This window comes from Magnolia sinica, chromosome 9 (genome assembly GCF_029962835.1).
Source record: "Magnolia sinica isolate HGM2019 chromosome 9, MsV1, whole genome shotgun sequence".
Classification (NCBI taxonomy): Eukaryota; Viridiplantae; Streptophyta; class Magnoliopsida; order Magnoliales; family Magnoliaceae; genus Magnolia; species Magnolia sinica.
Window position 1 is genome coordinate 10,595,081 of NC_080581.1, and position 72,089 is coordinate 10,667,169.

The 72,089-nt window shown below is 42.5% G+C and overlaps 1 protein-coding gene across 2 annotated transcripts; it reads right to left on the minus strand.

Annotated features, from left to right (window-relative positions):
* Window positions 1-39,940: 39,940 nt before the first annotated feature.
* Window positions 39,941-45,253, minus strand: LOC131256873 (very-long-chain aldehyde decarbonylase CER3). 2 transcript variants are annotated; one of them, XM_058257938.1, is made up of 11 exons: window positions 45,123-45,253; window positions 44,758-44,978; window positions 44,438-44,670; window positions 44,135-44,354; window positions 43,346-43,467; window positions 42,485-42,741; window positions 42,278-42,385; window positions 41,143-41,352; window positions 40,798-40,908; window positions 40,465-40,638; window positions 39,941-40,365 (listed from the first exon to the last, which is right to left on the minus strand). In XM_058257938.1, exons 1-11 carry the CDS (start codon window positions 45,171-45,173, stop codon window positions 40,210-40,212), a joined length of 1,863 nt encoding a protein of 620 aa, XP_058113921.1. In that variant the 5' UTR covers window positions 45,174-45,253; the 3' UTR covers window positions 39,941-40,209. The 2 variants fall into 2 exon arrangements, with proteins under 2 accessions (XP_058113921.1, XP_058113920.1); XM_058257937.1 differs by having other exon boundaries at window positions 43,307-43,467.
* Window positions 45,254-72,089: the final 26,836 nt, after the last annotated feature.

Here is a 72,089-nt window from a genome sequence, read left to right on the forward strand (position 1 = left end):
ACATTGAAAAACTACATTTTTCAGATCTAGGTGTGTTATCATCGTAAGGCCACAAAATGCACATGTGCTCTAACCACTCTCCATTTAGACTAACAAACTTCTCGGATGCATACGCAGATCAACGGCGTGAAAGGGTTGTAATTTGATTCCATGTAAAGCTGTAAAATGCATAGGGACAAATTGCAACATTTTTCCCAACTAGTTGTCTGAGTTAAGTTGTTAACCAAGTAAGCTTCTCAATTACGATTCTTTGGTAAGTAAAAGAGCCGATTGCCTCGTAATCTATTCTATAGTGGGGTGTCCACTCGCTTTGGCATTCGATTGTACTCTAAACCCTTGCGCGTGCGCGTGGGGATCTGTAGATGTAAGACCCGTATCTTAGCCTGTACTATTCCGTAGGCTTCCGCAGTCATCCCGGTCGAATTCCGGCGACCTGCGATCGGTTATCGGCATTTGCGCGCGATCCTGAGATGTGTCCTATATGTTTGAGTCGGATCGACCTGAGACTTATACCAGTGCGATCACGCCGTCGCCGCGGTTCTGACGCCGCGTCTCGCTCGCTGAGGCGATACCCATGCCAGGATAGGTGGGCCTGCGTTCAGTTCGAGGAAAACGCCGCGCGTTGTAATCCCGAGAATCCATCACATCAATCCCATCAATCAATCAATGTACAAATCAAGTACATTCCATCACAAGTCATCACTCACCCATACCTCTTTCTTCACCAAGTCAACAATACCCATGCCTAACCATCCCCTTTTACCAAAAGTCAAAGAAACCATACCTTCCATCCCATCTCCCTCACATCTGCCGCTGGCTCCTTCTCATTTTCTCAGTTTCAAGCAAATCTCATGAGAGAACCCACGTTCAAGCTTCATGGGAGTGCAGCTAGTGTGGCCCACCTTCCTACCACCCAATCCCACCACCGCTAAGGCCCATCTCAGCACGTTGAAGTCACATCCTTTATAGCTCTGCATGCTTTGGCGGAAGAAGCGAGGAGAAAATCATAGGTGAGGTGCTTCTCTCTCTCTTTCTCATTTTCTTTGTGTGATGTATGGCCCACTCGGATGGACCCCACCTTGATGTACAATATATCTGGACCATCCATCCAGTAGGCCATCCCCACTGTCCAACCAGGGCCCACCCTTACTGCCGGCTTGGACAGACCCTGATGTAGGGAAAATACAAATATCACCTTGATTCAAAGCTGTTAGGGCCACACCACATGGACCCCACTCCTGATGTGCATCGCTGCCCACCGTCCAACAGGTCTGGATGATGGGAGAAAACAAATATCAGTCTGGTCCGTATGGACCCCACCATGATGTACCATCCAGGCCGTCCAGGGCCTTGGACGCTGCCTCCCTTTTAAATACATAAATAAATAAATATATATATATATATATATATATATATATATATTGTAAATGAGATAAATAATAGTATATATATTATATGGTGGTCCACGTGGGACCTACACACGTGTGGACATCACGTGGTGCCTCTGTTTGATCAGACCGTTCATTTGCGTTCCACCAAAGCTGTCCACCTTTTTTTTTTTTTTATCCCCACTGTCCAGATGGCTGGACGGTGGGCCACACCTGATATATGTGTTTCATCCATGCTACCCAGTAACGTGGGACCCACACACGTGTGGACTCCACCGTGATGTGTGAGTCGTGGGCCCCACCTCTGACGTGAGGTATATCTAGACTGTCCACCTGGTGGACGAGCAGCAGCAAGGTGCTGCTGTACACGGGCGTCAGTACATGGGTCTCACCATGAGGTATTTGTTATACCAAAACCGTCCATCCATCTGCCTTGTGCGGCCCACCCCTGCATGTGCGGGTGGAGCCCACTGTAATGTATTTGTTTCATCCACACCGTCCAGACCTCCGGACGGTGCTGGATGGTGCCAGGCCATCGTGATGCACGTGTTTGCACACCACGCCGTTCATCTGTTTGCTGGTGGGGCCTATTGGTGTGTGTGGCGCCCACCTTAGATATGGTATCCACGCCCTCCATTTGCCTTGTACGGCCCACCCTAATGTTCTACATCTACACCGTCCTTGCTGTGACCCACCATGATGCAGGTGTCGTATCTACAACATCCAACTATTTTGAGAGATAATGTTATGGCTTGGGAAGAAGAATAAGACAGATTAGTGCTCAGGTGGACCACACTGCAGGAGAAACAGTGGAGATTGAACGTCCACCACTGAAACCCTCTTTTTATTTGGGTCACAAGAATTTTGAATCATCATGATATTCGTTTTTCCATACAACCTGAGATTTGGATCTGCTTCAATTTTGGGATCATGCCCTAAAATGATCTGTCAAAACAGATGAACGGCGTGGATGTAAGTGATTTGGGTCACTTAAAAATGGACACCACTGGGATAAACATACCGTGCATACCTGGCCTCATGAAGGAGTAAACCCAATCAGAGTAACAAAGGCTTTCTTTCCATCGCCAAACGCGCAGTCTCACTGATGGGCCCACCCATTGATAGGGCCCACTGAGGGCGGGCTATTGATCGTTCTGTGGACTATCCCATTTGAGGACTTACCAATCAGACGATTAGGATAATGCAAGAATTAAATAAGTTTTGTATTGTGGCCTATCTTAGGGCCTCTCTCAGATGGACCGTCCAGATCATTTGACAATGAGGTCATGTGAACCCACGAATCCATCTAAAAGAGACAAAACAAATGACCGGAGATGACGTTGAAGAAGACGTAAGTACGTCATTTCTGATTTCTATAAGAAGTGGGCCCGATTAGTGATCGAGGCCATTTATCATGACCGATTGTTGTGACCGATTTGCCGATTTTGATTGTTATGGCCGAATTCTGATTCCGATTGACTCGACCGATTGCCGATTAGCGATCGAGGCCATTTATCATGACCGATTGCCGTGACCGATTTGCCGATTTCGATTGTCATGGCCGAATTCTGATGCCGATTGACTCGACCGATTGCCGATTAGTGATCGAGGCCATTTATCATGACCGATTGCTGTGACCGATTTGCCGATTTTGATTGTCATAACCGATTGCCGATTCCGATTGACTCGACCGATTGCCGATTAGTGATCGAGGCCATTTATCATGACCGATTGCTGTGACCGATTTGCCGATTTTGATTGTCATAACCGATTGCCGATTCCGATTGACTCGACCGATTGCCGATTAGCGATCGAGGCCATTTATCATGACCGATTGCCGTGACCGATTTGCCGATTTCGATTGTCATGGCCGAATTCTGATGCCGATTGACTCGACCGATTACCGATTAGTGATCGAGGCCATTCATCATGACCGATTGCCGTGACCGATTTGCCGATTTCGATTGTCATAACCGATTGCCGATTCCGATTGGCTTGACTGATTGCCGATCGAGGCCATTTATCATGACCGATTGCTGTGACCTATTTGCCTATTTCAATTGTTATGGCCGAATTCTGATTCCGATTGACTTGACCGATTACCGATTAGTGATCGAGGCCGTTTATCATGACCGATTGTCGATTTTGATTGATGTGACCTATTGTTGATTCTGATTATCGATCGATCCCGATTGCCGTGACCGATTGCCGATTCCGATTAATGTGACCAATTTGCAGATTCTGATTATCGATCGATTCCGATTGACGTGACTGATTGCCGATTCCGATTGATGTGACCGATTTACCGATTTCGATTGCCAATGCCTATTGTTGATACCTATATGATGTATATGCGACCTGTAGTTGAGGCCCATTATGATGTATTTGAGGCCTATGGGCATAGCCCATTGCGATGTATTCGTGGCCTATGGGCAAGTCCCATTGTGATACGTATTAGGCCCATGATGCATGACCCATTTGATATATTCGAGACCCATCTGTAAGGCCCACATGCCATGTATTTGGAACCCACGAGCAGGGCCCACCTGTTGTGTACATTTGGCCCTTGAGTAAGGCCTATGGTGTTGTATATTAAGTCCTTGTATGAGGTCATGGGTCCACTATATGTTAGGCTCTATGTGGGCCATTCCTTGGGAGTAATGTTGGTTTAATGTTCACATTGTCGAGGCCGATTGTTGATGTTGGTTATTGATACTAATTATGAGTATGTGACAGCATAACATCATGATACATGCCCATACGCATCATCTGCATGTTTGCTATGAGATGTAGTTGATCATTGCATATGTCATTAGGCAGATTGTTATGAGACTCCCTGATAGGCGGAGGTTACCTCACATGAGTACACGGTATGCGCAGGATTGATGCATGACTGTATTGTATGACTCATGCATCTTGCATTGTGTGCCCTAGCAGGGCCGTAGCCTCCACAGGCATATCGTGGATGGCCAGATGGGACACCGAAAATATTTGGTTCTAGCATACGGGCGCCATAGATGTCCACGGGTGAAAATCCCTAAACCTCCGAGGCCGGAGACGCCCCAACGTCGAGAGCCGAGTGGATACATGAGCGCTCGAGTGCCGAATACCGGGAGGCCGCGTCTCCCACCGTGTCGTGGTCGGTTGGGAGGGTGTGGCCTTACCCGCCCGACGGTAGGGGGCATTACTAGGCTGAGTTTGACCAGCTCGTGAATGGGTCCGCTATCGACATGCCGGATAGGTATTGGCAGACTATTGGTCAGGCGGATAGTGAGGTTTCTTATGCTCACTTGGACTGTGCGGCTGGGAGAGCGGCAGTGCCATTTAGAGTGTACTAAACCCCGGTGATGATCCCAGAGATGAACTGTACTGATATGTGGATTTAGTGAGTAGGAGTTGCATACTCATTCATGCATTCATTCATTCATTATCTACTCGGGTTGGTGGTACGCAACTAGTTGTTACGTGTGCCTTCGCAATGGCCAGGATTTCGGTTGGGGCGCGCGACTAACTTGAGATCAGGAGTCTACCACATTGAGTCTGACTATCCAAATTTAGGTATGGGACTGGTTTGGATAGAAGTCCCTTGTGATGGACCCCATAGCTTGCGATACCACGTACTACCATCCCGACTTCACACTCCAGCATGGTCATTCCATCCGCATCGCATATTGCATTACATCTGCGGCATACGACATTTTGGATTACTGTGCTTTTGCATTTATATGGTCTAGATATGACTGACGTATTTGTGAACACATAAGGAATTATATACCCCATTGCATTCTCGGTATTTGATATTTGGCTCTTTATGACTCATCGTTTGCGTAGCTGTTATATATTGCATATTCTGATATTGATTGGCTCATGGACTTGTTTGTATTTCCGCTTACTCTGTTATCGTATGATCTATGATCTTGTGAGTATTTCTGTTTACTCTGATAATTCCTGCTCTTGTCAGTATTTCTGCTTACTCAGATAATTCATGATCTTGCTAGTATCTTTGCTTATTCCGATATTGTACGATTTATGGATTACCAGTACTTCCAGTTTGTATGATAATGGCATTGTATTGAATACTTGGCACTTACCTTGTGCACACACTTACACCACCCTCTAAGCTTTCTATAAGCTTATGCACGATAGATGCGTGCAGGTGTTATTAGGTTGCAGCAGCGTTGAGCTTGGAGCGTGCAGTTGTATTCTGGAGCTTTGATTTCGATATATGTATTTTTCCCTTTCAGCATTGTACTCAAATGATTATATTAGTGGATATGTGATGATGATGTTGCCTTGTGAATTGGGTAATCTTGTGGTTATGCTTATTATGAGTTAAATGTACAAAAAAAAAATCCTCCTTGTAGGATCTCAGGATCGGAATCTGGCGTATGGACGCTAGGACCCGAGAATGGGGTACTACGGAGGCTGTCGGCACCGGATTCGGTGATCGGGATTCCTACGAATCCGATTTCTGGGTTTGGGGCGTGACAGAAGTTGGTATCAGAGCATAACTTGGGAATACCTGAAGATAACATCACATGTCTACTAATAGGTACCATTCACTCTATGATTGTTGAGAACTTAGAATGATTAGATCCCGAGTTTGAATAACTTAGAGACTTTTGATATAGTTCCCTACCATCGAGATTATCAAGCTACATAGTATTCCCATTTCGATCGTATCTGATCTGGGATCCGTAGATCTGTGGGGTCACCATTCTATTGATGAGCTACCTTGGGAGCGCATGGTTGAAATTCGTGGGCGTTACCCCCCCCTTCTCTTAGGTGTTTGATTATTTTCATATGTTGTGTTTTGATTATATCTATAGTAATAGGGTTTCTCGCCCTTTGTGTGCTCTGTATTGGTTGTAGTGTATTTTAAATTTCGAGGATGAAATTTTTATTTGGTGGGGAGAGCTGTAAGACCCGTATCCTAGCCTGTACTATTCCGTAGGCTTCCGCAGTCATCCCGGTCGAATTCCGGCGACCTGCGATCGGTTATCGGCATTTGCGCGCGATCCTGAGATGTGTCCTATATGTTTGAGTCGGATCGACCTGAGACTTATACCAGTGCGATCACGCTGTCGCCGCGGTTCTGACGCCGCGTCTCGCTCGCTGAGGCGATACCCATGCCAGGATAGGTGGGCCTGCGTTCAGTTCGAGGAAAACGCCGCGCGTTGCAATCCCGAGAATCCATCACATCAATCCCATCAATCAATCAATGTACAAATTAAGTACATTCCATCACAAGTCATCACTCACCCATACCTCTTTCTTCACCAAGTCAACAATACCCATGCCTAACCATCCCCTTTTACCAAAAGTCAAAGAAACCATACCTTCCATCCCATCTCCCTCACATCTCCTCTCTCCTTCTCATTTTCTCATTTCAAGCAAATCTCATGAGAGAACCCACGTTCAAGCTCCATGGGAGTGAGCTAGTGTGGCCCACCTTCCTACCACCCAATCCCACCACCCTAAGGCCATCTCAACCGTTGAAGTCCATCCTTTATAGCTCTAGCATGCTTTGGCGGAAGAAGGAGGAGAAAATCATAGGTGGGTGCTTCTCTCTCTCTTTCTCATTTTCTTTGTGTGATGTATGGCCCACTCGGATGGACCCCACCTTGATGTACAATATGTCCGGACCATCCATCAAGTAGGCCATCCCTGCTGTCCAACCAGGCCCACCCTTGTTGCCGGCTTGGACAGACCCTAATGTAGGGAAATTACAAATATCACCTTGATTCAAAGCTGGTAGGGCCACACCACGTGGACCCCACCCCTGATGTGCATCGCTGCCCACCGTCCAGCAGGCCTGGACGATGGGAGAAAACAAATATCAGTTCGGTCCGTATGGACCCCACCCTGATGTATCATCCAGGCCGTCCAGGGCCTGGACGCTGCCTCCCTTTGTAATATATATATATATATATATATATATTGTAAATGAGATAAATAATAGTATATATATTATATGGTGGTCCACGTGGGACCTACACACGTGTGGACATCACGTGGTGCCTCTGTTTGATCAGACCGTTCATTTGCGTTCCACCAAAGCTGTCCACCTATTTTTTTTTTATTCCCCACTGTCCAGATGGCTGGACGGTGGGCCACACCTGATATATGTATTTCATCCATGCTACCCAGTAACGTGGGACCCACACACGTGTGGACTCCACCGTGATGTGTGAGTCGTGGGCCCCACCTCTGACGTGAGGTATATCCAGACTGTCCACCTGGTGGACGAGCAGCAGCAAGGTGCTGCTGTACACGGGCGTCAGTACATGGGTCTCACAATGAGGTATTTGTTATACCAAAACCGTCCATCCATCTGCCTTGTGCGGCCCACCCCTGCATGTGCGGGTGGAGCCCACTGTAATGTATTTGTTTCATCCACACCGTCCAGACCTCCGGACGGTGCTGGATGGTGCCAGGCCATCGTGATGCATCACGTGTTTGCACACCACGCCGTTCATCTGTTTGCTGGTGGGGCCTATTGGTGTGTGTGGCACCCACACGTGGGGCCCACCTTAGATATGGTATCCACGCCCTCCATTTGCCTTGTACGGCCCACCCTAATGTTCTACATCTACACCGTCCTTGCTGTGACCCACCATGATGCAGGTGTCGTATCTACAACATCCAACCATTTTGAGAGATAATGTTATGGCTTGGGAAGAAGAATAAGACAGATTAGTGATCAGGTGGACCACACTGCAGGAGAAACAGTGGAGATTGAACGTCCACCACTGAAACCCTCTTTTTATTTGGGTCACAAGAATTTTGAATCATCATGATATTCGTTTTTCCATACAACTCTGGACTTTGTGACCATATGATCTAGTTGGACGGAAAATAATACGGTGGGCCATGAATTTAAACGGTGAAATCATTATCTTCACTGTTATTATGGTATATCCCAGATGATCCTTCTATGAGATTTACTTTTGGCAATGCTCTAAAATAACGTCTAATTATGTGGGCCCCACCTGGATGTGATGTATGTTGGGCCGATTTGAGTCCCATTGTGATGTATATTGAGTCCGTGGGTGAGGCCCGATGCGATGTATACAAGACTCATATGATGGGGCCCACCTGCTCAAATTTGAGGCCCATGGACATGGCCCATTATGATGTATTCGTGGCACATGGGCAAAGCCCGTAGTGATATGCGTTAGGCTCATTAGTGCGGCCCTTTGATGCAGCCCAGTTGATATATATGAGGCCCTTTGGTGTGGCCCAAGGACGCGGTCCACTTGATGTATATGAGGCCCTTTGGTGCGGCCCAAGGACGCGGTCCACTTGATTATATGAGGCTCTTTGGTGTGGCCCGTGGATGCGATCCACTTGATGTATACGTGACCCTTGTATAAGGCCCATGTAATGTATATTAGGCCTTGTGTGAGGCCATGGGTCCACTTTATGTTTGTCTATGTGCGGGCCACTCCTTGGGAGCAATGATGGTTAATGTCCACATTGATGGACAATGATGGTTTAATGTCCACATTATGACCTTCCCTTAAGCCTTGATCGATTGATCCCGATTGACGTGACTGATTGACGATTAGCGATCGAGGCCATTTATCATGACCGATTGTTGTGACCGATTTGCCGATTTCGATTGTTATGGCCGAATTCTGATTCCGATTGACTCGACCGATTGCCGATTAGTGATCGAGGCCATTTATCATGACCGATTGTTGTGACCGATTTGCCGATTTCGATTGTTATGGCCGAATTCTGATTCCGATTGACTCGACCGATTGCCGATTAGCGATCGAGGCCATTTATCATGACCGATTGCCGTGACCGATTTGCCGATTTCGATTGTCATGGCCGAATTCTGATGCCGATTGACTCGACCGATTGCCGATTAGTGATCGAGGCCATTTATCATGACCGATTGCTGTGACCGATTTGCCGATTTTGATTGTCATAACCGATTGCCGATTCCGATTGACTCGACCGATTGCCGATTAGTGATCGAGGCCATTTATCATGACCGATTGCTGTGACCGATTTGCCGATTTTGATTGTCATAACCGATTGGCGATTCCGATTGACTCGACCGATTGCCGATTAGCGATCGAGGCCATTTATCATGACCGATTGCCGTGACCGATTTGCCGATTTCGATTGTCATGGCCGAATTCTGATGCCGATTGACTCGACCGATTACCGATTAGTGATCGAGGCCATTCATCATGACCGATTGCCGTGACCGATTTGCCGATTTCGATTGTCATAACCGATTGCCGATTCCGATTGGCTTGACTGATTGCCGATTAGCGATCGAGGCCATTTATCATGACCGATTGCTGTGACCAATTTGCCAATTTCAATTGTTATGGCCGAATTCTGATTCCGATTGACTTGACCGATTACCGATTAGTGATCGAGGCCGTTTATCATGACCGATTGTCGATTTTGATTGATGTGACCTATTGTTGATTCTGATTATCGATCGATCCCGATTGCCGTGACCGATTGCCGATTCCGATTAATGTGACCAATTTGCAGATTCTGATTATCGATCGATTCCGATTGACGTGACTGATTGCCGATTCCGATTGATGTGACCGATTTACCGATTTCGATTGCCAAGGCCTATTGTTGATACCTATATGATGTATATGCGACCTGTAGTTGAGGCCCATTATGATGTATTTGAGGCCTATGGGCATGGCCCATTGCGATGTATTCGTGGCCTATGGGCAAGTCCCATTGTGATACGTATTAGGCCCATGATGCATGACCCATTTGATATATTCGAGACCCATCTGTAAGGCCCACATGCCATGTATTTGGAACCCACGAGCAGGGCCCACCTGTTGTGTACATTTGGCCCTTGAGTAAGGCCTATGGTGTTGTATATTAAGTCCTTGTATGAGGTCATGGGTCCACTATATGTTAGGCTCTATGTGGGCCGTTCCTTGGGAGTAATGTTGGTTTAATGTTCACATTGTCGAGGCCGATTGTTGATGTTGGTTATTGATACTAATTATGAGTATGTGACAGTATAACATCATGATACATGCCCATACGCATCATCTGCATGTTTGCTATGAGATGTAGTTGATCATTGCATATGTCATTGGGCAGATTGTTATGAGACTCCCTGATAGGCAGAGGTTACCTCATATGAGTACACGGTATGCGTAGGATTGATGCATGACTGTATTGTATGACTCATGCATCTTGCATTGTGTGCCCTAGCAGGGCCGTAGCCTCCACAGGCATATCGTGGATGGCCAGATGGGACACCGGAAATATTTGGTTCTAGCATACGGGCGCCATAGATGTCCCTGGGTGAAAATCCCTAAACCTCCGAGGCCAGGAGACGCCCCAACGTCGAGACCGAGTGGATACATGAGCGCTCGAGTGCCGAATACCAGGAGGCCGCGTCTCCCACTGTGTCGTGGTCGGTTGGGAGGGGGTGTGGCCTTACCCGCCCGACGGTAGGGGGCATTACTAGGCTGAGTTTGACCAGCTCGTGAATGGGTCCGCTATCGACATGCCGGATAGGTATTGGCAGACTATTGGTCAGGCGGATAGTGAGGTTTCTTATGCTCACTTGGACTGTGCGGCTGGGAGAGCGGCAGTGCCATTTAGAGTGTACTAAACCCCGGTGATGATCCCAGAGATGAACCGTACTGATATGTGGATTTAGTGAGTAGGAGTTGCATACTCATTCATGCATTCATTCATTCATTATCTACTCGGGTTGGTGGTACGCAACTAGTTGTTACGTGTGCCTTCGCAATGGCCAGGATTTCGGTTGGGGCGCGCGACTAACTTGAGATCAGGAGTCTACCACATTGAGTCTGACTATCCAAATTTAGGTATGGGACTGGTTTGGATAGAAGTCCCTTGTGATGGACCCCATAGCTTGCGATACCACGTACTACCATCCCGACTTCACACTCCAGCATGGTCATTCCATCCGCATCGCATATTGCATTACATCTGCGGCATACGACATTTTGGATTACTGTGCTTTTGCATTTATATGGTCTAGATATGACTGACGTATTTGTGAACACATAAGGAATTATATACCCCATTGCATTCTCGGTATTTGATATTTGGCTCTTTATGACTCATCGTTTGCGTAGCTGTTATATATTGCATATTCTGATATTGATTGGCTCATGGACTTGTTTGTATTTCCGCTTACTCTGTTATCGTATGATCTATGATCTCGTGAGTATTTCTGTTTACTCTGATAATTCCTGCTCTTGTCAGTATTTCTGCTTACTCAGATAATTCATAATCTTGCTAGTATCTTTGCTTATTCCGATATTGTACGATTTATGGATTACCAGTACTTCCAGTTTGTATGATAATGGCATTGTATTGAATACTTGGCACTTACCTTGTGCACACACTTACACCACCCTCTAAGCTTTCTATAAGCTTATGCACGATAGATGCGTGCAGGTGTTATTAGGTTGCAGTAGCGTTGAGCTTGGAGCGTGCAGTTGTATTCTGGAGCTTTGATTTCGATATATGTATTTTTCCCTTTCAGCATTGTACTCAAATGATTATATTAGTGGATATGTGATGATGATGTTGCCTTGTGAATTGGGTAATCTTGTGGTTATGCTTATTATGAGTTAAATGTACAAAAAAAAAATCCTCCTTGTAGGATCTCAGGATCGGAATCTGGCGTATGGACGCTAGGACCCGAGAATGGGGTACTACGGAGGCTGTCGGCACCGGATTCGGTGATCGGGATTCCTACGAATCCGATTTCTGGGTTTGGGGCGTGACAGTAGACACACTTCAAACACTCACCAAACATGTTGTGAACAGACCACATTGGGACAGATCTAACAGAATCGACCCTCCCTTGGTAGATATAACAAAACCGGCCCTTCCTTAGCTGATTTTTATGGAACTGGCACTCCTTTAGCTGATTTTTTTAAATGGAACCAGCCTCCCCTTAGCCAATTTTGATTAGAATCGCCCTTCACTTCATTGGTTGCGGTCTTTTGCTATGCTCGGCCAATTACAACCCTTTAGTTGTGGTTTGTTTTTTCTAATCCTTCACTTATGCTTCGGTTCTTCAACCACAAGCTTATATGATGAGTCAGCATGATCAAATGGAGGCTCAAAAAAATCAAACCTACCAAAATGCACATATGTGTCCCTCTCCAAACACCTATTTAAAGAGGCCCGCACTCACAGAGAAGAGAGAAACAAAGAGCCTCAGAGACAGAGGGCGAGAGCTCCAACGAGTTTTCTTATTCGACCACTCCAACCAAACCTCAACAAAAGCCACCCATTGTCTATCTTCTTTGTCTTTTATTTCTCGTAAAGAAGTTAAAAGCCAATATTTAACAAATGGCTAAACCTTATTCCATTATGTACATTCCTTACACGTCCAAAGTCCCTACATGTGTGCCTTGTTTTTGTTTTCTTATGCTCTTTAGAGGTCTACATGAACCGAGCTAGCTCAGTTAGCTCACTCGACTCGACTCAAAGAAAGCTCAATTCGTCTCGGTTCGAAGCTGAGTTCGAGTTGAGTCGAACTGATTTTTGGAGCTTGAAAATGAGTTTGACTCAAGTTCGAGCTAGCCCCAGCTCGACTCGACTTGGATCGAACCCAGCTCGAATCGAACTCGGATCGAACCAGTTCGGTGACTCGGTTACTTTGATATTGATGTTGCTCACCAAGTGTTTGATGAAATGACTCAAAGAAGTGTGGCTAGTGGCAAGGAAGGGATGTATATGAAACTAACACCCTTTTTTTCTTGATTTTTATGTTGCTTAGAAGGTGTTTGATAAAATACCTATAAAACAATTGTTGCTATCTCAAATACAGTGAGATTTGGAAGGGGTAGTCCAGGCGTTTGTGAAAATGCCTCAATGGCGAACTTGGCTCGATCTTGACTCGAACTCGGCCCGAGCTAGCCCGAGCTGCTGACCGAACAAAGCTGAGCTAGCCAGTAAGGCTCGAGGACCGAGCCGAGCCAAGTTCGAGTTGAGGTCAGCTAGTGGCCGAGCCGAGGCCAACTCGACTCGGTTTGACTCGATATATACCCCTAACGCTCTTACTAGTAGGTTCTATAGTTGCCTCTTCGAATGGTTTGCTGTATCAGAAAATGTGATTTAGGGGAGAGCTGAAAATTCAGTGTTATGTCTTTTTTAGATTGTTATCCAGCTTTATTGTCTTACAACTTTTTCTTTTTCCACTATTTTAAAATTTAGCGTTACTTTATTTATTTTTTAAGCACTTTTATTAGTAGGCACTGCTCTAAAATCGTGTAAAATATGCTCTACAGTTGACTCCTCTAAGGATCTGTTTATATATATATATATATATATATATATATATATATATATATATATATATATATATATATAACATGACTTAAATTAGTAACCGAAGGTTCAATGTGTTTTTTCTTTCAAACATTTTCATTAAAAACTTATTCTTTATTTATTTTTCATTTCAGTTTCAATTTATTTAAGATTGGTAAGCTACTGTTATATAATACATTTTAGTAATTTAGTGGAAGTTTCTTGAATCCCATTTGAAAGGATACAACTTGGCAAAGTGGAAATTGTTGATGCAAAAATCTGGTTCGTCCTCTCGGACCTTCGTATACCTGCACGGAAAGAGGACAAAGGAGACCCTGGCTCGAGCAGGGGACCCTCCGATGCTAAAGTCAGGCCTGGATTCTGGGTCTAAATGTATTGAGGGGTTTTGAGAAAGAATTTTTACGTACCCCACAAGACGATGGAGGTTCCTCTTTTATAGCTGCTGGAGCGTTTAATCGTACGAGGATTCTCCTCCTGATATCGTGTGCGGGATCCTCTCCTGATATCACGGAGATAGGATCGTGCCCATCTCCAGTCTTCATCCGATCCCGTGAGCTTCGGGGTCGGGGATCTTATCCCGAGATATTCGGGATGAGGCTTTATCTTGCGCTGACCGATATGATAAGAAGATCGGCCTGATGCATGCCCGGATCGCTGATGTGTCGTCCGAACCGACTTAACTTCTGTCTCGGTTTAGTGAACCATGCCTCGGATCGCTGATGTGTCGTCCGAACCGACTTAACTTCTGTCTCGGTTTAGTGAACTATGCCTCGGATCTGACACATCCTTTGGCGACCCGAGGCATTAAGTCCGAGTCTCCGAACTCTGTATGTTTTGTCCCCAACAGTAAGCCCCCTTACTCTGTGTGTTTCATATGACATTTAGGAGTAGCGAGTTTTGAGTCGGTTCATAACTTAGTCTGAGACAATAAGTAGTCATTTAATGCATTCTGTGTCGCCTTTGACGGGAGACGGTTCAGTTTCTGACATCGCATGCGCCGGCAGCCGTCAAATCGCTCACCCTGCCAATGAGGGTTGGACACGTAGCAAGGGCATTATTGTCGTCAGTCGACGTGCGCCACGTGTCGAGTGGGGGAGTCGATGCAGGCGTCGAATCATTTCCCCATTAATTGCTTCCGCCACATGGCAATCTTATAAAATGGTGGGGGTCCCGCATTTCGAACTTCTATTGCCATTCCCGCTTTGCATTTCCTTTGGAGCTTTTTCGGTCTTTCGTCTTCTTCCTTTTCTCTTTTCTTAACTGTCAGTGGCTCCTTTCGCCATTTCCGTTTTCCTTCCTCCCTCCGGTGAGTCTCCCCTTCCTCTTTATTTAGTGATAATGGTGGCTAGAGGTTCTCGAAGTCCCCAGGAGGGAGTTTCCGGAGATGAAGGCGAAGCGCAACGTTTTTGGAACGTTGCGGAATCGCCTTCCTTACTGACAGAGATGACAGTTAATGCGAACGCTGCTTTCCTTTCTGAGAGGGTCACTGAAGCTCCGGCGGACCACCCTGCTTCCGTTGATCCTTCTCGTGGTGGGTCGTCTTTAATAACTTGCCCGGGAAGGCCTAATGTTCCAAGGGGCATGGAGGAAGAAGAGGAGGAGGAAGAGGAAATATTGATTGCCGAGGGAACCTCTGGGCCGGTTCCTGTTGATAAGTCGGCACACGCCGAGTCTGAAGGAGAAGGATCGGGGGATGATTTAAGCGGCCCGGTTCCTTTAGTTTTAACTGAGGCGGATTTAGACAGAATCCGAATCGGGTATCACATCCCCGAATCGGTTATCACTTATCTCCCCCGTCCGAATGACTTGCTGGATCATCCTCCTGTTGGGGCGGTCGCGATCTACCAAGTCTCGATGCAATGCGGCTTGGGTCTGCCCCTTCAGGCCATTGTCGGGGGAATTTTATCTCGTATTCAGATTGCCCCAGGGCAAATAGTTCCGAATGGGTGGAGGAACTTATTCGGGTGTGCGGTGTTGTGGGCTGAGATGGAACAGTCACCGCTAATAGTTGACGAATTTCTCCACTTATACCAAGTGCGCGTGAACCCGAACTACCCCGGCTTTTATGTCTTCTCTGCTTGGCGGGGCGGAGGCGGCTCCCTAATAACTGACCCTCCCACTTCCAACAAACATTGGAGAGAACGTTGGTTTTGGGCCTGCGGTCGCTGGGAGACGGCTGAGTCCGGGTCCAGCGAGGCTCGTGTTCCTCGGGCGTTCTAGAGAGCAGGTGACTTGGGTCTTCTCTCTTGCCCTTCTTTATTTTTGTAATATTCTGAGTCTGACGGGCTTGTGTCTGGCAGATATTCCGAAGAAGCGGCAAAAGCTCGGCTCCAGTGCTTCAGCTCGGATCAAAGAGTTGAGGACGTTGGATCCGGCAGATAGGTCCTGGAAGGTGCTCTTACAGCCAGAGCGTCTTCATCTCGCAGGTCTAGACTCGGCCGTCACAGGTAATCGAAAATGTATCTTCATGTATCTTCTGAACTTTTCCTGACTTACTTCGTTTATTATTATTATTATTTTTAGATTTGCCCGAAGCTCGACCCTATCTCAGGATTGTTCCCGAATCGGCCCCCTCGGAAATGACTGGAGCTCGTCCTCCTCTTAGGGCGGTTTCGAAGTTAAAGGCTCCTCCGCGATCAGTCCTTCTGTCGGAGCCTCGGCCGCTGAAGAGACAAAGAGTGGTGCTGAAGGAGAAGGAGCCTGCGAGTTCTTCTGCCCCTACTGTCGTCGTAATTTCTGACCCGCAAGAAAGGGTGGAAGTGACGGTGGCCTCAGCCTCGGAACCTCAGGCGGCACCCGACTCGAGACACGTTGCGACGGATGTTCCGAGACAGGAGGAAGAGACTAGGGCTGCGTCTTCCAAAGGGGAAGAAGAGACGAGGACTGCATCCTCCAGAGGGGAGGAAACGAACCAAGAAGGGCCGTCCGTCCTGCAGAAAGTGGTGTCGGGGATGGTTCCCTGGGCCTTAGCCCATGGGAGCGAAAAAGAATTCATCAGTCTCTACAACGCTCCTTCATCGCAAACCATCGGCCATGCAGCAAGGGTGCTTTTTAAACTCGCTCCCTGCTTGATTAAGGCCAGCAAAGAGTTATCTTCGACTCATCGGCTACAGACTCTTCTGTCGGAAGCCGAAGGGCGACGCGAGGATGCCGAAACTCGGGTCGGCGTTCTGATAGGTGAGGCGGCCCTTGCCCGGAAAGCTGCCGAAGACGCAAAAGCAGAGGCGGCTTTCTCCAGGAGAGCCCTTGATGAAGCGCAAGTCGAGGTTACTCGGGTATTGGCTCATCTTTCCAGAGCTGAAGAAGAGAACCGACAAGTTCTCGCAGTCCATGCTTCTTGTGCAGATGACTTGGCTCGGACTAAGCTTGAGGCGGCGGAGCATATTCAGCAGGCCAACAAGAAGACTCGGGAGGCTGAGAAGGCTAGGGACCAAGCCGTCCAAGCTTTTCTTGAGTCAGCGGAGTTCGAGGATGAGAGGGATCGCTTGTTCTAAAGCGGATATCTGGAATGTGTCAAAGACATAAAGAAATCTTTTCCTGACCTTGATCTCTCAGAAATCGAGGGTGGAGGAGCCTCGGAATCCGAGAATCCGGACGTCGCTGCTGAAGTCACTGCTGGGGATGAGGCCGGTACATGCGAGAATGCTTCGGGTACCGTTCCTACCGGAAGACAGTAACCAGGGCCCCTTGTGTGTTTTTTTTTTTTGTCGATGTATTCACATGTTGTACTCGCGTGTGGTTGATGAATGAAAGAAAACGCTTAGTTTTATTCATTTGACTTGGCTTTAATCTTTCTTAGTTCAGAGTCTTTAAACATTGAGTACCGAGCTAAGGATAGTAAATCTTGAGGTGCTCAGCGTTCCAAGGATGAGGCAATGATTGTCCGTTTAGATCTTCTAGCCGATACGTTCCTGGTCGGATGGTGCCCAAGACGATATAGGGTCCTTCCCAATTGGGTCCCAACGTACCCGATCCAAATTTCTTGGTATTGGAAAATACTTTTTGGAGAACCATATCTCCCATTCGAAACCTCCTAATCTTAACTCGGGTATTGTAGAACCGAGCCACTTATCGTTGCCGTGCCTCCGTGCGCAGCCGTGCCACTTCCCTTTGTTCGTCCAGAAGGTCGAGCCCGAGTGTAAGGAGTTCTTCATTTTCTTCCGCATTGAACGAAGTGATTCGAGCCGAAGGTAATCCGATTTCAACGGGAGTGACGGCTTCCGAGCCATACGCGAGTGAAAAGGGAGTTTCTCCTGTGGCGGTTCGAGCTGTAGTTCGGTAAGCCCAAAGAATTTTCGGGAGCTCTTCGGCCCATGCTCCTTTGGCCCGGTCAAGCTTGGTCCGAAGATGTTGCTTGATAATCTTGTTAACCGCCTCAACTTGTTCGTTAGTTTGAGGATGATGAGGTGAAGAATAGACGTTTCTAATTCCGAGGTTGTCGCATATCTCGCGAAAGCTCCTATTATCAAATTACCTTCCATTGTCTGTAATAATGGTACGGGGTACTTCGAATCGGCAGATAATGTTTTTCCATACAAACTCGGTGATCTTCTGCTCGGTTATTTTAGCTAATGGCTCTGCCTCGGCCCACTTCGTGAAGTAATCCACTGCTACCATAGCAAACTTGGTCTGACCTTTTCCCATAGGGAGTGGACTTATGATGTCGACACCCCACTGTGCGAAGGGCCAGGGACCAGTCATCGGCGTCAGTGCCTCGGGGGCTTGTCTCGGATTGCCGCGAACCGTTGACATTTGTCACATTTTTGGACGTGCTTGCGAGCGTCGTGTTGGATAGTGGGCCAGTAATATCCCTGTCGTAGGACCTTGTGGGCGAGAGATCGCCCTCCAGAGTGGTTTCCGCAGATTCCTTCATGGATTTCACGTAATACATAGTTCGCCTCACTGGGTTTGAGGCACCGCAGCAACGGAGCGTAGTAACCTTTCTTATAGAGGGTTCCGTTGAGTATGGTGTAACGGGAGGCTCGGATCTTAACTCGTCGAGCCTCGGCACGATCTTCAGGCAGCTTTCCCTTGTCAAGGTATTGGCGGATTGGATCGATCCAGGATGGTTCCGAGTCGATTGTATTGACGGTCTCGCTAATTGGTTCATTTATACTCGGCTTATCGACGTATTCGACAGGGACGGACCTGGGTATATCATCTTCATCGGCGGAGGCGAGCTTTGCTAATAAATCGGCTTTGCCGTTTTCTGTACGAGGGATCCGAGTGACACGACAGAGTTGAAATCCATTGATAAGTTCTTTCGCTTTCTCCACGTATGCTCTCAATTGGTCTTTCCGTGTCTGGTATACACCGGTAACTTGATTAACAACCAACTGAGAATCGCTGAAAACACTTAGGTGCGTGACTCCCATGCTGGCGGCGAGTCGGAGGCCGAGTAACAACGCTTCATATTCCGCTGTATTGTTCGACGCTTAGAATCCAAGTCGTAAGGCATACTGTATATAGGTATGATCGGGGGTTTCCAGCACAACCCCAGCCCCACTTGCCTTCGAGTTGGAAGAACCGTCGACAAACAGTTTCCAGGGAATAGGGCAGGGTATGGTCGGGGGAGCGGTCGTTGTTGGAACTGCAACATCCTTTGGCATATCGTTGACCGGGAGTTCGGTTGGTGGTGTCCCCTGGGCAATAAAATCAGCTACGGCTTGCCCTTTGATTGCTACCTTCGGTCTGTATTGAATGTCAAACTCGCCCAGTTCGATAGCTCACTTCGTGAGTCGGCCGGAAGCTTCTGGTTTCTGCAATACCTGGCGAAGCGGAAGATCGGTCATCACGATGATGGTATGGGCATGGAAATACGGCCTGAGTCGGCGAGAGGAAGTTATTAAAGCCAAGGCCACTTTTTTCAAGCTTGGGTATCTCGTTTCTGCTGGCAATAACGCTTTGCTGACGTAATAAACCGGCAGTTGCTTTCCTTCGGATTCTCGTATCAAAGCCGAGCTAACCGCTGCCTCGGATACTGCTAGGTAAAGGAGCAGGGACTCCCCTGATTCGGGTTTTGATAAGAGAGGTGGAGAACCGAGATATGATTTTAATTATTGGAATGCCGCTTCACATTCTTCCGTCCAACCCATTGTTTGTCTTCCTTTCAACTGTTTGAAGAAAGGGAGACATTTATCCGTGGCTCTGGACAAGAACCGATTAAGTGTTGCGACTCGTCCAGTCAACCTTTGGATGTCCTTAATGGTTTTAGGGGATTCCATATCAATCAAAGCCTTTATCTTCTCAGGGTTTGCCTCTATTCCTCGCTGACTAACCAAGAAACCGAGGAACTTTCCAGAGCCCACCCCAAAAGCACATTTACTCGGATTCAGCTTCATCCGAAACTTCCGTAGGATGAGAAACATTTCTTCCAAATCATTCACATGATCTGCCGCGTGTATGCTTTTGACGAGCATGTCGTCAATGTATACTTCCACGATTCGGCCTATGAGCCGAGCAAAGATTTTGTTAACTAATCTTTGATAAGTTGCGCCGGCATTCTTCAGACCAAATAGCATCACTCGGTAACAATAAAGGCCTTTGTCGGTGACAAAGGTAGTCTTTGATTTGTCTGTTTAATGCATTACAATTTGATTATACCCTGAATATGCATCCATGAAGCTAAGAAGCTCATGTCCGGCGGTACTATCTACTAGCTGGTCTATCCTTGGGAGCGGAAAGCTATCCTTCGGGCAGGCTTTATTTAAGTCAGTATAGTCAATACAGACTCGCCACTTCCCGTTGGATTTCTTTACAAGCACGACATTCGCGACCCATTCTGGATAGTGTATTTCTTCTATGAAATTAGCCTGGAGGAGTTTGTTGACTTCTTCTTCAATAATGGCGTATCGTTCAGGGCCGAGCGGTCGTCGCTTCTGTCGGATCGGTCGATATGACGGATCGATGTTGAGTCGGTGAGTCATCACAGTGGGGTCGATCTCGGGCATATCTTCATGACACCAGGCAAATACGTCGGCGTACCTACGGAGCAGGGCTATTAGCTTTTCTTTTAAGGGGGACTGTAAAGACAAGCCAATTCGTACCGTCTTGGATCCATCTGTCTCGACCAAGGGGACCGAGATAAGATCTTCGACCGGCTGCCCTCGTTCATGACTCTCGCCCCGAGGGTCCAATGATTCGATCGTTGATATGTTGATCGGACTTTTGTCGGTGGTTCCCTTTACAGCTATCATGTAACAACGCCTCGCATCTTGCTGGTCTCCTCTGACAATTCCTACTCCCGACTCAGTCGGGAATTTCAGTGAAAGATGGTATGTGGATACCACGGCCTGGAGGAGACTCAATGAAGGTCGGCCGAGTATTGCATTGTATACTGAGGATTGATGGACGACCAAGAAATCAACCATCATCGTCGTCTGATGTGGGGCACTACCTGCAGTGAGTGGTAACGAGACAATCCCTTCGGGCAGTACTTGTCCTCCGAAAAAACCGATTAACGGGATCCGAACTGGGCGTAGCATAGATCGTTCGATCCCCATTTTGTCGAATGCCTGAGTAAACAACACGTCTGCAAATGATCCCGTATCGACGAGTATCCGGAACACTTTTCGGTTAGCGATAGTCAGGGTGACAATCAATGCGTCATCGTGGGGGTGATAGATACCTCGGGCATCTTCCTCTGTGAACGAAATGTAATATCTTTCCCTTTTCTTCTCCTTTGGTGGCCGATCTATAATCATAAGCTCGGACTTAGGCTGACTAAGTTTTCTCGCATGGTTCCTTCGAGCAATGTTTGAGTCGCCCCCACCTCGTGGACCGCCGATAATTGTCCGGATTTCTTTCATAGGCTGACTCTCGGTCGGACATCCCTCGGCTACCCCAGCTTTAACCACATGTTCTTTGAGTCGGTCGTCCTTTATGAGTCGTTCGATCTCTTCCTTTAGGTGACGGCAATCACTTGTGTTATGCCCGTGATCACGGTGATAATGGCAGTATTTATCCTTGTCCCGCCGATTAGGATTACTCCTGAGCTTACTGGGCCAGTTGACAAAGCCTTCGCTTTTGATTTCCATCAATACCTGTTCCTGAGTCTTGTTCAGGGGGGTATATGTGGAAAATCTTCGATCTGGTCGTTTGCCTGACCTTCGCTCATCATGCGCTTGATCATCCTTGCGTTTCCTTCCTCCGGCCGAGTTGGCTTCCTTTTTGGCCGACTCTTTGACCAAAGTTTTAGTTTCATGCAGAATTCGCGTTTCTTCGGCGTTTGCATACTTATCCGACCGTGCCATAAATTCTGCCAGAGTATCGGGCGGAGTTTTGTCTAGAGATGCCAGGAATGGCTTATCTCTAACTCCTTGCATGAGCGCATTGAGAACCGTTTCTTCTGAATGTTTTCGAACCTGAAGGGACTCGAAATTGAAACACTTGATATAATCTTTTAATAGCTCTCCCTGCTTTTGAACTATATTGTTCAGATGTGCAGGGGGCTTCAATTTCTTTTTTCCACCGATGAAGTTGGTGAGGAAGGCGTCGCTCAGCTCAACGAATGAGCTGATGGATTTTGGTTTCAACTGTTTGAACCACAGTCGAGCTACATCGGTCAATGTAAGAGAAAAGGCCCGACACATTACTACATCCGAGGCATCGTGGAGCTCCATATAGGTTCTGAAGCATTCGATATGCTTCGTCGGGTCGGTCTTGCCGGTGAAAGGAGTGATTTGAGGTAATCGAAACCTCTCGGGCAACCGAGCCTTCATTACCGAGTTCACAAAGGGGGACGCCTTTGCTTCGGATCTGGTCGAATACATATTCCGGCCATGCTTCATGTCCGCCATCTCTTTCGCCATTTCTTCCCGCACTTCTCTTTTAAAATTTTGAATATCGGCTTTCCAAGGTTCACTGCTCTCTGCCGTGCCTTCCATGGAAGGGCGGATGCGCCTTCTTCGCTCTATCTCGTGTCGAAGATCGGTCGGGGGCAGGGAAGCGTTGGCCGACTGCGCTGGAGATGGTTTTGATTCTCCTTGGGGTTGGCTCGGCCGGAAAGACTGCGGCGCGGAAGGTTGAGGATCAACCGCCGCAGTCAGTACGTGCGCTGTCTCCCCTTGAGGATGCGGGAGTGGCTGCATTTGCTGCTGATACATTCGTTCCAGCATCTGCTTCATCATATTCATATCAGACCGGATTTCTTGAACCTCCTGGTCCAACCGCCCATCGTTGCGACCCCGCTGATTGTTGCTTGTTCTGGCCGCTCCTCGTTGGCGGTTGTTAGGTGGGTTCGGGGCTGGGGGAACGGCCCGCCGGCCCTGTAATCGCAATCTCGTTCAAATCTTTTTGACCGTCCTTCTAGTCATCACCATGGAATTCAATATAGAAATATGAGATGGCTTTTGTGTACGTTACACAGCGCCAAACTGTTGATGCAAAATCTGGTTCGTCCTCTCGGACCTTCGTATACCGCACGGAAAGAGGACAAAGGAGACCCGGGCTAGAGCGGGGACCCTCCGATGCCAAAGTCGAGTATCGTTGGGTCTAAATGTATTGAGGGGTTTTGAGAAAGAATTTTTGCGTACCCCACAAGATGATGGAGGTTCATCTTTTATAGCTGCTGGAGCGTTTAATCGTACGAGGATTCTCCTCCTGATATCGTGTGCGGGATCCTCTCCTGATATCACGGAGATAGGATCGTGCCCATCTCCAGTCTTCATCCGATCCCGTGAGCTTCGGGGTCGGGGATTTTATCCCGAGATATTCGGGTTGAGGCTTTATCTTGCGCTGGCCGATATGATAAGAAGATCGGCCCGATGCATGCCCGGATCGCTGATGTGTCGTCCGAACCGACTTAACTTCTGTCTCGGTTTAGTGAACCATGCCTCGGATCGCTGATGTGTCGTCCGAACCGACTTAACTTCTGTCTCGGTTTAGTGAACCATGCCTCGGATCTGACACATCCTTTGGCGACCCGAGGCATTAAGTCCGAGTCTCCGAACTCTGTATGTTTTGTCCCCAACAGAAATCATATTTCACATGGGTGAAAAGAAGGGTGCCTAATCCCCTACTTTTCGTAATCATGACCCTTATCTAGAATTCATAGCGCATATAAAATAAGGAGTTACTTAAGTTGGGAATTCCACGGTTTTTTAATTTTTAGGTAATTTTACAGATTCTAGTCAACCGTTGATTCTGATACATTTTTTGGCTAGTGACAACTCTATGAAATACTCAGACAAGCCATTTTATAAACCTTATAAAATGTATGCTATAGTCAAGAAAACCAAACTAGCCTGCGAGACTCGGCGTCTAAAGATAAGAGTAAGCTACATGAAGTGTTACGGGCGGCATTTAATAATTTTTTATTACTATACTCAACCCCTCTGCAAGGTTTTTCATGGACGCCTTAGGTATGACTTTTACCGAAAATTTGATTTCGGGCCTAAGGTCTGTGATAGCTGAGCACCCATAATATGCATTTTAGTTTTAGGACAGATCGTATATTTTGTGATTTGATTAGACTCCGTATCCTATTACATTAGAAATCTGAGTAATTTTAATCATATATATCTATTACTCTATCTAATATACTCATCGTTAGACTTAGTATAATCATTAAACGGTTCAAAAAAAATTAAATATCGTGGATGTCAGTGAGTATTCGAGAGGAGAAGAAATCCTCTCGAAGTGTACTAAATGTGCTGGGAAAACCTATGGTAGCATGGCTATACAACACATCACCAAAGTGGGCCGAACGGCAAGTGTACCTAATCCGCTCCCACGTCATCAGCAATAGCTACCACATGACGTGGTGTCTATGATACAATTCAGTCAGACGCGTCTGACCTAATCTTTCGTGTCTTTGCCATTTTATAGCATTTGGAAGCACATGGGGATCTAAACCGACGCTGGTGGATATGCGGGGCGCGGATTGGATATTGAAAAGGTCAGTAGCCGAATCGCTACTGAAGTGACGTCACTGAGTTCCGTGGACCTCACCATGATGCATGTGTTGTATCCATGCCGTCTAACCATTTGGAGATCATTTTCCAGCGTTACAAAGAGAATGATATAGATTTAAATTTCAAGTGGACCCACCACAGAAAACCGTGGGAGCAGTCACACCCACCGTTGAAACATTTATAAAGTCCACCGTGCTGTATTTTTGAGATCCCAACTTATTCATAAGTTAACATGGAAATAGATGAAGTGAAAAAAAAAAAAATATCAGCTTGATTATAAACTACTGTGGCCCTTAAGAAGTTTTGAATGGTGATGTCACTGTCCCCGCTATTTTCTGTGGTGGGATAAGCTTAAACTTTAGATCTATGTCATTATCTTTGTAATGCCATGAAAGGATCTCTAAACGGCAACACATGTAACATAGTGTGGTCTACATTGCTTGGTGACGTCACTTCGGTAGCAATTTGGATACTGAACCTGTCAGTATCCAATCCACGCGTGATATGCGTGTGAGCATTCGGTGGGGACAGTTCACCGACTTGGTGTCGTAGGTTGGGACCAACTGACAAAACACGTGTCAGATTCTCAACCATTGTAATTTGGAAACGGATTAGATATTTACAGGTTGAGTAGGGAGACTTGCTAGTGACGTCATCAAGTGATGTAGACCATCTACCATGTATGTGTTGTATCCATAGCGTACATTCATTTGGAGATATTATTTTAATCCAAAGCTTTAGGAGACCCCACCACAGATAACAACGGAAAGATTGAATCCCACCGTTGAAACCTTCGTAAGGCTACCACGGTGATTTTTTGAAATCCAACCTATTCAAAAGTTAACAAAGACATTAAAGAAGGGAAAACACAAATATCAGCTTTATCAAAAACTTTTGTGGCCTTTGGAAGTTTTTAATGGTGGTGTCACTCTCCCCCCTGTTTTCTGTGGTGGGGTCGATCGGAGCTTTGAATGTGACTCATTCTTTGGATCTTACCCTAAAATGATCTCTCCAGATGGATGGACGGTGTGAATACAAAACGTATATCATGGTGGGGCCCACAGAACTTGGTGACGTCACTTCAGTATAGTCTGGCTACTCAACCTGCAGTTTAGTAAGATCCGGTTTCGGTGATTCCTTATTTTAGGATGCAAATTTCCTGCTAATGCACAAGGATGCTAGGTGGGGCCCAGTGAAATGTATGTGAGAAATCCATTCCGCCCATCCATTTTTCAAGCTCATTTTAGGAAGTGCGGTAAAGAAATGAGAGGATGCAAAACTCGAGTAGGCCACTCGAGAGTAAAAATTGGGGAAATAAATTCCTACCATTGAAACTTTCTTGATCTCCACTTTGATGTTTATATGTTGATGAAATCGCTTATAAGGTCATTCCTAATTGGATGAAGTGAAAACACAAAAAATATAACCTGATACAAAACTTTTATGGCCATAAGAATACTTTAACGGTGATCACTGTATGCCCACTGTTTTCTCTCTTGTGGCCCACTTGAGTATTGGATACAACTCATTTTTTGTTGAACATCCTAAAATGATCTCTCAAAATGGATGAACGGGGTGGATTTCTCACATATATCTCGTTGGGCCCCTTCCAACATCCTTGCCCAGGAACTTGGGCTTCTCTTAGTTTAGGGCATGATTCAAAATATGAAGCAGATTCATTCTTTGGCTCATGCCTTAGAGCTGGAAAAATGGATGGCCATCATAGTTATAATACCCATACATCATGGTGAACCCTATAAGGAGGGATCCACCCACCTAAGCTGCTATCAGTCATTCGACTGATGGACCCAATTCAAGCCCATGCACGTCCAACAAGCTGCCGCGAGAGATGGGCTCAAGATGAATTAGGCCAATAGCCGTACCCAATCTTAGTCCATCGACTGCTGTCAGAGATAGGGTCAAGCAAAGCATGTTTAATAAGAGAACGGATTGGCTACTCCCCATGATGTATGTGTTTCATCCATTCGGTTCATCCATTTTTACGGATCATTTTATGGCTTGATCCCAAAAATGAGAGGTATATAAATCTCAGGGAACCACACCATATGAAAACAATAGTGATTGGATATCCACCATTAAAATCTTCCTAAGGCCCAATGTACTGTTTATTTGACATCCAATATGTTGATTAGGTCATACATGCCTAGATGAAGGAAAAAAACAAAAATTAGCTTGATCCAAAACTTTTATGGCTCCAAAATGTTTTTTAATGGTCGACTCATTCAACAATGTTTCTTGTAATGTGGTCCACTTAAGATTGTGATATACCTCATTTTTAGTCTTATATTGTAAAATTATCTGTAAAAATATATGGACGGCATGGATGAAACACATACATCATGGTATGTCCCACAGAGCACCGCCAATCCGTTTCCGTTTAATAATTATGTGTGGGCAGGTCCTATTTTAACGGTAACCTGATGTCCATTCAAATTTTATTAAATAAAAAAAGATAAAGAAGAAAAGAAAAAAAGAGGAGAATAATTCTACAAAATCAGCAGAGTAATACCGAATCCAACTACACATCTATGGTGGGGACGTGACATAGATGTAAGGCAATGCAAAAGATGTAGCGTAACCCATATTCAGATCCATTTGATGATATTCTTTCGAATATTTGGTTATTAAATTTGGACCGTTAGATATAGTTCATTTGTGACAATCATCTGGATTTCATGGAATCATGAGTTGTTGCGGTGTATGCATTTGGATTTCATGGTATCAGTTGCTGCGGGGCATAGGATGTATGCATGACATGCAAAACTGTCTGAAAGGTATGCTCGATCCGTCGGAACGTGCAGACAACCTAAAAATAGGTCAATTCATTCACCGGGTACCATAGAAAACAGCCTACAACTGCCCATAAACCTCCCAATTCAAGAGGCGGGGCCATGCGGGGTCAACCACCATGGTGATGGGGCGCCCCGAAAATGTTAGCAAATAATCTGTTAGATATACTGAAAATAAAAAAATAAAATAAAAATATGAATCTCGTAGGTGAATTACGTGAAATGCCCATGCCCACGCTTGAGCAGACGTGCGTGTGTTCCAGTGTACAACCCATGCATCTTCATCTTTAAAACATCCAAGTAAGAATACTATACATACATCCACATATAAACTTCAAAAACTTTTCTACTATTTCCGATGTGGGACTAAAAGCACACACCGCACATTTTAATTTGAAAATTTTAAAAACTATTTTGACAGCAAAATCCTAAAATTTTAAAATTTTGAATATCTTCAAAAAAATCACTCCAATCCAATAATTAGGTGAGCCCCACCACTTGAATTCAGATGTTTTTCTGGCGGCTTTACATTCTTTCTATGGTGTGGCCCACTTGATGCTTAGAGCAGCCTCAGTTTAGGCCGTCCGACCATCATCGTGGGGGTACCTATTAGACCACGTTACACCCTGTGGGCCCACAACAACCCAATACCATGGACCATTTCCCATAGTGTGCGGATTAGGTGAGGCAGGGCTAGAGCTAGGCATCGGTCTTGATCGGATCGGATTAGGTTCAACTCGACATGATCCAAAATTCTACAGGCTTGACCCGAATCTAGTCCGATCCGTGCCTGGATCTGGGTTACATGATTAGGACAGATCCGATGCATGGTTTTCGTGACTCGAATAGTGTCCAACTCGGTTAGGAAAACCGAGTCGGATCGGGTTGGGTAGAATTCGGATTTATAAATTTAATTAAATTGTTTCATGTGGTGTGGTCTACTTTAACCTTTAATATACATACTTTTTGTACTCAATGGCTAAAATAATATGTAAAAATTGATGAACGGCTTAGATAAAACATACACATCAAGGTGGGCCCCACATGGGTATGAAAGAACTTCTAATCTAACGTACAGAGCGTTTTTATTGAATCTTTGACGTGCAGTGCACGAAAAATCAAACTACTTGCCTTTCACGCAAGAAGAGCTATACAGGGTGATTTCTTAATCCAAGTGAACAAGGTCTGTAGATCTAATCATAGGGTATGTGTTATATCAAAACCGTTCATCCATTTTCCAAGCTCGTCTTAAGGCTTGAGACGAAAAATAAGACGGATCTAACTATCAAGTGGACCACACGAATGGTTTAACAGTGAAAATCATTCTCTACTGCTATTTGTGGTGTGGGCCACATGATCTTTGGATATTATTTATTTTTTACATAATACTCTATAATTATCTCTAAAAGTATATGAACGGTGTAGATATGATAAATACATCACTGTGGGGCCCATAACTTTGATCTCCTTTGAACCGTCCGTACAGCACGGAGCTCGAGGAGCGCTTGCAGCTTGAGGAGGCCAGACGTATTACAGCTGTACGTTGGAAACGAATTGGCTACTCCCCTGGCCATCGGACGTTCGTGCTCTATGGGCCCCACCATGATGTATGTGTTTCATCTGTGCCCTCCATCTATTTTTATAGATCATTTTAAGTCATTAGAAAAAAAAATAAGGTATATTGAAATCTCAAGTGGACCACATTATAGAAAACAGTGTTGAATGAATTTTGACCATTAAAAACGTTATGTAGGCCATAAAAGTTTTTTATCAAGCTGTGATATTTATTTTTTTCCTTCATCTGGGTCCTCATGACTTGATCAACATATTTTATGGAATTTATATGTTTTATCCACATTGTCCATCCATTTTTAGAAAATTTAAGGTAAAAAATAAAAAAAATATTTTATACTACCCGTTCGCCTATCGGTTCGGGTTTGTTCGGTGCAGTTCGAGTCCCATTGGTTCGGGTATTCGGGTCGAGTCGGTCCGGACAGAGGTCTATCTGGACCCGAGCCGAAAAAAATCAGATCTAGAAACCACAACCTGATCAGGCCTAATCTTGGCTGTCAGTTCTGTTCGGAACGGGCCGGATCGGGTCACAAATGCACACCTCTAGGCAGGGTCGGGTAACGACTTAGTAGGTGAGGCCAAGACCATTGGGCCCACCTTGATGTATGTGTTTTGTATCCACACCATCCATCCGATTTTCCAGATAATTTAGGGCATAGTATCAAAAAAGAGGCGGAACCAAATTCAGGTGGGCTACACGGTAGGGATTGAATTCTCACTATTAAAAACTTCATATGGCCCACAAAAGTTTCGGATCAAGCTGCTATTGATGTTTTTCCTTCATCCAAATCTGTGTGACCTTAACAACCGGTTGGATGACAAATAAAAATGACAGTGGGCCCTAGGAAGTTTTTAACGGTGAGCATTCAACAACCACTGTTTTCCTGTGGTGTGATCTACCTGAGATTTGGATCTGCCTCATTTTTGAAACCATGGCTTAAGATGATCCGGCAAAACATATGAACGGTGTGGACGTACAACTCATACATCGAGGTGGACCCCACGGTTAGGGCCTCACCTAAGCAAAGCCCTTTCCTATAGCACGTGCAAACATGTTCTCACCACTTCAGTGCATCTGACTGGTCCTTCTAGGATTTGAAGATCAAAACCTGCATAGGTTAAATAACCCTGGCCATCTGATCAGCGGGCCTTTAAAATAGCTGCAAACAAAATCCTACCCATTCAATCCACGTAGTTTCATAGATTGGATGACACTGTCCATTCGATCAATGCCCTTTGAAGCGCGCGAAAGTAAAGAAAAGAACTTATGGATATAACATGCCCACTCACAGACACAGTGTTGAAGAACTGGCAACCTCTATGGGCCCCCACCATGATGGGTTCTTGACATCCGTTCCATTCATCATCAGTGCTGCCTCGAGTTCACCTTAGGTGGGCCACACCGTATAGTCATTTGATGTGGCCCACCTGAGTTTTGGAATGGCGTGATCTTTTACTGAGTAAACTTTGTTGGGACACCGTAGATGTATGTTTTCTTATTCACACTATCCATCTGTTTTTTCTTAGATCATTTTAGGGCATGAACGCATTTCCAAAGCTCAAGTGGACCACATGATCACAGGAAACAGTGGGGATAATAACATCCACCGTTGATACCTTCTTAGGGTTCACATCAATGTTCAATCCAAACTATTTTTTGTGGTTTGGTCCACTTGAGACACATACATCACAGTGGGACTCATTATTCAATACGCTATAGTGCACGCATGGACACTGCATCTGATGCAAACGTCAAGGCGGCTCAACAGAAGCTCATCATGAAAGGCACATGGATTAGGGCCGGCTGGAAACGGATTGGCTACTCCCCCTGCCACCAGCCCAGTGGCTAATGGTCGGTGATCTGTGGGCCCCACCATGATGTATGTTTTTCATCCATTCCGTTCATCCATTTTTTCGGATCATTTAAGGGTTTGATACCAAAAATGATAGGGATATATATCGCAGGTGGACCACACCACAGGAACACAATAGTGATTGGATATTCACCATTAAAATCCTCCTAAGGCCACTGTACTGTTTATTTGACATCCAATCTGTTGATTAGGTCATACAGACCCAGATAAAGGGGAAAAATAATGATCAGCTTGATCCAAAACTTTTATTGCCCCAAAAAGTTTTTAATGGTCGATATTCATTCAACACTGTTTCGTATAATGTGGTCCACTTGAGATTGGGATATAACTCATTTTTGGTCTTATACCGTAAAATGATCTATAAAAATAGATGGTCGGCATGGATGAAACACATACATCATGGTGGATCCCACAGAGCACCGACCACCAGCCAATGGGAGTAGCCAATCCGTTTCCGGGCCGGCTGATGTATCACTCTGCCACGTGTACCGAAGAGGTTATCCTGGCATTTTTGTGGTCCTCCGGCTCTATCTTCCGTCCATGCATCTAAACTGTCAGTCTCAGTCCTTTTCTCCGATCACAAGGCCTCTTTGGATTATTTTTCTTTGTGAAAGTGATACACGGTGACTTGCGTGCCTAAAATAAATGCCCGAGAACCTAACACGAATATTTCTACACCAGTTAAAACTCGGGTCCACTCTTCCCACATGGCAGAGTTGTATGGCAATCTAGACCGTCCAAATGGCCGATCCAACCGTGGATGGAGCAAACTTGAAAATCGTTGGGGAATCTTCGAAGCATTTAAATTAAATAAAATAAGAGAGATATAAACACGAATAACAATTGCCACTGATAAGACAAATTTACGTGGAAAAGCTCTTTCGAAAAAAATATTATACCACAAAGCGACAACGAATCAACTACGAAATATGAATTATAAGAGATGAAATATCTTAGCTTGCCTTAATCTCAATTACATCCGCTTATATAGTGTTGTAATTGAATTAGGAAATAAAATACGTGCTTTTGAAAAATTGCGTAATTCTGTCAATACCTGTAGATAGGATCGAAGAATATCTAAAAAACTGTCTAGCGAGTAAAGGGAAAAAAAATCAAAATTTTCTGGATGGGATCAAGAGATATGTCGATGGGATCGACAAACGCTCATGGGGTCGAATGGTATGTCGATTGCATCAACAAACCCATATTTCAAATAGATTGGAGACATCTGACAACAATATCCATCATGACTTCAATCATCGTGATCCCCAGTTCCAAGCTTAATCCTTCATCTCTTATTACTTCCATCGTAGCTCTACCATCGTTGCTTTTCATGCATACTTGATGGCCGATCCAACCATGGATGGAACAAACTTGAAAATCGTTGGGGAATCTTCGAAGCATTTAAATTAAATAAGAGACATAAACACGAATAAGCATTGCAACACATAAGACAAATTTACGTGGAAAAGCTCTTTCAAAAAAAATATTATACCACAAAGCGACAACGAATCAACTACGAAATATGAATTATAAAGATGGAATATCTTAGCTTGCCTTAATCTCGATTACATCCGCTTATATAGTGTTGCAATCGAATTAGGAAATAAAATACGCACTTTTGAAAAATTGGATAATTCTGTCGATAAAATCGACAGCCATCGAAACCTGTAGATAGGATCGAAGAATATCTAAAAAACTGTCTAGCGAGTAAAGGGAAAAAAAATAAATTTCTCGATGGGATTAAGTGATATGTGAATGGGATCGACAAACGCTCATGGGGTCGAATAGTATGTCGATTCTGTCAACAAACCCATATTTCAAATAGATTGGAGACATCTGGCAACAATATCCATCATGGCTTCAATCATCGTAATCCCCAGTTCCAAGCTTAATCCTTCATCTCTAATCACTTCCATTATAGCTCTATCATCGTTGCTTTTCATGCACATTTTGTCTTCATCAAACCTTCGCCAGACCCAAATAATCCAAATTGAATCAGAACTTATATGCAGGAACTACCTTTGTAAGTATGTTCGTCGAATTCACACTCGTATGGATCTTCTCGAGAGTGATACTGCTTTTTTCAAGAACCTATCAGATAAAATGATGATGAACATCAACATGTTTAGTACAAAAATGGTAACATGAGTTCTTTGCCAAATTGATCGTGCTTTCACTATCATAATTAATAGGTACGGCCTCCTGTTAAAAGCCGAGTTTATTTATCATTCCTCTCAACCAAACATATTTCTTAAAAACTTCCATTATCGCCATATATACTCAACTTCGATTGTGGAAAAAGCAACCACAGACTGAAGCTTCGACATCCAACAGATCACTCCAATTGCTAGTAAAAATGAGTAATCAAAAGTTGACCTTCTGTTGTCCATATTTCATGTGCGATCTAAATTGACGTAGCCTACTAATTTTCTCTTTAATTTCTAAAATGTCAAGACATAGTCTTTTGTACCTCGTAAATAATGAAGTAGTCATTTCATTACCTCCCAATGTTACTTGGTATGGTTTGACGTGTATCCAGTCATAACACCCACTGCATGTGAAACATTCAGTCTCATAGAGACGATGACATATATCAAACTGCCAACTACTCTCGAATGAGGCACACAAGATATAACATATTTATCTTTATCTATAATAGGATATTACTATAAAGAAAGCCTAAAATGAGCAGCATGGGGTGTGCTAACTGGCTTAGTCATGTCTATCCTAAACATCACCAATACCTTCTTAAGGTACTCTACCTGAGATAACTATAAGATGCTTATCTTCCTATCTTTGTGTATGTCTATACTAAGAATCTTCTTCGTAGTCCCCAGATTTTTCATTTTAAATAACCTTGATAAATAAATCTTCAATATATTAATCTCAAACATGCTTTGACTGACTATAAGCATGTCATTAACATATAATACTAATAGATCAATGAATCATCCATCACTATATATCTTAAAGTAGGCACAATGATCATATTTATCTTCATAAACCATAAACTCATCATGAAAGTATCAAACTTCTTATATCACTGCCTAGGCGACTGTTTTAAGCCATATAATGACTTACTTAACCTACAAACCTTATTCTCTACCCCCTTGCGCCTCGAACCCCTTTGATTACTTCATGTAGATTTGCTCTTCCAATTCTCTATGTAGAAAAGAAGTCTTTACATCCATTTCTTTCAGCTCCAGATTGTATTAGGCTACCAGTGCCAATACAAATATGATAGATACCTACTTGATAACCGGTGTGAAGATCTCACTGAAGACAATGCATTCTTTCTAAGCATACTCATTCGCAACTAATCTCGACTTGTATCCGTCTTGTTTCTTTTCGTAAATTCACTTGGACTCGATTGCTGTACACCTAATGAGAAGCTCCACTAGCTCCCACATCTCATTCTTGTACAGAAAGTCCATCTTATCTTACATTGCTGCCATCCACTTTCAACATTTAGGTCATTTAATGCTTCCTGAAAGGTAGATGGATCATCCTCATCCATGATGGGGCAAATGCAATGTTCGAGTCATCTTTGTGCGTTGCTGGTAATTTGCGATCTCTAGGTGGATTTCTCTTCATAAGCGGCTACTCTACCTACTCATGTACCTCTTGTCGCGGTTCAGTTGCATCCCGTGTTTCACCCTTATCAATTTCAACATCGATCACTATTGATTTTTCTGGTTCATTGTGTTCTTCCTTACAGAACAAAGAATTCTGATCAAACCTAACATCACAGCTAATCGTGATCTTTCGTATGACCTGGTCATACAATTTATATTCTTTCACACCATTACCATAGCTAACAAAGATACACTTCTTTTCCCTTTAGTCTAGCTTCTCTATCTAAACAGACGGTATATGAAAGTAAGAATCGTCACAATTAAATACTTGCAATCCTAAGTAATCAACTGTATGCTTACTCCATACTTCTTCTGAAAATTTACAACCGATCTACATGAACAGAGACCAATTCACTAAGAAATAAGCCGTGTTAACAACTTTATTTCATAGTTCCTTGCCTAACCTAGTGTTGCTCGATATGCTTCGGGCTTTCTTTAACGGAGTCCGATTCATCCGTTCTGATACACCATTCTGCTCTGGTGTAAGGATGACTATGTCATGCGGTATTACCCCATCATTTTTACAAAATTGGTTAAATTCCTTCGAAGTGAATTCACCTCCATTATCTGTCCTCAAAATTTTAAACTTTCATCATAACTGATTTTTTTTTTTTTTTTTTATAATCGCCTTCCACACTATGAATGTGGTGAAAATATCGGATTTGTATTTCACAAAGTACACCCATACTTTTCTAGAGTAGTTATCTATGAATGATATAAAAAATGATGACCCCCTCTACAAACTACGGGTAGCGGCCCCCATACATTAGAATACACATAATCTAAAATACCCTTACTAACATGCTTTTTAGATTTAAAAGATAAAATTGACTACTTACTATATACAAAGCTCGCATATATCAAAATCAACACTTTTAAATGCAATAATTAAGGAACGATAAGAAAATACCTTCATGCCACACTCAATCATGTCGCTTAGACATGCATACCACAAACGTGCAAATGTAGACTTTGTTACAGATGTTGTAACTCCACCCAATATAGTATGCCTGATAAACATGTAAATCTTACCGCTCCGCTATGCGTTCATCACTTTAAGTGCCCCTTTGAAATATTTAAGACACGATTAAAACTGGTGAATTTACTCCCAATTACCTATAGAGCTCCTATAAAGATCAGATTTTTTCGTAGGTCAAGAACGTGTCTTACGTATGTCGGAATACGTTCCATTCCATTGAACATTCTGATGCACACCGATCCGATTTAAACAATCTTATAAGAAATATCATTGTCTATAAACACCTAGCACCATCACGCTCGTTGTATGTGGTAAACTAATATTAATGTGAGGTCGTGTGGTATGATGCCCCTATATCCAAAATTCACTTATCACTGAGATAACTAGATTTGGATGCAGTTAGAACATTATTAGTGGACACACTTCGATGTTTCATTTGCTTTATCTCCCTTTTGGACTTTAGGATTTCAACAATTTGCTTTATCTCCTTTTTGGACACACTTCGATGTAAATCTTACTGCTCCGCTATGCTTTCATCACTTTAAGTGCCCCTTTGAAATATTTAAGACACGATTAAAACTGGTGAATTTACTCCCAATTACCTAGAGAGCTCCTAGAAAGATCAGATTTTTTCGTAGGTCAAGAACGTGTTTTACATATGTCGGAATATGTTCCATCCCATTAAACATTCTGATGCACACCGATCCGATTTAAACGATCTTATAAGAAATATCATTGTCTATAAACACCTGGCACCATCACGCTCGTTGTATGTGGTAAATTAATATCAATGTGAGGTCGTGTGGTCTGATGCCCCTGTATCCAAAATCTACTTATCACTAAGATAATTAGATTTGAATGCAGTCAGAACATTATTAGTGGACATACTTCGATGTTTCATTTGCTTTATCTCCCTTTTGGACTTTAGGATTCCAACAATTTTTCTTCATATATCATTGTCTTTCACAGTTCCAGCATTTATCTTTCCTTTGCTCTTAGACTTGAATCATGATTGTAAGTTTTCCTTTTCTTACTCTGAATTCCTTCCGCTAGCTACTAATTCATCCATAGAGGAACCTGCGCCGCTGTTCTTCATTCTTAACACCCTTGACTAAAGGGCTGAGATGATCTTCTTTACCAATCTTCACTTTTGCACTCATCAATTTGCAAAGGATTTGATTAAACGCGCTGTTATGATCATTAAGATTCGACCCTTTCGCCATATTCAAATTATAAAATTACTTTTTCATATACAGATGATTTGACAATGATTTCATCATGTACAAACTATTTAACTTCTTTCAAAATCTCGAGGTAGTCTTTTGATCAAGGACATTGTAAATGACATCATCATGTACGAACTATTTTAACTTCTTTCAGAATCCTGAGATGGATGTAAAGACTGCCTTCTTGCACGGAGAATTGAAAGAACAAATTTACATGAAATAATTAGAAAATTTCAAAACAAAATGGATATGAAACTAAGTTTGCAGGTTAAAGAGGTCGTTGTATGGCCTAAAACAGTCGCCTATGTAGTGGTATAAAAAGTTTGATTCTTTCATGGTGAGTCATAGGTTTACGAGGAGTGAATGTGCTCATTGTATCTATTACAAGACACCGAGTGATAGGAAGTTCATTATCCTGGTGTTGTATGTTGATGACATGCAGATTACCGGTCATAGCATGTTTAAGATCGATTTACTTAAGATTCAGTTATCAAGGTCATTAATGATGAAAGATCTGGGGGATGCAAAGAGGGTTCTCGGCATTAATATACACATATATAGGAAAATAAGCAGGCTTTGGTTATCTCAGAAGGAGTACTTTGAGAAAGTATTGATGAAGTATGAGATAGATTGGGCAAAGCCGGTCAGCATTCCCCATATGGCTTATTTTAAGTTTTCTTCTGAATAGTGTCTTAAAACCGACGAAGAAAATGATGATATGTCTCATGTGCCTTATTCGAGTGCAAATGACAGCTTGATATATGCCATTATTTATACGAGATTAGATATTTCATATGCAGTGGGTGTTGTTACAGATATATTTCTGACCGTGGAAGGAAAAACTGGGAAGCAGTAAAATGGTTACTTCGATACATTCGAGGTATGTAGGACTATTTCTTATCTTTTAAGAAAGCAGGGGCCAAGTTAGTAGGCTATGTAGATTCTGATTACACGGGTAGTGTGGACAATAGAAGGTTGACTTCTCTGACTTCTCGTTACTCATTTGTGCTAGCAGGTAGAGTGATCAGTTGGATGTCAAAGCTTTAGTTTATGGTGACACTTTTCACAATTGAACCTGAGTACATGACGATGACGGAAGCGTTCAAGGAAGATTTTTAGTTGAGAGGGACGATAAATCAGTTATGGCTTCAACAGGAGGTCGTGCCAATTAATCGTGACAACGAAAGCATGATTAATTTGGTTAAAATCTTTGTTTATCACTTATGTACTAAACATATTGATGCGCGTCACCATTTTATCTAACAGGTACTTAATGAAAGAGTGACTCTAAAGAAAATTCACATGAGCATATATCCTATTGACATACTCATTAAGATAATTCTTATAGAGAAGTTCAAGTTCTGTGGAACTTCTCTAGGCTTGGTGAGAGCATAAATGAAAGACCAAGTGTGCAAGTGGAGCTATAATGTAAGAGGGAATTAGAGATGAAGACAAGAAGCTATGAAGAATGAAGATTTAAGACATGATGGAGATTGTTGTTGATGTCTTAAATATGAAAACAACAGGTCTATTGATGCCATCGATAAACAGCTCGATGTCATCAAGCAGACTTCGATGACATCGAAAGATGCTCGATGTCATTGAAAAATTTTGAAAAAATTATGTTTTATTGCTAGAAAGTTTGGAGCATTCTTGAATCCATCGAAGGCTTTTAACGCCATCAGCAATCTGTCAATGCCATCGAAGTTCCATTAAAGGTTCCATCGAGTATATTTGCAGAATTGTGTCAGTGCGGGATTTGTTTCCGATTTTGATTGTGATTCTCATAAAGGTTATATATATAAGTGTAATTGGGATTTGGGAGAAATTGAGAGCTTTCTAATTCGTTATAGGGTTTTAAGGGTATAGCTTGGGAAAATTAGAAGCTTGTTCGAATCGGATAATCTCTATCTCTTATAAATTTCTACTTTTATAGTGCACTATTGTCGCTTGGTGCCGTAGTTTTTTCTCATAAGAGTTTTTTCACATTAAGTTCGGAGTGTTTATGATTGAACTTGATTGTGCGGTTGAAATACTTTGCTTGATTCATATTTGTGTACTTCCGCGGTCACCCAACATTCTTGTCAGATGATTTCGATCACGGTTATCCAAAGTAAAAAATGAAAATCCATACATAAATCCTTGAAAATATAGACCTTTGAAATTTTTTATCACAGGTATCTGAAAGTCAATGACGCAGGTTAACTTAGCCAAAATGTTCATCCGTTATGATGGCTTGATGAGTGTGATTTTGTTGATACACTCCATACATAATGCGAACCAAAATTTGGATGGTATCGTTAGAGACGTACATCGGTGCCACATGTGAAGCAGATGAGTCACCATCATCGGATTATCACCTTATAAGAATCATACACATCATTTTTGTAAAGATCCATGCGAGCATGTTAATTAAGAAAATGTGATAAATACAAAAGACGAGCCATTTGCCTTTTATTCAATTAACCCACCTATAATTGGATGGTTACGATGGCTTGATGGGTGTGACTCTAGAGATACACTCCATCCACAATGGGACCCACAACTTGGATGGTATGGATAGGTGTACATCGGTTCCACATGTCAGGAGGATAAGTCACCATCATAGGAGTCCAGCCCTTAACAAAAATCATTTACACAAAATTTTCAACATGTGAGCATATTAAGAATGAGACAAATACCATAAGAAAAGGGTCATTTAATTTTCTTGAATTAATCCACCTGTAATTGGATGCCTAGTTAAGGTGGTTTGATGAGTGTGATTATTGAAATCCACCTGTAATTAATCCACCTATAATAGATATGTTCCATCTACAATAAGACCCATGATTTGGATGGTATGGATAGGTCTACATTGGTGCCATGTGTCATGACGATGAATCGCCATCACAGGAGTCTAGCGCTTATAAGAATTATATCCATCATTTTGTAACAAATCCATGTGACCATATTAAGAAAATGAGATAAATTCCAAGAAAAGGGCCATGTGTTTTTTATTGATCTAATTCACTTATAATTGGATGGTTAAGATGGCTTGATAAGTGTGGTTCTATAGATAATGGGACCCACAATTTGGATGGTATGGATAGATGTACATCGGTGCCACATGCAAGGAGGACATGTGATCATCACAGAAGTCTAGTCCTTACAAGATCATACACATCATTTTTGTAACAAACCCATGTGACCATAGTAAGAAAAAGAGACAAATACCAAACGAAAAAGGACAGTTTGCCTTTTATTGGATTAACACACCTGTAACACAATACCTTGAATGTTTTTTCTTTCATCACATATCAGTCTCTACTTAACATTCACGAGCATGTTACATGCTTTTGATTTCCCATCGTGGATTTCAACTGCCTAACTACAATGTAAACAATGTAAAATAGATAGAGAGAGAGAGAGAGAGAGAGAGAGAGAGAGAGAGAGAGAGAGAGAGTTCTATGGAATTTTTCGTTTGTTCTTTCTTTGAAGCTTCACACTGGCCTAAAACCATGCTTTAATGCAGATTGCCAAACCAAATCGATCTTCTCCACGTCGATGGCGCCAACCTCATGGTGTGTCCACCCCTCTAAAAGGTGGACCACGCCACCCGCATGACACGCATGAACGACGCCTCTTGCCATCGAGTACTATTCAAGTTTCCATAAAAAGTGAAAGAAAAGAAGTTGATTAGTTTGTAACATGAAAGATTTTAGAACAATGTAAGGCATGTAGTAAGGACAGCTTACTTCGCATGATCCGAGCCCTTTGACGTCCTCGGGCAATCTCATCGCTGCAAGCTTCCCATACGTGCAGTCGTTCCTGAAGGAGAAGATAGGTGGGACAACAAATTGATGGAAATGAGTGCCCGGCGGAGCCCACGTCTGTTCTCTCGGTGATAGCCACTTTCCGACGATCCATGTCTAAATTACAATAAAATAAATAAATATCAAAACATAAAAATTTATGCATTCCAAGATGGGATTAGGAAAATTTGCATTTTGAAATGCCTGTAAATTCCTGCTACTTGCATTTAACCAAATCATAACTGAACTAAAATCAATATAATTCTTGATTATAACCTTGCAGTGTTGCGCGGCTTGGTACTTCGTAACATGAACTAGATACTGCTGGTACTCCTGTGGGGCTTCTTTCTGAATCGATTGAAATCTCTCTACTGATAAGGTTAGCATCTGCCATTATTGAAATTTTAGTTAAACAGTAATAAGATTAAATAGTTAAGAACTTTTTTCCTTCATTTCTTCACTAGAAGTGATTGACTGGAAAGTTATACACCATTATTTGATTTTATAGTAATAATTGGACCACCTAACTATAATTGAGCCGCGTAATAACAATTCAAAATGCAAACAATCTATAAATAATCATGAATAGAAAGGGAAAAGGAGAAGATGAGTGATAATTACCATGACTCTAATCTTATATCGACATAGATAGAGGGCAATCGCTCTTCCAAGCTTAGAAGTGGCCCCAGTTAAGAAGACTTCCTTGACGGCATCCTTATCGATCTCGTTGAGGATGACTGCAGCGGTTAAGGTGTTTCCATGGACGACTCGTACTTTAAGATCAGGAAGTTTCTTCACGAAGAGCGTCCCACCTCCATTGAGTGATTCGTTCTGTAACCACATTTGTTCTAATGCAAATTAACACTTAGGATCTCTTACATTCTATTTTAAACTTTAAAAGTTTAAAAATGCATTTCCCAACTAGCATTTTTAAATTTTAAATCAAAATAAAGACATGGGCCCCACATATGGATGTGTGTGGTCCACTGCCTGTGTAAGCCACTGGGCTCGTGGGCACTTATTATTATTATTATTATTTAAAAAGATAAACTGATAATGAAATAGCCATTTATATTTCAGAATATAATCCTGAAAGGCCATTTATCAACAAACGTATGGAGTTGACCAATATGCACGCATGCACATGTGCTAATATGAAACAAGTGCAGGATCTGAACTTTCCATCAGGTTGGAAGTAATGCTTAAATCTTCTGCCTCAAAATCAGGGAGTTTCACTCCTGGGGGCCACACTGCACGAATTAAACTGGCCATCCATTTGTTTTGTATGCCTTGGCCCAGCTAAGGTGTGAAATGGCTTGATTTTTAGGCTGGAGGGTCTAAAACCGTACAAGCCCATCTGATGGAAATATTATCTCACACATGTGGCACGTGTGCCAGCTCCTCTCGCTTGTGGAATTAATAAACCCACCTTCTTTAATGATATTGTCTCATACAATATCATTAAAGAGTTTGTAGAAGTGGATCCCATGGTCCATTAATCTAGACCATTGATCTTTTGTTTCTCATCATGGATGGACCATGCCCAAAGAATCGAGTAATCAGACAAATCTAAACCTTTCAATCATTTGTGTACCTAACATGGTTAATAAGAAGAATACCAACAAATCCATATTCATTGTGTGGCTAGGAATGATTGAATCAAGGGCTTGGATAATCCAACCATGGCTCCCGACATGAACTAACCTCATAAACATGGGTCAGAATCAAAGAGGTTGGTGAGAAGAAGGAAACCTACCTTATTCAATGCAGCCAAGCTAAGGACCTTAACACCCAATCTATCAGCCCTTAGAATTGCTTGTTCAATGTGGTAGTTGATACCATCTGCAGCAAAGGGTAAGAAATACTGCAGAACAAAAAGAACACACAAACATCAATAAGTAGACCTTTTCATGGGCCCACTCCAAATATAAAAATTATATGGTCATTTTGATCAACGGCCCACCTGAAATCCAAATCTGGGAACTGCCCATGTCTGATTCAATCGACCCCTTAATGTGTAGAAGTAAATCAAGAAGGTTTTTGATGTGGCCCACATGATTAGCATCACCAGGAAGGCACCAGGCCACAAAGGCAGCAAGAAGAGGCGAGTAGAGAACGGCACTGAGCTGAATGACCGGAGGACAAACGGCACGTGGAGAGAGGAGAGCACGTCGACGACATGTGCCAGAAAAACGAAGTCCGGCACACGGTCGTTTTGGACTGCACATGTGACAATTGGGGTAGTGTGATTTGAGTGGTCCGCTAAAAAATACCAATTATACAAGTAATGCATACTTAACTTTATGATTAATTTTGTTAAATACTAGTAAGATCTTAGCCTATCATCTGTTATTCAGCAAAGCATTAAAAACCAACGTAGACAGGTTGTGATATTACTTTTTCTGTTATGGTGACTTGTCGGGTACACTCTGTACCCGCTAACAGATACCGGGTTCGCTGCATGAATAGACCTATAATGCCCAGATTCAGAGATGCACTGATGATCAGAACCATTCAAATTCTGCCCACAGTAAAGTTATCTTGTGATCATTCATGGGTTCAAATATGGAATCTTTACTTGTTTTTTCACATGTCCACATTCAATTATATATATCGATGATCATGATCAACCGTTAATCATTGTTTTTGGGTTATGATCACTGTGTGACACCTGCAAGGTGGACGGTTCTGATCATCTGATCCGTCTCCCATGTGGGGCCCACTGGGAACAAAGTCTATGTTGGACAAACTACATTTATATCCGTACACGGATACCTTGAGGTACTTGCTACAAACTGCTGGAGGTTATATGAGTCACATGCACCTGAGCTTATCTTCTTGTGCAACTCCCATGACTTGTCATTGAGTGTGTCTCCCAGCATGTCATAAAGAGGCATGAAGAGGCAGAAATTAGTCCCCATCTCTGTGTGGTGTAGGGTATGGTACCTGCACACGCACCCCAAAAAAAGGAAAAACGTTAAAAGATCTGTTCTGAAGAGATTGAAAAGTGGTTGTAGGGCAGGAAGATTTGACAGTTTAGTAAAGAAGAGGTGAAGATAAGGGGGGAAACGAGAGATTGTGTCCTGGTAGAAATGACCTACAAGATTGCTTGAATTGTGGTGGTTTGTGGGAGGTTTGGTAGTATTTGAAGTTGTACTAATTTAGAGAATGGGGATTTCCGAACTTTTAACTAACCACTCCTAGTTGCATCCTGGCAGTTGGACTGTCCATTTGAGAAATCTACACTGTCCATTAAGGTCCAACACACATTCCATGGGCCACCATGCAAAAATCACGATAATGATATGTTTCTAACCGTCTGATAAATCGAGCATAACACGGGTGGTCAGGATCATTTCTGAAGAAATGGCTCGACCCACAATTTGACCCGTCCATTTGTTGTGGCCTAGCATGGACTGCTTATAGTTCTAAAGAAGCACATTTGTTAGAGATTCCTAACCACCATAGGAAAGATGTCCAACTCGAGGATGGATTGGATCATCCGGTCTGTGTGACCCATCTCAACCATCTCTCTCTCTCTCTCTCTCTCTCTCTCTCTCTCTCTCTCTAAAAATACATATGTGGTCTGTGTGTATGGAATTAATTTACATACGTTGGGGTGTAAATGAGATATTTAAGGAATGGTAGTGACTCAAACAGCCCATGTGGAATAAATTCCACATTGCTATGCCCCATGCTCCTCAAGAAATCGAAGATCAACAGATAGCCGTAGATCAAGACCGCTGATCCGGAACCCACCAAACAAGCCCCCATTATAGGAATCCCTATGACCACACTCAACATAAGGTGCTCCAATAGCGTGGCATTCCCAGCTGCATCAGAATAAATAAATATTACAAAAGAAAAAATGAAGGAAAAAGATGAAATTTAGACATGGGTTTTTAATGATTTGTACCTGTATATGGCTGAGGTACCATAGATGAGTGGTGGAGGTAATGGTAGTTTGTAAATAGATATTCAGTGTGCAAACGCTTGTGTAGCCAATAATACAAAGGCTCTGATACAACCATGTGGAGTACCAGTGCAAAGATACACCCCTTCAAATTCCAAAATGGAAGATTCGTAAGGGATGGGAAGGTGTAACATGCCATGGCTGAGATCATAGCATGAAGAATTAAGAAATTGTCCCTGTCATTTAAAAAGAAATCATTAAAACAGATAAACAAACTTTGATATTATCTTTAATTGAGAGAGAGAGAGAGAGAGAGAGATTACCAATCCCATTCCTTGTCTATTTGCTTGAAATCAACACCTTGTTTGATAACTCTCCTGTTGCGGATAAGGAATAACATGTTGCTATATGAGCTCCAAAGCTGATGAGTGAGTGCCCTAAGGGCGGAGATGATGAGAATGTGTAGACACCAGGTATCCTTTTGCACATCTTCATAAAACCATGAATATAGAACCCTTGCAACGAGTGGACCATATAACATATACTGCTCAAAAACAAATTAAAAAAAAAAAATAAAATCAATCACAGATACAATAAAACCAAACCAAAAGACCCATGAAAGAAAAAATAAAATAAAAATAAGAAATGGGTATTTAAGAAAATGGTATGTAAGACAATATATCCATGCCTTGTAGGCGCCCAAGTTCTCCCAAGGCCATGCTGATAAGGGTGCACCCATATCTTCCCCTACAAACAAGGAATGAAATGTGCTCTTTTTCTTACTCTCCTTCGCTCGTCTTTTCCAACCAATGGTACCTCTCCTTCTATATAAAACTCAAGAAAACCAAGAAAGGTCAGCCACAAAAAGAGATCCCAGTGGTCCAAAACAACACAACCAACTTTATAGAAAAAATCAAAGATCGAGAGATCGAGAGAGAGAGAGAGAGGAATGGAGAAAAGGGGGACTTTGACAAGAAGCTTTCCTAGTGGAGCACAAACACCAGACCTCAAGGAGAATAAACTCTCTCCAAAGCTCTACTTAAAAGCAAGCTACTCAATTCATCCACCGGCCAAAACAGTTGTACCTCCTAATCAATTCCCCTTGGATTTTCCCCCCAGCTATTTCTCTCACTTAAAAAATCTCTAATCACGAGCATGCTCAACGACCTCAAGGGATGCGGATAATATACTGACAGGTTGAGTAGCGAGACTCCCTACTGAAGTGACGTCACAATGTTCTGTGGGACCCATCATGCTGTATGTGTTGTATCCACGCCGTCCATCAATTTGTAGAGATCATTTTAGGCAGGTCCACTATGATGCTTATCTGAGATCCAATGTGTTCATAAGTTAAGACAGATGTGAAAGAAGAGAAAACACAAATTTCAGTTTGATCGAAAACTTTGGTATGCCTTAGAAAATTTTAATGGTGGGCGTCACTCTCTCCACTGTTTTCTGTGGTGGGTCAATTTTAGATTTGGATCTGACTCATTCTTTGGCTCCTGCCCTAAATTAATATCTCCAAATGAATGGACGGTGTGGATACGACACATACATCATGCTGGGACCCACAGAACTTGGTCACGTCACTTCAGTAGGGAGCCTAGCTACTCAACGTCTCAGTAGCTAATCCGCGTCCAACGTCAAGCTACATGAATTTAAAACGCATTCCTACACGCTAGCAGACAGCTGGTTAGATGGAATGTATACCAAAAATCAATGAATGAGAGAGGGAGAGAGAGAGAGGGGCATGGGTGGTTGGAGGGTTACAGATGGACAGAAGGAGAGAGGGAGAGATTTTGTGATATCTTGACCGAACAACGTGGATTTTCTGTTACTACAAGTGGGCCCATGGTTTTTATCCAGATTATCCGCATGTCGGGCCCATCTTTGATGGACCATAATGGAATGTATTCCATGTTGGAAGATCCTGGCCGTCAATCACGGGCATTTGATGATGATTTTTCGGTACGGTCCCCCACGTTGAGGCTTTACCGAACCAACGGTCTTGGTCACCAGATTCTGTGATCTCTTGACCAAAATATATGGATTTTCTGTTAGCACAAGTGGGGCCGATGGTGTTGATCCAGATTATTGGTATGTGGGCCCTAACTTGTATAGACCATGGTGGAATATTTCCCATGTTGGAAGATCCTGGCCTTCAATACGGGCGTTTGTGTAGTCAAATGTAGGTCACTGCTACATTTCTCATATTAACCGTTTAGGTGTAGCGTACAGATTGAAAAGTTGGGATTGTTTTGTTGATGAAAATTTCGGGATATGGGTCCTTCCATATTATTGGAGCTTGACGAAACCAACGGTCTGGATCACTACACCATGGTCGCATCTTGTACAAACTGAAAACCAGAGTATACGGTGCATATCCTCTGGCCAATGTTCCAATCCTTTGGGCTTTGAGATTGGGCCATCAGGACTCAGGATTACCATATGTTTTCTTCGCCGACTATCAAGTGGCGGTGATTCATGCATCGTACACCGTGTCATAAGTGTATGTCATTTGTAGGTCCGTTGTGGTTGGAAGAGACCAATTCCAACTGTCCAACAAACATGAAACCATTGATTACAGAGAAGGTGGCCAGCAGTCCATATATGACGAACCATATCAGACGGTTAAGATCATTCCATCAGTGTGATTATAGGGCTGCACTGCATCCACGATGGAACTCATGATTTAGACGGTCTGGATTGAGAGAAATACATGCGACCCGTACTGTGCAATGGTCACCACAATTTACGAAAATATGGAAAAGGCTAAGATGGTAATTTAGGCAGTGTAGCACGTGAATAAGAACTACATCATGTGATTCGGTCGGACTGACACGGGTTACATGTAGACAGGTTTTTGTTGGAGATAGGGTTTTACCAAATCAGATGGTTAAGATCATTCAATCAGGATGATTTCCAGTATGGGGCCCGTGATCTGTGCAGTTGGGGTTAGGATTGAGGGATGCACCTGCCACCAGTATAGTGGTTGGGTCACCACCATTTAAGAAAAAGGTGAAAACCTTTAGATAGCAGTCTAGGCTATCCAGCCCATGAGAGAAATCGGATTGCGTACTCAGTAAACTCTGTTGGGCCTACCATGAATTTATGTGGTTTATACACTCCGTCCATCCGTTTTTCCAGCTACTTTTAGACGTTGAACCCAAAATTGAAGTATATAAAAATATCAAGTAGATCACACCACGGGAAACAGTGGGAATAATGATTTCCACCGTTGAAACCTTCCTAGGGCTCAAAATGATGTTTATTTGTCATCCAACCTGTTCATAAGATCATACAGACATGGATGAAGGTAAAAAACAAATATCAGCTTGATCCAAAACTTCTGTAGCCCCCAAGAATTTTTCAACCGTTCAATTCAAATTGTTTCCTGTGGTGTGGTCTTGATTTTTGAATATGCTTCATTTTTCGTTTAAGCCCTAAAATTATCTTTTAAAATAGCTGGATCAGAATAGATGGACGGTGTGGATAAAATACATAAATCACAGTGGGCCCACATGGTTTAGTACGCTTAGCGTACTGAGTTACAAAGCAAGCAATCGGCTTCCCCCGTGAGAGGGAAATGTGCCATGTGGGTTCGGCTAGATATGAAATGGGCTCGACCCACTCGTGTTTTCGTTGAGCGATGTGTCGATGGCTTTTTGGGGATTGGATTTTAACGAATCAGATGGTTAAGATCATTCAATTAGTGTGATTTTCGGGCTATACTTCATCCACAATACGGCCCACAATTGTGCGGCCAGGATTGAAAGATGCACGTGACACATGTAAGGTGGATGGTTCATCCTCACCTAAGATAGGTCTAGATCAGTCTATATGATCTAGCCTAGGACAGAGCTATGACATTTGGGTTCGGCCAGGTAGTGAAACGAGCTCGACCAACTAGGGATTTTCTTGAACCAACCGTTGATTACTTTCTGTGGGTGACTGTACTTTATCAGATCAGAAGGTCAGAAGGTCAGATCATCACATCAATGTGATACAGGGCTGTACTCCATCCACAATGGATCCACGATCTATGCGGTTGGGATTGAGGGAGGCATGCAACACATGTATGGTAGATGGGCCACCATCACTTAATGAAAACGTGGAAACAATAAAATAGCAGTCCAGGTTGTCTAGCCCATGAGAGGGGAGTAGGGTCATGTGGCTTCGGCTACATATGATGGGCTCGACCCACTTGGATTTTCGGGCTATGCTCCATCAACAATGCGGCCAGCAAATTATGTGGTCAGGATTGAGAGATGTACGTGAACATGTACAAGTGGATGGACCACCATCATTTATGGAAGAGGTTGAAAACGATAGGATAGCCTTTTGGGTTGTCTAGCCCATTGTTGTATGTTAAAAGTATTTCAAGGAAAATGCAGACAGTGAAACTGAAAAAAATAAAAAATAAAAAATAAAGTTAATACCAAAGTTTGATATTCTAAGGGCAAAATTTTAGTTCACGTTAGATGAAGAGGGGAACTTTAAAAGGTTTATAAGAGATTTCTCTATTAAAAATTTTAAATTAACGTGATATTATATTCAATCCCACACCTTCGGCATGTAAGGTGATGTAGGACGTGGCATATATACATTCCCAACATGGTTGGACAACAAAAAAAAAGCCAAATGAAAGTGAAAGCAGTATATCAAATCTCGGTGCAATCCTGCAAATGTAATTAGCTCTAGGTACGTCTTGTTTGAAAAAAATTCAGTTCGAATAGGAAGGAATTGCCATTTGAAGTGTGAACTATAAATCAATCATAAATTATTTTTTTTTGGGTATCATTACGGAACATATGACCTATCAATTTTTATCGTAATGTACAATCCAGGTCAACCGACCCACATAGTGGGTGGCATTCGTCCGTTTTGCGAGAAAACACATGATTCCAGTTTAAAAATGAAATTTTAGAAAAAAATTACTATCTTTAGTAATTTCAAATTTTGTCATATTTTCTTATTTTTAAAGTTTTAGATTTTTATTTTTTAAGAAATTTATTGTAATTATGATAGGACTCTTCCAGTAAAGTTTATCTCGACTTTTTCTTTTTGACAAATGGCTTTAGATGAGTTTTACTATTTTAGGTATCTTTTATTGGGGTTAGAATTTTTCTATTTTGGATAATTTCGCATTAGATTTTTGTATTTTTTCTATATTACTGGTTGTAATGCCCCATAACTTGACACCTGAGTACGGGACCCTGAATCATCATTTTCATGGACGTTAACTTAAATACAAGCCACACGTGGGGCGGAATTCCCATGTGTTTACGGGTACAATTAGCATTTGACCCCAAATCCATGATAAGAGTCACACACAATAATGCAACGATAAACAAAAGACGGGTATAAATTGAAATTGTGTAGTGGGATTAAGACTATATCATGGCACGCGCAAAGCTTGACGAAGTTAGAGAATTATGGCTAAGTCCTAGAGGGGGGGATTAGGATCAATTAAAATTGTTTGCTCACTTAATATAATTTATCAATTAAACTAATCAAGGCAAATTAACACTAAGACTTTCAAGCTAAAGTGAGTCAAATTACATAGACTACAAAGATATGTTAATTAAGCAATTAGTCTATAGGGTAATAGTAAACTTGTGTTTGCTTTGTAAGTTAAGTGCATAACATACAATTCAATTCAAGCATACATATTTATTTAACTAATAAACTACATAAGCATGAATAGAATTTTGCTCAAATGATAATCGCAGACACTCTCTCTTCAAATAAATAGGTATTCACTATCGGAGGTTTTAAATCAGGTTCACCTATAACTTTTACAAACATATACTCCCATCAGATACCTATACAAGGACTTACTCATGTACTCACCCGTGTCGGTGGCTCCCGCGAGAGACTCTAGTTAGTTTTCTATCGGCTTAATAACAACTGCTAGCAGTCCTAATCTAAGGACCTATGTACACTCTCGCCAAAGGCTCCCATAGAGACCAACACATACGCACCCTTGCCATGTGGACTATGTATACACCCGTGTCGGTGAATTCAGCCTTACATAAGAGCGTAGGTCCTACATAAGAACATATCGAGTTTAGCTCACATACTCTAATTACACTCAATCATACACAAGGAATGAGTGTATGAGAACTCTTATAAATGACAACTTGTTTGTCGAATTGAACCCATTTTGATATGTCATCCTGAGATGCTTCTTTAATGCTCTCTCGTGCATAGATTGACTTCTCAATTGTTCCCATGATCATTGATACTGGTGCCTCAGCTCCTACATATGTTTTCCTTGCATATGATGTGCCAATGAGATGACCAAAGCAATGGAAGATAGTGGAATATCCTATTCCTAATGTGAATGTTATAATCATAAGGGATTCACCTAGAGCGTCTTCTTAGAGGATTTATACAAGTATATACTAGTAAATTTAATGTCTAATCTCTAGAGAAGGGAGAGTTCATCCACATCTTTGTCATGTAGCATGCAATGCTCATTAGAGTAAATAATCACAAGAGGATTGACATGAACCTCTTTGGTATAGAATATAGGGTGAAGAATATGAGTGAGAAATCACTTAGGCTTCTATTGCACCAAAAATCATCAATCAGCCCAAGAACTGAATGCTAATTTTATAGAAATTGTGTTCCAACAGCTATAAAATGACACCATTGATCAGATCGAAGGCCATTCAATGGGATCAAGATGGTTCCTAATGGCATCAAGCAATTTAAAATTCCAATTAAAATTTTGCTGGACAGTTTTAATGTTACTTACTCGATGTCATCGAGTGGGATTTCGATCTTATTGAGTTCAATCATCAGCCTGTTGAGCAGCTTTAACACCTCTTTTAGCCTTACTCATCATGTTTTAATTTGACTCATAAAGCTATGTGATGATCAATCAAGGTTTACCTATAAATATTAGGATCATTTAGTGGCTAATGTTCTTTTGAGTCTAAGGGAAGGGTCACCAAGGTACCTCATTTACCTGTTCTTCTCTTCTTTATGCTCTATGTCCTCTTGTGTCTTCAGTTTTTAGCTTTGAAGAGCTCAAGTTGTAAGACACGTAACCTCATGAGACCTTCCTTGCACTTTATCTTTGGCACTGGCATGTTCCCGATGGACCAAATCGATGAGTTTTGATCATGACCCTATTTTAGTACTGCAACACTCCGAGACTTGTACCCTAGTGGCCGCACGGGCGTTACGATTCCAACACTGAGCGGCACGCCCCATTGCGAACCCTAAATTAGAAGTTGTAGTTTTGGCATAATCTGAGGTGGGTTGCGCAACACGTGCAGGCCTCACTTACATAAATCTCAATGTTATCAAGTTAATAAATTCATTAACTAATCTATCAATCACTCATATCTCTTTCCCTACTAGTCAAACAAGCCCATGCCTTGCTCATACAACACTTGCCCTTACCCATGCTTAGCCATCATTCTTTCCTTTCTTTTTCTCCCCATTTTACCCTTCTATCTTCTTCTTATTCCCTCCTTATCCTAAAAGTTCTATAAAAAAAAAGCTTCCTTATATGATCCCAGGACCGGAACCTGACATATGCGACCTAGGAGCCGAGAATGAGATACTGCGGAGGCTGTTAGCACTAAATTCAACGGCCGGGAATTTTGTGAGCCTGGTTCCTAAGTTTGGGGCGTGACACAAGTGACTATATGATATATGAACTCATGCGATTGATAAATAAGGTGCACAAATTAATGCACTATATATATATATATATATAACCAACCTAAAATCAACACAATCATCATCTAAAAGGTATAAAGTCAAATTCCATAACCAGGGATGTACAACACATTGTCCAAAATCAAGAAAGTGGCCCCTCATGACTAATTAATTGATAGAAGTATGAGAAAGCATGCCCACACTGCTAATCACTTGATAAAATTCTTAATAGAAAAGAGACACTCATAGTATACTAGTCAGCTGATAAAATGCATAAAAGTACAACTCGTCTGATTAAACACTTAGAGGAGCTCTCATGCCTCAGATGTTATCTTCAATCAGACCAATTCTACTCAACAAGAAGTTCACAATAATTTGGCTTATTTAACTATGTTGGTTGTGCAAGTACAATCTTCAACATACAACATTTATAGTGAGCTAACTTACCGGTAAAGTACATTGATGGTACACCCATACTGTTAGGCACCCAATATAATATTCATGGTCTAAATGTATATCTACAACTAAAGAAATCTTAGTCTAATGACAAACTAATATGTACTAAATCCAAATTAGAAATGCATGTCCAGCTGGCATGCGACACCCATAGTGAGCTAATTAGGCGGTAAAGTACATCAGTGGTACACCCATACTGTTAGGCACCTAGTAAAATCTTCATACTCTGGATGTGTATTTCCAACCAACACTATTCCTATTTACAATTGGTAGACTATGTCACGTGAGTCTATCCACAATCGCCCATAATTCATATGGATATCCCCTGTGATCTCATCTCCGAAAATTTAATTTACCAAGAGCATTTTCAACCAGCAGACCTTTCACATAAGGTCTAATCCGAAAGGAAGCTATGGCTAGAAAATTAAACTAAGAGGATAACAAGACTTCTCAAAAGACAAGGTTCGTTAATATGGGGTTCGGTTGTCAGTCCCAGAATACTCTAACAATAATCCATACAAACAATAACCAATTCCGCATAATCAATCCATATGCAACCATTAACTTACACCAATAATTTATAGGATTAGCAGATGACTTCACTCGAACGTGCATAAAATAATAATTCCAACACACACGAGCCATGCACACATAAGTAATTCAAACATATTCTTAATACTACGCAAGTTAGCATGATTCAGTCAACCTACACAAAATTTTATGCTTACAAATGATCTTAATATGCATTATAAAGATTACCATAATTATACATGCATATGATTAGCAGGAACCCAGTTAAAATGTCGATCAAAACTTGAGGGTAGTTCTTCACCTGAATTGTGGATAGGGTTTCTAAGCTATGAACACTACTTTGGAGTGAGTGACTCATGATGACAACAAGTTTTAAGGTTGTCAGCCAAGGAAAATTAGGGAAAACCTAATCCTATATAGCAACATAGCCTGCATTTAGAATCAGAATTAACCCAAATTAGAACTATTATGATAGTCATTCTACTTGATTACTTGAATCAGCTAGTTAGGATGACACAACTCCCAAAAATCAGGCCCTAATCAGATGCTTGGACGCTACTATGCACTTGCACGGCCCACTCATGTTGTTGGGCTACATCTCTAGATAGCCAGAAAGCCTGAAATCAGACATGCACGGGTCTTAGAGTTGGGATTTCGAAGAATCTAAGGAACCGTCGAATAGACAAGGATGGAGGGAGAAAACTTATATGAAAGGGCTAAAAGGCTCACTCCCAAGCTAGGACAATATCTACACATGCTTAAACTTGAAAGCTCCCGCGGTGAAAGAGACTAGGGCAGCCTATAAGCGACATAGAATGATTCAAATTGGAAGTTGACTGACAGGATGAGCTCCAAGCTCACCCTCCCTCTAAGTTAGGAATTGCTAGAATGAGATAAATGAACAAATTAGGGGCTTATATACCCCACAAGGATTGGTTGGATAACTTACTAGCAAGACTTAATATAATAAAAATGCAGCCTGTCAGTCGAATCGATGAGGATACTGGTCGGACCTGAAAGTGCCCTGGTTTGTCAATTAGCCTGAGTGTTGAGTCGAATAGACTACAGAGCCTCATAGGAAGATCAATTCAAGCGTCTGCCTCAACTGGGATGTGTGCAAGCTCACCTCAGGTAAATCTAAGCCCCACATCCCATGTCTCAAAACACCAGGTATATAAAACCCTTAAAACAAATTAGAACATTATATGATTTATAAGTAAAAAAAACTTTTTTAAAAATTAGAAAATCTTTAAGTTTTCTTGCTCTGTCAATTGTATCGATACACATCTTGATATGCTTGTCCTGCACTGTCGATGTCCTTGATGAACGAATCTATTCTATCGGAATGAGGACAAAACTGTCTAGCAACTACATACTTATCTGGACAGAATTATCGATGTATCGATATATATATCGATGTATCGATATTTGAATCTCGAGCCCATCGAAGGTGATTCGATAATATCGATAGGCAGATATTCGGTGCCTACTTAAGAAAATCTCATGTGCGTCGATACATCGAAGTCGTTCTCAATACCATCGAAGTTCAAATCTCGATGATATCGGAAGACTCTCGATGTTATCGGTCATAGGCGCCTAAGTTCTCCAGCAATTATTTCAGGATTATTTATCTGCGATCGAGGGGCACTCGATAGAATCGATATTCAAATATCGATATTATCGGTACAGTTTCGATGGCATCAACAGGGAGAGAAACTGTCTAGTAAGCTTAAACGAAAATCCTTTGGATTTATCGATGCCTCGACACTCTATCGATATCATCGACATTCAAATTCTGATGATCTCGATGGTCCCCGATCATTCTTATAAACCTGAAATATTTCATAGTAAGTCTCTCTCATTTTCAAGTGTCGAGGAATCGATCCTAGTATCGATAATATCGGAGTTCGAAATTCAATGACATCGACGCTTGTATCGATTCCCTCGACCAGCTGGCAAAAGGTTTTAAAAGCGTATGACATTTGAGTTTGGTTCATCGAGCGTCCAGTCGATGCTATGGAGAGTATATGCTCGATGATATCAACCGTGCTGGATGATATCGAACTCTACCATAAATGTGACCGTTTTATATCCGTTGGAACCTTTTTACCTATATAAAGAGAGCTCATCTATTATTACTGGTAGAGAAATAAGAGAGTGCTTTTGAGTGTTTTACCTTAAATCATATACCCAAAGCCCTATCTCTCAAGGGAGTTCATCCTCCAATCCACTCTCATCATTAATATTCAATAGAGTGGATTGGGGAATAAACTTCCACATTCAAGGATCCTCTAGCTACTACCTTAATGACAAATCATTAAGCTGGGATGCCTTGAATGCATAACCGGAATTACTCTATCTTCCGTATAGGAAAATATTTTATAGAGTAGGATTTCGTCTTAACCTTAACCCAACCCATTGCCATATATTGGTACATCATTTGAGTTGCGGTTCAAGGGACCAGAAGACTCTTCATCAATAAAGGAGGAGATCTTCATCAACGAGTTGAATGAGATTTATCCACTTATCTGTAAGTAACTAGAGTCCAGAGGACCCTTTGATAATTCCTCTGTAGGATTGGGTCTAACGTGTTTCTCACCCTTGCAAACACTCGTAGGAGGCCTTCGGCGGGAGTGTACGTGGTGAGTGCGTTGTGTGGACCCTCTGTGGAGAGCATAAGCATCTGGTTAAAGGTAAACTAGTCAAAACCTTGGGTTTGAGGTGAACCATGTGAAACCTTGGGTTTGAGGTGAACCGTGTAAAACCTTGGGTTTGAGGTGAACTGTGTAAAACCTCTGTTAGGGTCTTGTGGAAGATCCTTGGCCAGTGTGCCTAAAAGTGGGTGCAATGTGTGAACCCTTGCTCGTGAAAGCATAAATAGTCAGCCTCAGTGTAGGTTGTAAAGGTTGAAGGTGAACCTGATTTAAAACCTTAAGTTTGAGGTGAACCGCTGTGAAACCTCCTTAGTAAAATCTGGTACACTCAAGGGCTGAGTTCAGTTACCGGGAGTGAAGTAGACAAGTAGTCGAACTTTGATAAAAATGACTGTGTTTGAGATTGCTATTCTTCTGTTTGTGTGATTTACTTTAATATTTTCATATCTGAATATATGAGATCACACCTCACACACATACACAGTCATATCCATCATAAATTAGTTTGCATATTGTTCATTTCTTAAATAGTTTATGATTGGATCCTCTACCGGGCTTGGAAGCCAGTAGAGTTACTTTTGAGTAATCCTGATAAGTATCGTCTGTTAGGATTAGTGTAATAGGATTTTTAATAAATCATAAAAACTTTTAAAAAAGTCCTATTAACCCCCCTTTAGGACATATTGGCATATTCCTACTTCAACTAAAGCGGTCCTCACTGCAATTTCAATAGGTACCAGAGATGGTCTCTCTTTAAGGGCTTCACCGCCTAGAGAGTGATTTTGACTGAAGTTGGGAATATGGCCAATCGGTCTCTAGACCACCAATATTTGATGGTTCAAATTATGCTTATTGGAAGTCTACAATGCACTATTTGGATCATGATGTTTGGACATAGGTGAAACTGGATATGTGCCTCCGAGCGATCAAATTGTTCCTGAAAATGTCACAACTATCTCCAAACCTAAATCCAACAAAATGTGGACTACATTCGAGAAAGAAAAACAAACATCTGAAGCAAAAGCAATGAATGCTATCTACTGTGCTGTGTCCCAAGAAGTATTCATGCGACACATCTAAAGAGGCATGGGGTCTATTGGAAACAACCTATGAGGGACCAAGCACAGTAAAAAGGTCCTAAGTACAACTCTTAACATATCAATTTGAACACATCAGAATGGTGGATGATGAGACCTTCATGGAATTTGTTACAAAACTGAATATTATATGGGTGGATTAGGAAAGAAAGTTCTGGTCTAAAAATTTACAGGAAAACTAAAGGATAAGCCATGACAGCTACTTGGGATGACATTGAAGAATCAAACACTAACTTCAGTGATTCAGAAAGTAAGGGAGACTGAAAATCATTGAAAATACTCATGACATCCACATCCATAAACATCCCAGTATTAAATGAGAAAATTGATGAACCGCAAATCAAAAAGTCATTTCTAACTATTGATGAGAAAGAAGAAGAAAAGGATAAGAAGGATAAAATGCAAGATGCTTATAATCAACCTTATAAACATAGCATTCAGATCCTTAAAAAACTTGGAATGAGAGAAAATGAGAATAATTCGCTGTAAGTAGATCTAGTTAAAACACTGGAAATTAATACACGTGATCAACAATATGCAGCCTTACCACTCTAAAAATGACAAGCTGGAAAGAATGAATCTATCCTTAAAATCTGAATCCTTGAAATTGATCAAACAGATTAAACTACTAAAAGAATGAAAAATCATACACTTAAATTTGATGCAGAACAATCTAGAAAATCTATTGAGCTAAACTACAAATTTTGCCAGAGTAGTGACAAATTAGAAAGACTTTTAGGGATGGGAAGACCTAGTAAAGACAAGAGTGGATTGGATATGTAAAAGGCAAACCAAGCTCCAAAAATGCAACACAAACACTTGAGAAATCAGCTGCATCAGGAAGTAGAACTAAGGCCACTCTTATTTGTCATTTTTGTGGAGACTCAGGCCACTACAAATTTGAATGCATTACAACTGGAAGGACTCAAGAAAAATATCAAGAGTCCACCAAGGTACATGGCAGGAGGTAAAGAAAAATCCGTCTCCACCAAGAATGACAAAGAGAATGGATGAGCTATTGAATCAAGTGGCCCAACTGAATAAAAAAAAAAGATCAATCAAGGGAATGTGATTCAGTTACCAAATGTATCCAGACAAACCCATAGTGAAGCAAAAACAGCGTCTTCAAGAAAAACAGTCACAAAAAGGGGTAGTGAAAAATAAAAGAAATTGCCTTGTGACTCACTCATTTTAAAAAACAGGCAATAGTGCTAAAGGGTTTCTCAATAGTGGTTGCTCAAGACATGTAACGGGTGACAAATCTCTTCTTGCAAATTATTCAAATCTTGATGATGGGGTGGTCACATTTGAAGACGGAAGCACCGCTAAGGTAATGGGGTATAAGACTATTGTTAGATTAGAAATGCTAAAAAATGAGAATGCTCTCCTGGTAGAAGTATTGACACACAATCTTTTAAGTATTTCTCAAATATGTGACAACCAGCATGAGATTACATTCGACAAGCTAAAGTGCAAGATCCTGGACTTATCATGGAAACCAGTTATGAAGGGTCTTCGTTCCAGTGATCACTGTTATGTCATAAAAAATGATGATCTATATGCCTAGTAACAATTGAGCGTGGAAAATAAGTCCAAGTCATGGCTTCAGGATCGGGATGGATGTGAGAAATGAAACATTTTTGGCAATTATCATAAGTTTGGATGGTACAGCTGTTTTTTTGTATACTGAAGCTAACATGAAAATATTTAAAGCTATGCATGTATGGAAGATTATCGAAGACTGGAGATAACTTGTCTCATCTTTCCTCTCAATAAATGAATTATTGGATCCAATGAATCATCTGCACAAAATCAATCCCATCGATTAAGGGTATATCGATAGAAGTCGGGCAAGCGTGGCGTTTCGTCTTCCAAAGCATTTTTCTTCTCTTAGTTAGCTATTTTTCCTTCAAAGTTTCAATGTCTAAAGACAAGAGTCTTGCCCTCATACAAAGTGCCTCAACTAGAAACAAGTAAGGTAAGAAAAATGTAACTACCTCATATTCATTTTCAGATCTAGAAATCGTGGCAGAACGAGCTGTTCATAGTAAATGTGTTAAACCCTTTGGGATCATCAATCTCTTGGAACTGATCGGATGGGGCAATATGGTGAATGTTGGAGGGGAATTTCAACATAATCTTGTGCATCAGTTTCTGAACTTAATCTACAATGTTGAAAATAATCCTCGATTCATTTTAGTTGCTGTCAATTAATTGGACTAAGCACATCACTCTCAGACTGATAAGTCGTCTGGTTGGTGTAGAAGTTACTCAATAGAGCTACGATCCCCAGAAATGCAGAGAATGTTCTTCATGTCAAATATCTCAATCCTACATACAAAATTCTTCACAGTATTTTCAGCATAAATGTCTATCCCTGTTTAGTCTCTGGGAACAAGCTGTCTCCATACATTCTAAATGTGCTGTATGATGTTCATCTCGGTATTCACGTCTGCCTACCCACTCTCATTCTTCAACAATTAATTCGGGTGTCTTCAGATGAATCCATCACTACACTTCCATTCCCATGTCTTGTGTTCAAGTTATCATCACAATTTCAGCTGTCTCCTACTAATGATCTTCCACACCCATATGTCTGGTTTAATCATGAAGACATCTGCAACATCGTTGCCAACTCATCTCGTGGGGGAAAAATCGATTCAAGCTCAGACAAAGGTCATCCTGTGCATTTTCCCATCTCTGTTGAGAACATTCAGGCTGTCCCCAAACAAAATACTATTCAGGATTTGCTTGAGAGATAATCCTACATAATGAAGCAGCTAGATGACTGTGAAGCCTGTCTATTGGAGATCAAAACCATGCTGGTAACTCAGCAACATGCTACTCAACAAATTTTCGATGCCTTACCAGCACAGTAAAGGTTTTTGATTGTCTAACATATGACCAATGCATCACATACCTGGAGTCTCTCTGAAATATTAAGTGCATAAAATGTCTTTTTGAATGCTCTTCGCTCATACATATGTGTGTTATGCATTACTAATCTATCAAGTGTGATTTTTTTTTTTTATATCCTCTAAGTAAAGAATATACTTCGGTGTTGGGCCCGTGAAGTTTACTGTTGTCTAGGGCAGTATAAGTATTGGATATTTTCTTAAATATAGTTACTTATAATTCACTAATTTTACTACCATAATTATGTTTTGAGATCTCCTGTTCGTCAAGTTTGTGGTGTGAAAAGCATGTGATGTTTCGATATTATTTTATTTGCTTCTATCACTACTCTATGTAATCTACTATGCATACCTACTTACTGTAAATGATGTCTGATTAATCAACTGTTTAACCATTACCCGTCTATATATGTATGCTTATTGAATGATGTCCTCCCACATGTCTTTAAACTTCAGTAAATATCAACTGTTATATCTTTGTCAATGACTGACAAAAAGGGGGAGAAGAGTTCAAACACCCCGAACGGAAAATTGTATATCTCCTTGAATGGTGCTGCAGGTGTTAGGGGGAGCAGTTGCACTAAGATAAGGGGAGTTTGCAGTTAGAGGGAGCAGATACTAGGTTCTGTACATGGTTTCACTAGAAATTATAAAAATGTGTAAAATATATGTACACACAATTTAGAATGTGTTTGTCTAGATACTGTTCTAGGGTGTTTTGGTATTTTGTCACGTAATTGACAAAGGGGGAGCTTAAAAGTGCCTTAGTTTGTCAATTAGCGTGAGTGTTGAGTCGGACAGACTACAGAGCCTCATAGGAAGATCAATTCAAGTGTCTACCTCAACCGAGATGTGTGCAAGCTCGCCTCAGGTAATCTAAGCCTTACATCTCATGTCCCAAAACACCAGGTATATAAAACCCTTAAAACAAATTAGAACATTATAGGATTTATAAGTAAGAAAACTTTTTCAAAAATCAGAAAATCTTTAAGTTTTCTTGCTCTGTCGATTGTATCGATACACATCTCGATATGCTTAACCTGCGCTGTCGATGTCCTCGATGAACGAATCGATTTTATCGGAATGAGGACAAAACTGTCCATCAACCACATACTTATCTGGATAGAATTATCGACGTATCGATATTATCGATATTTGAATCTCGAGCCCATCAAAGGTGGCTCGATAATATCGATAGGCAGATATCCGGCGCTGCTATTTTTACTTAAGAAAGTCTCATGTGCATCGATATATCGAAGTCCTTCTCAATACCATCAAATTTCAAATCTTGATGATATTGGAAGACTCTCGATGTTATCGGTCATGGGCGCCTAAGTTCTCCAGCAATTATTTCAGGATTATTTATCTGCGATCGAGGGCACACGATAGAATCGATATTCAAATATCGATGATATCGGTACGGTTTTGATGGCATCGAACAGGGACAGAAACTGTCCAGCAAGCTTAAACGAAAATCCTTTGGATATATCGATGCCTCGACACTCTATCAATATCATCGACATTCAAATTCCAATGATCTCAATGGTCCTTCGATCATTCTTATAAACCTCAAATATTTCATAGCAAGTCTCTCTCATTTTCAAGTGTCGAGGAATCGATCATAGTATCGATAATATTGGAGTTTGAAATCCGATGACATCGACACTTGTATCGATTCCCTCGACCAGCTGGCAAAAGGTTTCAAAAGCGTATGACATTTGAGTTTGGTTCATCGAGTGGCCAGTCGATGCTATGGAGAGTATACGTGTAACGCCCTGAAATTCGGGGGTCGAGCATAACTCAACTCCCGAGTTTCAAAATATCACTTATGCAGCATATTGAATGATGGATGTATGTTGTCTGTATGAGTGCATAAAATATGGAATAGATTAAGCCAAACTGCAAACATAATTCAGGGATAAGTGAAAGACGCAAGCGGAAGACTTAAATAAATATATGTGTACATGTGCAAGTCCCTGAAATACGTATACTCTGCCAGGTCATAATTATAAGTGTTGTTTCAAAACATATGTATCAAAATGACATCATCTATTACAATTACAAAGAAAACTCAGAATCCCTGCATATCAGGACATGACTCACATAAACCCGCCTGAGAACTGCATAAAAGAAAATGCGTCCTCATCATCCTCATACTCCGGCTCTGCCTCAGGGGTCGAGTCATCATCTGCAACTAATGGAATTGCATTGGTAAGTTTGGTACCCTAGATTCAAGCAATAGCGTTCATACATGGTGTACATCCACCGGGACAATCGGGTTACTTGACGAACTCGACTAGCACGAGCACACGTTGAGTTGAACGACATACAGTGCGCAAACACTCCTTGTGGCCAAACCTCTGCCGACAACCTAATACGACTCGAGTTCGTCAAACACGTCTTACATGGCGAAAACAACCTCGGCCATGAACTCAAGGATTGTTACCGATTTCCTGGACTATTCCATAGTCCCAAACACATTCAATGATAACAGATATTCATATCACAGTAATGGAACAACAATTCTAATCATACAATATGGAAGCATGTGATGAATATCAACTTAACATAGATTTACACATGAGTAGTACTTGAAGTTAAACAACAAGGAATGTAAATTGCATATAAGAAGTCATACACACCAATAGGATAGTTGAGAATCTCTTCTCAACGCCCATAATAGGTTAATATATTACACACTTAACCATTCAGACATTTCTACAAACACTTAGACTACATAGTCCAACATACATGATGTATGTTGGTGATAACACACATTTGGACAATTCCTTTCGCTAAGGAGTTGACACACATACAACTAGTACAAGTACACGACAATTAATCATGGCAAACACATGTTCATATTTTATACGTATACGATACTTCCTACATATACATAGAATACACAAATCTCAATATATCTCATATATATCAGGAACGTAAAATAAACATCACAGTTGGCATGTGAAATTGCATCCACAACAATAATAAACCATTACCCAACATTGAAAGCCTTGAAAACCATAACCTATACTAATATAGTCCGCACCTTAAACCAGAAAAACACAATAGATCTGATTCAGACGATAAATCTTCGTCAACGGCGACTAGAAAACCTAAGGCAAGAATATAAATGAGCTACATCAACACTTAGACAAGTCTAAGCTTCAAAACAGACTAGGTTTTTATTAACTTATCCAAGAATGAACTTAGAATCGCCGGAATAATGATTCACAAGTGATGGTTTAGGGATACAGAGTAACAGAAAAGAATCTCAAGATGATTCACCAGCTTCTCTCTCAGTTTCTCTCTCTTTTCTTCTCTCTTTCTTAGCTAGGGTTAGAAAATTCGTATAGAATAAAGAGTGAGGGATTTAAGGTCTTTATATAGGCCTAACATTAATGAAAATAGCCCTAGGGCCAAGGTATACTTAGGTTATAACAAAATCAGGCCTATTCCGATCCAACAGAACACTTCTGGTGGTCCTTTCTCCACGTGCGGTCGGACTTAAGCTCACTGACCATGGATCTTGATCAGGCTGAGTTTTCATACCGATCGGATTTACAGATCAGCCGTGGCGGACCACTCTTAATTCAATGGTCACCGAAACTCGATCAGGTCCACCGGCACTAGGACATGTCAGGGCCATCTTCCCTGATCCGAGGGTGAAATTGGGTCAGAATCCAACGGTTAGAAAGCTTAGAATCAGCGCGCAAGCGGCACGACTCAGATTTCATAAATTGTATTTAATTTCTCAGCTTTCTCACACTCTTTACTCCGGACTTAAGCAAATCGACCTAGGACATCATCTGGACTTGATTTTTGAGGTGATGGTCAAGGTCAACAAGATGACCAAAATTGTCTAAGATCGACGCTATCGGACTTTCGACGCGCCGTCCAGGTCTAATACAAAGTTTCCAAGTACTCCCGAGAGCAACTGGATTTAGCGTTGAATCCTAGATTTCAGGGTAACATAGCGTTAACGATTCTACAGGTTTTGAGTCCTGCAGATCAAATTTAAAATGATTGATACAAATTTCACAAGCAATTGAGTTTAACGCTAAATAACCCACACATAACTTATAAGAAAAAATAGAGGTAGTACTCGGGTCTTGGCACGACATTTTCTGGGTCATTACAATCTACCCCCCTTAAAGAAAAATTTCGTCCTCGAAATTCATACCTTCTCATACTCCTCAAGGATCTGAGGGTAGCTCTTTCTGACCTTAGCTTTAGTCTCCCAAGTAGCCTCTTCTTCACTATGATGCGTCCATAGTACTTTCACAAGAGGGATAACCTTGCTACGCAATAACTGCTCCTTCCTGTCTAGAATACGTGTCGGTCGCAGTACATATGTGACATCCTCGCTTAACTGCACCTGCTCCCAACTAATAATATGTGAAGGATCAGGAACTACTTCTTCAGCATAGAAACATGAAATACGTTATGCACGCCCGCAAGTGGTGTGGGTAAAGCAAGGCGGTAGGCTACCACTCCCACTTGATCCAATATTTGAAATGGACTAATAAATCTCGGCGTGAGCTTTCCCTTCTTACCGAACTGCAAAACTCCCTTCATAGGGAAAACCTTAAGAAATACATGGTCTCCAACCTCAAACTCAAGCGGTCGCTGCCTCGTATCAGCATAATTCTTTTGCCTGCTCTGGGCTGTCAGAAGTTGATGTCGAATTATGTCAACTTTCTCTGAAGTCGCCTGTACCAACTCTAGGCCAACCAAACTACGCTCGCCAACTTTTGCCCAGCAATGCGATGCTCTACACAGGCGACCATACAATGCCTCGTAGGGAGCTATGCCGATACTCGCCTGGAAGCTATTGTTATATGCGAGCTTTGCATAAGGAAGACAATCATCCCAACTGTCCTTGAAATCTAAAACACAAACTCGCAACATGTCTTCCAGAACCTGATTCACACGTTCCGTCTGCCCGTCTGTCTGCGGATGAAATGTGGTGCTGAACTTCAATTTCACACCCATCGCTTCCTGGATATGAGTCCAGAAGATAGATGTGAATCGTGTGTCTCTGTCAGACACAATCTCAAAGGGAACTCCGTGTAGACGTACAATCTCCTTGATGTATAATCTAGCCAACTCGTCTACAGAGTTTGTGACTCTGATCGGTAAGAAATGAGCCGACTTCGTCAATCGGTCAACGATCACCTAAATAGAGTCATGTCCCTTCTTCGTTCTCGGCAACCTTGAAATAAAATCCATAGAGATGAAGTCCTACTTCCATTCCACTATGGGCATGGGCTGAAGCAGTCCAGGAGGTCGGCGATGCTCTGCCTTGACCTGCTGGCACGTGATACAACGAGATACAAACTCAGCAATGTGAACCTTCATGTTGTCCCACCAATAGGATCTTCTCATATCTTGATACATCTTCGTGCTACCTGGATGCATCGCAAGCTTAGAATTATGGGCTAACTCGAGAACCTCCCATCTCAAGTCAGGAATGTTTGGGACACATAGCCGACCACGAAATCGTAGGCCCTCATCTGAACCAACACTCCACTCGGAGTCCTCATCTGTACCAACTTGCTCTCTCATCTTCGCCAATAGCTCATCATTTGCCTGAGCTGCAATGATCCCCTCGTCAATGAGGGACTGTACTCGAATGTGTGCGATAACTTCATACGGCTCTTCCACCGTAAGTTTCTGCTCAAAGTCTCGCACAAACTCTATCATGTCCCATTCTGCTATCATTAGCGAAATCACAAACTCTATAGCCTTCTTGCTACTCAACGTGTCTGCCATAAGGTTTGCCTTGCCCGGATGGTAAGAAACATCGAACTTAAAGTCTTTCAATGTTTCTATCCATCGACGTTGCCTCATATTCAAGTCACGCTGCGTGAAAATATACTTAAGGCTCTTGTGGTCGCAAAAGAGCTCGAACTCCTCTCCGTAGAGGTAATGTCTTCAGAGCTTTAATGCGAAAATAATAGCTGCCAACTCCAGGTCGTATGTAGGGTAATTCTCTTCGTGTTTCCTCAACTATCTCGAAGCATATGCAATCACCCTGTCCTTCTGCATAAGGATACAACCCACACCAATGCGAGAGGTGTCAGTATATATCGTATACTTAACCCCTTGCTCTGATAATACTAGCACAGGGGCAGACGTCAACTTGTCCTTCAGCTCCTGAAAAGCTATCTCCACCTTTTCATTCCAAGCAAACTTCAAATCTTTCCGTGTCAACTGAGACAACGGTCTGGCTATCTTCGAGAAGTCTCTTATGAAGCGTCGATAATAGCCTACTAGACCCAGAAAGCTCCTCACCTCAGTAACTGAACCAGGCTGCTTTCAGTCCTGAACTGCAGCTACCTTAGCGAGATCGATAGCTATCCCTTCCTTGGACACCACATGTCCTAGGAACTTGACTTCCTTTTTCCAGAAATCTCATTTCTTAAATTGCGCAAAAAGCTGATTCTTCTTGAGAGTATCCAAAACCGCTCTTAAGTGCTCCTCGTGCTCTTCCCGACTCGTAGAGTATATCAAAATATCATCGATAAAGACAATGACGAATCAGAACAAAAATGGCTGAAACACCCTGTTCATCAGATCTATGAACACGGTTGGTGCGTTCGTAAGACCGAACGACATCACAAGGAACTCATAATGGCCAAAACTAGTCCTGAATGCGGTCTTCTGCACGTCCTCATTCTTGACGCGCAACTGATGATACCCTGACTGCAGATTAACCTTCGAAAAGTACTGTGCCCCCTTCAACTGATCAAATAGATCATCGATCCTGGGCAAGGGATACTTGTTCTTCACAGTCACCTGATTTAACCTGCGATAATCTATACATAATCGCAAGGAACCATCTTTCTTCTTAACAAACAGGACAGGTGTTCCCCAAGGAGACACACTAGGCCGAATAAAACCCAGATTTAACAAGCCATTTATCTGCTTTCTCAATTCCTCCATTTCACTCAGAAGCATATGATGGGTGGGCAAAGAAATGGGTGTCGCACCAGGCATGAGATCGATAGTAAAATCAATCTCGTGCTGAGGGGGTAATCTAGCAATCAACTCAAACACATCTTTAAAATCCCAAACTATCGGTGTGCTTTCACGCGCCGAATTAGCAATACTCTCCAACAGAGCAGTATAATAACCAAAATGGAAAGGGTAACTGACCTGAACAGGAAAAGTAAATGTCTCACCCTCAGGTCCATGGATTGTCACCTGCGTAGCTTCACAATCAATCTCTGCTCGCATCTTCGTGAGCCAATCCATACCCAAAATGACATCATAATGGTATAAAGGTGCGACAAACAGATCAACTAGGATTGATCTGCTCCCTAGATCAATTAAACAACCCATACACCTCTTGGTAATATTAGAGGATGTCCTTGTAGCGGTAGTGAGCGTCACCCCCTTCATAGGAACAGTGCCCAAACTCAGGCGCTTAACTGCCGCATACGATATAATAGAGGTAGTGGACCCTGTATCCACCAACAAAGAAATGGGAATACCTTGGATGTGAGCTGTAACCTTAAAGGATCTCGGTACCAAGTCAGCCCCAGGCGCTTCAGCTGCAAGTGCGTGAACTCGAGCCTGTTGTGGGCGATTCGGTGGTGGAACTAAGGGCTGTTGAGGTGGCCTAAAGCGAGGTGCAGGAGGTCTGAAGGATGAGTGAGTTGGCGCTGAACGAAGGGGTGGAGGAGATATGACCTGCGGCATCGGACGGCTGATCCTCTGCAGTGGAGTAAATCCACTGTCTCGCATTCGCGTAAAGCAATTACGATCTGAATGCCCAATCTTCCCACAATACGGAGAATCTGCCCGCGGCCTCTTGCTGAGAAATGGTGCGCTCGAAAAGTTAGGTCGCGGTCAGGGAACCATAGGTGCTCGCATACAGGATGACCTGTCCCCGTCCTGCTCAGCTCGCAGAAACATGCTCACCAACTCAGCATAAGAAAATATGCTAGCACAACACATTTTTGATCGAATCTCAGGCCTCAACCCCTCAGAAAAATGCCGCATCCTCATCGGTTGATCACCCAAGAGCAATGGAGCATAGCGACCCAGCTCATTAAATCAGTTCTCATACTCAGTCATCGACATCCCTCCCTAACGGAGGCGAAGGAACTCACTCTCCTTCTCGTATCGGTACGTAACCGAAAAATACTTCTCGGGGAAGCGTGCCTCAAACGCCTGCCACGTCTACTCAAAACCTTCCGCAACTGTGCGGAGAACACTGTCCTACCATAAACTGGCCTCCTTCTCAAACATGAAGGAGGTAATCTCGACCTGCTCAGCCTTAGAACAGTGCAGCGACCTCAGCATCTTAGAGATGCGATCAATCCAGTACTCGGCCTCCTCGGGTCTATGAGAACCCGCAAATATGGGAGGTCATAAGCTCTGAAATGCCTCAAATGTGCCGCTAGCACTAGCGTTCCCAAATGGGTGCATAGGTGAAGCAGGTGGAGTCGCCCCCATCGACTGAGCAAAGATGCCAACCATGGAAGACAAAAACTGCTACTGCTGGTGGTGCTTTTGCTGCTAAATCTGCTGCTGCTGCATCAACAGCATTATCTACTCAAACCTATCAGGAGGTGGAGCGGATGAAGATGCATAAGGCGTCGACGCAGATGCACGGTTCGGCTCAGGAACCAAAGGCGTGACTGGTGTAGCCATGGGTGGTATCATAGGAGTCGGCCCAGCAGCGGGGCCAATAGCTGGCTGAGAGTCTAGCCCAGCACCAAAATGAGATGGGCCCGACTATGGATCCATCTGGCTATCGCCTAGGGGAGAAACCCCGGCAAACGACTTGACCAAAGAGAGTCTGGCCGAAGTCTTCGAACCCTTAGGAGGCATACCCTACATTCAACAGAGGATGCAACCTGTGAGATTCAATATCCACATAATCCACCCATACAGCATTTACATCACAATACAAGAAAAAATAACATGCATTTCATTAACAAAATTGTCGCAATATAAGAAGTGCAGCATTACATGGATCACGATAGAGAAAGCATGTGAGCTAAAACATCTACAGCTTCAAACAACAAACAACTTCCAAACTACTACGCCTATACGGCTACACACAAAAATAAAAACACAAATAGAGCAAGGGACGACTACATCAGCAACTACTCGTCAGAATCAGGAGATGGAGGAGGGGCACCCTTATCCTATAGACAACACATGATAGACTTCAGAGTTCGAGACATCTTCTTGAACTTATGCTTCACAAGGCCTCGAAGATCCATGATATCTTGGCGTAGAACAGCCTGACCCTCCTCAAGCCAAGTGATACGGGCATCCCTGGCGGCCTGATCTGCGCCCTGCTCTGGTGCCACAGGAGGAGAACTCTCACTCGTGTCCTGGGCCTCCACCTCTTCTTCATCTGCTCTTCTTCTTCTTCTTCTTCTATTTCTGCTCCACCTTCGCCATAACTCTCTTCCTCATCGCTCTTTGTCTCATCCTCACTTTCTTTAGGTGAGGCTTGTCGTCGACGAGGCCCAATGTCCATCTGATTAAGGGTCATCTCATTAATGTATTGAACAGGTACCGACTTTTCTGCCCCAAGCCTATATCCAAACTCATGTGCAAGCTTACAGATAAGTCGGCCAAATGAGAGCGATTCGGTCCTCCTATTCGAACGAGCGATAAGAACAATCTGACGCAAGATGTAAGTTGGCACACATAGCTTCTCTTCTTGCCCCACCTGATACAGAAAATCTACCATCAGGGGCGTACACTCGCTGCGGTTGCTCCACCTTGGATAAACATTTAATGTGCACATGTGGTGAAGCAAGCGAAAGTCGTCCATCATGTTGGTATCTAAAAGGCTTCTATTTGGCTGCCATTTAACTAGACGACCACACAGGAACCGCGTGCGGCGATCCCTCTCGCGCGCACTGCTCAAATTCTTCTCACTAGCATGAACCTCGCCAAGCAGCACGTTAAGGAGTTGGGATATCAAAGCAACGTTAATCGTGGCCTCCCGATCTCTTCCACAAGGGATCTTGAACTGCAAAGGCTCCAGCGAAGGTTCTCGAATGTGGACATAGAAAGTTCTGACAGTACCCACATTGGCACGGTATTCGCCCTCGAATAGGGGGCACCAACTGGCTCCTCTAGGCGCTCCAATAAGAGAAACTCGCCAAATAGCCGCGAATCTACATGAGCTTCAAAAAGGACCCTACGGCCTTCATACACTCCATGAGATAGCTCCGCCAACAGAGTTCTTCCAATGGGAGCTTGAGGATCAAGGTCCCGCTTCGTCTGAAACTCTCGGGTGGCGGTCGTGCTCGCGATGGCACCTCTCGGCCTCTATACACGGATTGGGCGGCAAGGCCCGGCTTCATCAACGGTCGCTCTCTTCTTCCCCATGAAAGAGAGAATGGTGGATATGAAAAATATGGCCGTAACAAACTCAAATAGGGACATAGAAAATGAGAGAAAAGAGGGAAATGGGAAGAATGGTGAGGCTCCCATGAATTTGAGACCCAAAGGAAAGATTCGGGTGCTCAAATGGAAAGGAAAGAGAGAGAGAAAAAAGCAATGAAGATGGGTTTTAAGATGGGTAGGATGGGTGTGCATGAAAATGGAAGAAGGAGTTTGGGGAGGGGTTTTGTGGGGTTTTGAGAGAAATTTCAAGAAAAGAAAAGCTTGAAGGGTGAGTTTGTGAAGGAAGTAGGGTTTAGAAAAACTTAAAATCGTGCAACCCTGGACAAGTGGGCCACACTAGACCCCACATGGGTCGGCCCGAGCAGGCCCGGCCCTCTGGGCGGCGAGGGCTCGTTGAACCGGCGAGGTCATCGCTGGTCTCTGGACATTCCGGCGATGACTCGCCATTTGGGCTAGGTCCTCCTGGTCTCTAAGCTGAAAAATGATGTGGGTCCCCCTGGAATCGCCCCGATCGGGCCCTTAGTCCAATTCGACGCATATCGGGCCACTAGGAATAAAATCTGATACAGATTCGGGTTTATAGAAATTTTAAGGGCTGGGATGGGATGATACACCATCTAAACTCGTCAATGGACGGTCTAGAAGAGATTTTGGGTGACTGTGTGTGATCAAGAGTGCGCACAGACTCAATCTCGGCGATTGTTTTCAGTAAACTTTCACCAATAGGAGCAACGGGAAAACATACACAAATTCTAAGATAAGCTTGCACCCTCTTACAGTAAGGTGGTGACAACGTGCAGTGTGTGACCATAACCCAGGTCCGGTTTAATTCAAATCATGCTTTGATACCAACTTGTAACGACCTGAAATTCAGGGGTCGAGCATAACTCAGCTCCCGAGTTTCAAAACATCACTTATGCAACATATTGAATGATAGATGCATGTTGTCTGCATGAGTGCATAAAACATAGAATAGATTAAGCCAAACTGCAAATATAATTTAGGGATAAGTGAAAGACGCAAGTGGAAGACTTAAAGAAATATATGTGTACATGTGCAAGTCCCTGAAATACGTATACTCTGCCAGGTCATAATTACAAGTGTTGTTTCAAAACATATGTATCAAAATGACATCATCTATTACAATTATAAAGAAAACTCAGAATCCCTGCATATCAGGACACGACTCACATGAACCCGCCTGAGAACTGCATCAAAGAAAACGCGTCCTCATCATCCTCATACTCCGGATCTACCTCAGGGGTCGCGTCATCATCTGCAACTAAGACAGAGGCTAGTTGGTGTTGAAACACTGTCCCAGAATGTGGGAGTGAGTGATCAACTCGGTGAAACTATACAGTAAAAGTTAACATGTTATTAAAACAATCAAGCAGTAATTATAAGGCAGTACAATCAAACACGTCCTAAATACTCTTGTTAATGCAAGAATGTATGTAGGAATGATGTATGCCCTCGCCTGCACTCCCTCAGCGTCTTTATCTTACGATACGCATGACAACCTCCTGCAGTGCCAACAACTCCAACGCACATGCAATGCGGTGCATGAACATGATTACCAAGTTGTTATTAGTCCTTTTCATACAGCAGGATTGGGAAGCTAAGGTACCTTCCTCATATCACTTTCTAAATAGTGATCCATTCTAGGGTCTTCAGTCCTAGACAATCTCATACGATCATATGATTTTAGGTCACTGCAAAGGGCTCGTCACTAATCAATACATGCCTATCATACCTTAGTTATTACCCTAAGGCTCGTCGCCTCAATGCAATAGCAAGGTATGCTCAAGGTCACTACGAAGGGCTCGTCACCAATCAATGTAGGCCGACAGCACGAATATAGTGTCCCATACCACCATAATCGGCTCACGAGTCTGGTGTGCTCACTGGTTACTACGGGAAGGGTCGTCACCCCAACGTA

Excerpts from the sequence above, each read along its gene's own strand:
- LOC131256873 (XM_058257937.1), bottom strand. The coding sequence starts at position 45,173 with ATGGGTGCACCCTTATCAGCATGGCCTTGGGAGAACTTGGGCGCCTAC. Across the intron at positions 42,386-42,484 it reads TTCCCAGATTTGGATTTCAG|TATTTCTTACCCTTTGCTGC; the intron begins GTGGGCCGTTGA and ends TTTGTTCTGCAG. Across the intron at positions 40,909-41,142 it reads GATATAAGATTAGAGTCATG|ATGCTAACCTTATCAGTAGA; the intron begins GTAATTATCACT and ends CAATAATGGCAG.